At 31.0% G+C, this 72089-nt stretch overlaps 1 long non-coding RNA gene across 1 annotated transcript; it reads right to left on the reverse strand.

Moving 5' to 3' along the window:
• Positions 1-19088: 19088 nt before the first annotated feature.
• LOC129976305 (uncharacterized) lies at positions 19089-37352 on the reverse strand. The gene is made up of 4 exons (XR_008785121.1): positions 37251-37352; positions 29609-29840; positions 21420-21756; positions 19089-20257 (listed from the first exon to the last, which is right to left on the reverse strand). It is a non-coding gene; the product is annotated as an uncharacterized LOC129976305 (long non-coding RNA).
• Between the last annotated feature and the right edge of the window lie 34737 nt (positions 37353-72089).

The raw sequence follows: 72089 nt of genomic DNA on the forward strand, positions 1-72089 counted from the left end.
TTACCATCTATCTAAAGCAAATTAATTGTTGTTTTGTTCTATTTGTCAGTATATTATTAACTTTTTTGTCAGTATCTTAACTTTTTTTATACTAATTGTTTTTAACTATTTTTTGCAAATACGACGGAGTGGGTGGAATGCGACTGGATCGGTGACAGTAGGAATGCAACGGAACCTTGGAAAGCACTAACACAGGAAGACTGTAACTCCTGTTGGAAGAAGGACAGTTCTGCAAAGATATGGCCTGACCTTTGCAGTAATCAAGTACTCCCGCTGAAGTCGGGAAAAGAGAGACTGCAGTGCTTGCCCATCTTCCTTGAACATTATTGGAGAACTCTACCGATTCCATTCCCTCTTAGGCATGACTTTTGCAAAGAGAACTCGTATATGATCTCTGCATGAACTAAACAATTTGGATTTGCAATTGACAAAAACTTTAGACATTATCAAATCTTTTAAAAGTGCTTACATTTTATTCAATTTTTGCTGTTTGAATGGAATTTTTATTTTTCTTTAACTTATATGAAAGAAATATATATATATATATTTCATCTTCCTCCCGAAGAAAAGGAAGGGGCGGGAAGGCGTTTAGCCATCAAAGTCTTTCATGAACTCGCATCTCTCGCATCCAGACGCTGTTTTATGAGCTGGTATGCGACTCATGTGGGGTCAGTAGGTGCGCGTTGTTTGTGTTCTTTCATTTACATTACACCACAGAGAAACTTGGATATCATATTAGGTGTTAATAGTAAAATATTTATATCCAAAAATTTACATTGAAATCTATTACTCCTCCTTTAAAGTAAAATTCTTTTTAAAAGGAAAAGTTAAAAGTGTAAAAGGAAATTTAGAAAAACATTTGCTATTTAGTTTTGAATCAAATTTCGCACATTAAAATTAGCAGTTTTGAAAATACCACATCACTCATTAGGGTTAAATCTAAATTTACGTAAGAATAATAGCCATTTATTCACCTTCAACTATGTAAGGCATGCTGGTTTAAAATAACTTATAATGTGCAACTATCAATTGTATTTTAAAATTATTTAATCCGAACCTAAATATTTTATTTTAATTACGTAGAAGATGTATAAGATCTGAAACTTTTCTTAATAACTTTTCTCGTCTACTTAATTCCATTAAAATCTTTTATAAAAATAATAATGTAATCTCTCATTGGATTTTAATTCATCCAGTATTTCTCTAACTGTGGGTCGTGGGTAACGCAGAGAACGTATTGCATGACACTGACTTACAATAATTATGAAATATTAACTATTGCCGAGAATTTAGCATTTTTACTGAATATATGGTGTGATGCTTGGCTGGTTTTTCTGAAATTCATCTCTGACATTCGGTTAATAGTATGCGCGTTATTTCGAACCAACGGAAACAAAACTTGACACAGCTACATTTGTAGTTAAAAAAATCTCATGCAACATTTGATTATTTCAGCTATTGCGTTTTTTCATTATCGTATTTGCACGTATCTCAAAATATAGATCGACCCAAGAGTCAATCTACTATTGTTGGAGCTGGTAGGTGTCTACACTATAAATGTTAAATCTGCGAACAGAAATTTATTCATCTAACTCGTAAAAAGTATATTCGAACGGCACATCCGTAGAGAGATTTCCCGTGAATAAAATTCGCTCGAGGAATATATATATATAAACCTTAGTTTGGTATAAAAACCTTAAACCAAATTTCGTTCGTATTGCTCGAACCATTTTTCGGTCAACCTTGTCATTAACATTTTTTTCCAAAACTGTTATTTGAAGTAGGGGAGGATGAAATCGGGAAAATTCTTCAAAATTTTCATGAATCGCATATCAAGAAAAGTAAAAATAAGGTCCGATGACTCTGTTCCGATCTTTAATTATAAGATAGTGATTTTCTTTTCGATCTTGACTTCAGCCGTGAAACTGTGTTAACAATCGGTTTGTCCCCACTTTTAATATAAACAGACAGTCTGTATCTAATATTGATTAGAAAATGAGAATGTTTCAAAAATGAACTTGAAATCTTAAATGCGAGCAATTGAATTTTGACTGCGTATTCGGAATTATAATAGGGCTAATTCCTCTACATGCATTTTATTCTAATAAGTAGGGCTTTAGTTAGGAAGATGAAATGAGCACCAAAGAATCGTTTGATGTCCCTAAAATTTATAATTCATAGTTAAAGTTCACATCAAATTTCAAATTTACCATAGGAAAAAAAATCCAAGTTAAATCGGCGTTTATAGTTTGAAACTACGCCCTTTGTATTCCTAGGTCGAATGCGTTTCGCCATTTTGAAAGATGTATCGTTTGTAAAATTATATTTGAAAAAGATTTTTATAAATGTCGAAAGATAGCAAAATTGCTTAATTTAAAATCTATGAATGACAGCAAACCTATATTTTTGGGTTTAAATCCTCGCATACATAGCGTGTATCTTATTATTATAGTTCAAAGGGTTAAAATAAAGGACTAATGATACCTCTGTTATGGCCCTCGTTGTATTATTATCTCAGTATTTTGTATTAGTTGAGGGGAGGCTACTAAAAGATAAAATAAAGTTTGTTAATAAAGTTGCCGAGCAAATTCAACGAGGACGGAAATAATTTGCAGCAATTCAATTCGAGTATCCATTTAATTTTAACTATCTGAATTTGGAATCTATTTAAAATCATTCGATATGCACGAGATTATTACCCGATAGACATTTTTTTCAGCCTTATTTGTTGGATGCCGGTTTAACGGAGCATAAAAGCGTCATCTAGAAAGAAGTGCATTATTATATAAATTATAAAACGAGTCATTTATAGCATTTTTCTATTTATTAACAATGCATACATTAAGCAAAACAAAGTTAACTAGTAAATAAATTATTTTATAAAAATTTAAAATAATTATTATATTTGCATTGCACTATCGTCTTCCCACAGATAAAAATAACCGCACCGTTAACTTGCAAAATACCGATGTTCTATGCCACTTATTTAAACAAAGTTACAAAGAATGATATAAAACATATGGGACTCAATGATGAAAGAATGATAAAGATGAAAGAATGATATAAAACATATGTGTGTATTAATAAATTTATTAATTACAGCCATTACAAAAAAATTGTTAGGCTAGATTTATTCATGGATATATGAGTGAAGCTTAAAATCTTAATAATAGTTGAAAACAAAATTCAGCTGTTTTCAATCATAAGAAAACATTGTGGCCTTATCAGTTGCAGACGCATCTAATCTAAATTACAGCGCAGTGATGATTTGCATGCAATTAAAATGATTTAATGAATAATCTAATTGAACTGTATTAATTTCTGAATAGCATCACAATGTGTGTGTGTGGGGGGGGTGACGCTCATTGTATCTATTTTATCGATTTAATTAGTTTGCACCCGAATTTGTTGGTTGAGCCACTGGGTTTATACTTATAAATAACACATCACTTTTGAGAGGAATAATAATAAATATTAAAAATGTGTATGTTTTAAAATAATGCATAAAAATGAGCTTCGAGCATTCAAAGTTTCAAGTGGAAAATTGAAAAATATTTATTCATTCAATTTATGTGAGATTTTAGTCAATATTTCGTAAGACTTTATCAAATGTACTTGACATATTAATCGATTTTTGAATGCAAATAGGTCGATTTTATTATGTTGTAATCAAAATTTTCAATGGAAAAAAAAGGCCTAGATTTCTTTCTGTACCTCGCCTCAAAATGAAATGTTTTAATTAACCGAATCAAGCTAACTATATCTAATAAGTTTAAAGAATCGTTTTTGATTAGAAATGTAATCTCAATTCTGAAGATATTTTATAACATTATTTCTAAGTAATAATTGATGAAGTTTGCAATCAATATTTGATTTTTTAAGAATTTTATGTGGTCAAAAATGTCTATAGATATTTTCAAAGGACAAGTTCATTTGGCATTATAAAAGTTTTATCATTGGTCATTGATTCTCGGAAAATTTTAAATAGAAATTGCCGTAAAATAAATTCACCTTAATAATTTAGACAAAATGTTCAAATTTAATTTTCGAAGATTTTCTTTAGAAAATCGCTCAAGCATTTGTTTTCGAATGATATTTTTCTGTCAGAATAAGTGCAAAAAAAAAAAAATTCAACTTCGGGTTTACGCGCCTCTACTCGGTTTCTTTGTCCACTTTCAACAAAATCTGATTTTTTCAAAAAATAAATTGAATATTTCTGATCTGCGCATTACTTTTACATGAAATTGAATTTCGGTGAATTATTTCAAAAATTGAATATTTCCGTCAAACAAGCGTTTTTTTAAAAATTCCTCGGCCTAATCGAACTATCTTAAAGTTTTTTTTAAACTTTTACTATTTTTTAAATGTAAAAAAAAATGAAAATATTAACTTTATTATTTTTTATTATTTAAATACGAGAAACTAGTATTTCAATATCCCCTCCCCATCTGCACATTTATAGGCCTGTAACCAACTCCAGTGGTGTATTTTCGAGTAGGTAGCTTCCTAGAGACACAAAACAGGTCGATTTAAAACATAAGTTTATTAGCGAAAAAATTTGTAAATAAATAATATCGAGCAGTTTAAAGAGGTATAATTGAGTAGGTTGCCATCTGTTTCTTTCTAAGAATTTAAATCTTAAGCATAAATACATAGCGTATGGTTATAATGGTAGTATATAAGTCATAGTAATGCAAAAGCATTTTACACTTTCATAAAATTATTGAGCAATTAATCCAAAATAAATCATCAGAATAGCCGGCGCCCTTGAATAGGGGTAGTTCATCTTCCCCGTGATCTAGGCTTCCCGCGTTCGAATCCCGGTTCAGGCATGGTTGTTCTTTATCTGTGTTCTATCTCTGAGGTGTGTGAATGTGTGAGTTTCATCTTCATATGAGCTAGAAGTCAGACTTCTGCCCTTGGGTGCTCAGGGTCTTTACCCTCAGAAGCTACTTCAACCTCTTTCCGTGGTAATGCGGCGACGACATCATCAATCATTAGAATAATGTTTAATTTCATTTTCAGCCGAATTAATCAGTTCATCAAAAGCGATTAGCGTATTGTGTACTGTCTCTAATCGAACTGCTAAATGAATAAAACCCCTCAGCTGAAATCGTTAAAATTGCTGTTTAGCATTTATTTTTCGTATTCGATGATTTTAAGGAAATTAAAATGTGTCTTCCTTCAATGAATCATTGCAATGTGCAACATTGAATTACTCAGTGTCGTTTTCTGAGAAAATTCAGATCATACAAAAACTTAGCCAGAAACTTGGCGATATTTCTTAGATATAATTTCGGCTTATTTTTCCTTTGAAGAACAACGAATAGGAAACATTCGTGTAATGAAATTGACTGCCCAGTTTTCACATAAGAACTTTGCTTATTTTAAAATTGAATTAGTTATTTTTTTGTAGTTATTGTGAACAGCGAATCTCAATTTACAAAACTTAAAAAACTCTTTTAAATACGAATCTAAACTAGGGCCACCTATATAAATCGTGGATGTCCTCTTAGCTTAATGTTTCGGGACACAAATCATTCCTGAATACATTAAACATTAAAATGTCTTTTCTTGATAGCTTCAGTCTGGGGCACCATTTAATGAAATTGCAAAACAGAGACAAATAATAAATTTAGTTTCTAAAAGGCGAATCTAACCAAAATAAAAAATTAATTTATGTAGCAATCTATGATAAAAATAAAAACGCAAAGATCATGATGTTTGTTGAATGGATCAAATCTTGCGAATACTTAAATTCACCGTTGTGCGATTTATCTAATGGAATGCTTTTTCTCCTGGGTGCTAAATTATATTCCGATATTTATAGAACTTCAATTATTAGTTATTCAGAAGTACATTTTGAACGCTTTAAAAATCTAACTAAACCAAAATATTTTGGGGTATATAATTAATGCAGTGTATAAGAGTATCTGAGAAAGTTTCTGACATATTCTACAAAATGTAATAATGTCATGCCATTACTGAACAAAAAAATACACAAGAGCCTAATAGCCGAGTTGCTGTTATTATATAATCGTCAGAATATCTAATTTCTATTTTGGGTTTTTTTCCCCGCTCGATTGAAATAAAAATTTGAAGTAAAATGACAGTCTCTAAGTTGGTTACAAAAACCCATACTAACTCTCGCATATTCAAGTCGTTGCATTTTTGGGAATAGAGCTTATATTCATGTGAAAGTACTGACCGGCAGATTATTACCTCTTAATTCCAAATTTGATGCATTTTTACAATTTGCATGATAAGCATTTAAAAAATTTTGCAGATATTACTCTCTTTATATTGCAATAATCGTGTTAGCTTTTATCGGATAGACAGACTTCCTCCGGATGAATTGCGCAGTATAGCCAGCAAACCAAACAACAACAACATTTGGATGAATTATTGACCGATTTGAAATTGTAAAACGGGCACATACACATGGTTATACTGTTACTTAACTTGGAATCAACTTAACAGAAAATAAATTCTCTAAAATATTTAGGAAATCCCACAAATGGCCCTTGGTACAAGATCTCATTGTATCTAGGGTTACTCCCTGAATGTAAGGTTTTAATCGGTATTGAATCGAAAGTTAATACATACATATGAATTTTATAAAGTTAACAGTATCAGGTAAAATGTTTATCATATAACTCTTGAAACTGCAATACGCAAAATTATTAGTAAATCGCAAGTATTTTCAGTTTATCTAAGCTTTTTTCGCTTATGACGTACAATTTTCTTCTATAAAATTTCAAATTGACAGGCGAAACAGCAATTAGTTTTGCCACTCATGGAATTCAGTAACACAGCTTAAAACTAAATAGTATTCAATTTAAGAGGGAAGCCCCTAGGTTCCACAGATGTTTATTACCAAATTTCATGAACCATGCCCAAAGCATTTTCAATTGTTTCCAAATAGACAACTCGAATAACATATTTTTTAGTCACCACGCCTCGGAGACTAACTTCCTGATAAGCTTGAGACTTTAAACATAAATCAGAACTGGGTGGCAATCCAATATTAATATGCTTTCTTGCTTGTTCGGTACAAAGTTTGCAATCGATTCAGCACTTACGGAATCGAAAGATGGCTCCATGCCTAGGCGTTAGTTTAAAATCGCATATACCAGTAAAAAGTAGAAAATAATTATTTAAGTTAAATATATTCATAATAATATATCTTTAGATATTATTAGGAATTTTAAAAATTCATTATCGCAAATTTTCGGGACTGCATGAAATGATGGATTAGGAAAATTTTCCCGTCTCTTAGACAGTTTTAAAAATTTGCTATTCGAATAAAATTTAATATGATTATGAATTTCGTCCACAATCTTCCTTTTTTCTAATTTATCAGATCAATAGCATACTTTCTTCCTTTATATATTTCTACTAATTATACTTATGAAATTGTTTGAAAATGGACAAACCGGTGGTCTCCGCAAAACTCTCTAATAAATGTATTGGCCCAGAGGACGCTTTCCATGATATTGGCGTACAAAATTTTAATCTTTAGCGTGAATTTACCATTTTTACTGAATCTATCATGTCATCATTAGACAGTTTTTTGGCTATGAATCTTTGGCACGCACTTAAATGATCCGAAAATCGAATTTATATTTTAGAAGCGTTTTCACCGATCGATTGAAATCAATATTTGACACTGAACTGCAATTGTAGCCACAAAATCTAACAAATTTTATGTATTTCACTGTGCTTTTGGGTTACCAGGTTTACGCATTTTTGAAAATACAGACTGATAGGTGGTCAACCCTTTGTTGGAATTGGCACAAAATTACGATGTCTGTACTATGGATGTCTAAAACTGTGTATCGAATTTCATTCATCTAGATCTCTTCACTTTCGGTCGTGTTAAAATACATTCAAATAACCAGATATACAGACTTCTTTTGGGCGGATTTTATTCAAAATTTGAAGTTTGATGTAAAGAATACCAAATTTCACCTGTTTAGCTCTACTCTTATTTGAGTTCTTTACCACAGAGAAAAACACCTTCAAAAACATGTTCCTCGAACTAGGGATATTCGAAAACGTTCGGATTCCTCGCAATCTCAAGTTCGAATTTTTTTAACGATTACAGTACTTCATGTTTCGTATATGCGAAAGTAAAAATGCAAAATTCTTTTTTAGCCGTATTTGTAGTTTTTTAAACGTATAATATCCAGTAAAATTCAATTAAATATTATACTAGCCCATTTAGCGACCTTTTAATAGAATATTGTCCTTTCTAAATGCTATTAACAGGGGGTGCATTTATTTTAAATTTAACGTTGTTTGATCAGACAAATAATTCAGTAGAACCAGTTTACTGCAAATCGCTGCGTGCACGAGTTAAAAAGCAAATCCTCTTTTGGAGTGAATAGTGGAAGAAAGCAATTTTTGAAACCCTCACAATCGGCAAAAGTCGCAATGGAAGGGTTTGGATGGAAAAACGAAATTTTGATTTCATCGTAACAATAAAAACCCATTTTTTTTCCAACAAACTGAATTTAAAAAGACGTTTTAATTAAGTGGGGTCGAGTTGTGCAGAGATAAAAACGGTATATTAAAACAATAGCAAGGAATACTCGGACAATCGCTTAGGAAATTATTCGAAACGCATGCAAGTGGGCAGTGCAGTTGGTCAGATTAACTTTAACGTTGTATGGTGTGGTTGTACTTCGTTTAGTAAGATCTTAATTTTCTTGTAAAAAACTTTAATAAACTTCGGCCGTAAAAGCTTCACGATTCAAGGAAGAAATTTACTGTAATATAGCAGTTTCAAAATAGTGCAGAGTTATTTTTACGAGATTTTTTTTTTGGATTATATATCTAAAAACAGTCAATACTTTGAAAAGTTTATAATTACTCAAAGCACTGATTGGTCTTGCAAAATTGTTGGTAATTGATTCAAAATTGAAAGTAATCTTCTTCTTGGAAAGCGGACGTACCAAATTTCATTGAAATTGGGTAGAAACAGCGATTGTAACAAATCTGATCGGCGATTGATCTAGCCAAATAGCCTCCTATTCCGAAAGCGTCTAAATGATCCGAGATTCTCATTATGACTATCCAATAAAAGTTTTAAGACAGTGTCAATCTGGTCTAAAAGCACAATGCTTTGAATAGGAATGAATTCATCGCATGTGCGTGAACTTGACTCCTAAAGTTTCTCTTGAGTATAGAAATATTTTGACATTAAATTTTATTTTAGAATTACAAGAATTGGAATAGTTTATAGTAAGTGTGGGAATAATTGATAAAAATACATAAAATATATTAATATATATATTTAAAAAATTCTAAATTTCGAGAATCGAACTGAAGACCATCAAACTAAGTGGCTCATTCTGCCTCTCTGGCCACGAAACTTCGTACCCGGGGAGCGTCTGAATGGTCTAAGACTCTATTCTGATTAGCCACTAAAAGATTTAAGACGGTGTCAATCTGGTCTAAAAGCACAATGCTTTGAAGAGGAATGAATTCAACGGATGTGCGTGAAATTGACTCCTAAAATTTATCTTGAGTATAGAAATATTTTGACATTAAATTTTATTTTAGAACTATAACATCTGGAATAGTTCATAGTAAGTGTGGAAATAATAAATTAATTTTTTTTTTTTTTTTAAAGAAAAATATATTAAAAAAGTTCTCATTTTCGAGACTCGAACTGAAGACCACCTTAACTGACTCGTTCTGCCGGTCTGAAAACGAAGCTTCGTACCCGGAGAGCGTCTGAATGGTCTAAGACCTCATTATGATCATCCACTAAAAGTTTTCACATGGTGTCAGTCTGGTCTAACATCACAATGCTTTGAATAGGAATGAATTCTGCGCATGTGCGTGAACATGACTCCTAAAATTTCTCTTGAATATAAAAATATTTTGACATTAATTTTTATTTTAGAAGTATAAGTTTTGGAATAGTTCATTGTAAGTGTGGGAATAATAGATAAAAATACCTAAAATAAATTTAAAAAAAAAGAAAAGAAAAATATATTAAAAAAGTTCTCATTTTCGAGACTGGAACTGAAGCCCAGCAAAACTAAGTGGCTCGTTCTGCCAGTCTAGCCTTAAAGCTTCGTACCAGGGAAGAGTCTGAATGGTCTAAGACTCTCATTAGGATTATCCACTAAAAGTGTTAACACGGTGTCAATCTGGTCTAAAAGCACAATGCTTTGAATAGGAATGAATTCTGCGCGTGTGAGTGAACTTCATTGCACAAATTTCTCTTGAATATAGAAATATTTTGACAAAACATTTTCTTTTAGAATTATAAGATTTGGAATAGCTTATAGTAAGTGTGGGAATAATGGATAAAAATACCTAAATTAAATTTTAAAAAAAGAAAAGAAAAAAAATATTAAAAAAATTCAAATTTTCGAGAATCGAACTGAAGACATGGAAAACTAAGCGGCTTGTTCTGCCGACTAGGCAACGAAGCTTCGTACCCAGAGAGCGTCTGAATGGTCTAAAACTCTCATTATGATTATCCACAAAAAGTTTTGAGACGGTGTCAATCTGGTATAAAAGCACAACTCTTTGTATACGAATGAATTCTGCGCATGTGATCGAACTTCACTTCTTTAATAGAGAAATATTTTGAAATTAAATTTTATTTTAGAAGTATACGATTTGGAATAGTTCATAAATTTTAAATAAATTTTTAAAAAAGAAAAGAAAAATATATTTAAAAAATTATCATTTTCGGACCCGAACTGAAGATCAACTAAACTAAGTGACTCGATCAGCCGATCTGACCACGAAGCTTCGTACTCTTGGAGCGTCTGAATGGTCTAAGACTCCCATTATGATTATCCACTAAAAGTTTTAACACAGTGTCAATCTGGTCTAAAAGCACAATGCTAAAATAGGAATGAATTCTGCGGATGTGCGGGAAATTGACTCCTAAAATTTGTCTTGAATATAGAAATATTTTAGCATTAAATTTTGTTTTAGAGGTATTAGATTTGGAATAGTTTTTAGTAAGTGTTGGAATAATGTATACTTAAAAAAAAAAGAAAAGACAAAAAAGAAAAGAAAAATATATTTAAAAAATTCTCACTTTTCAGACTCGAACAGAAGATCAGCAAAGTTAATTGGCTCGTTCAGCCACTCTGGCCACGAAGCTTCGTACCCGCGGAGCGTCTGAATGGTCTAAGACTCTCATTATGATTATCCACTAAAAGATTAATACGGTGTCAATCTAAAGGTGTCTGGTCTAAAAGAACAATGCTTTGAATATGAATTAATTTTGCGGATGTACGTGAAATTAACTCCTAAATTTCTCTTGCATATAGAAATATTCTGACATTAAATTTTATTTTAGAAGTATAACATTTTGAAAAGTTCATAGTAGGTGTGAGGAAAGTGGATAAAAATATCTAAAAGAAATTTGAAAAAATTAAAAAAATTTATATATTAAAAAAAGATTTCATTTTGGAGACTTGAATTGAAGACCAGATAAACTAAGTGGCTCGTTCTGCCAATCTGGCCACGAAGCTTCGTACCCGAAGAGCGTCTAAATGGTCTAAGACTCCCATTATGATTATCCACAAAAAGTTTTGAGACGGTGTCAATCCGGTCTAAAAGCACAATGTTTGGTATAGGAGTGAATCCTCGCATGTACGTGAACTTGACTCTTAAAATTTCGATTAAATATAGAAATATTTTGAAATTAGATTTTCTTTTTGAAGTATATAATTTGGAATAATTGATATTAGCTGTGGGTATAATTTAGATAAATAGCTAAATTAGATTTTTTAAAAATAAGAATATATATATATATATATATATATAAACTTTTCATAATTTGACACTCGAACTGCAGGCATATAAAGCGAAGTGACGCACCTTGCTGATCTAGCCACCAAGCCTCCCATCCCGAGAGCTTCTGAACGATTTAAGATTCTAATTGTGATTAGCCAATTTAATTTTTAAGATGGTGTCAATCTCGTCTAAAAACACAATGCTTTGTATAGGTATGAATCCTGTGTATTTTCGTGAACTTCACTCTTAAAATTTCGATTAAATATAGAAATATTTAGAAATTAAATTTTATTTCTGAGGTATATGAATTGGAATAATTCGTAGTAAGTGTGGGAAAATGGAGAAAAATATCTAAAATAAATTTTAAAAAAAGAAGAAGAAAAGATAAATATATAAAAACATTCCTTGATTTCGAGATTTGAACTGAAGACTTGCAAAACGCAGTGTCAAATATATTATGAATGCAATTAAAATTCCAAATTATCTAAAACATCCCCTTCGGTATCTCACATTTTTATGGTATTACTTTTTTGTCCATATTTTTAAAACAAAACAAGAAAATATCTTAAGAAATTATTATTAAAACATTTATTTTTAGAATGGAATCATTTTTTTCGCGAATTAAAATATTTCCTCTTGCTCTTAAGTGTATATTCTGCATACAAAATAGAATTTTAATACTATTAGAAATGAACCTCCTATTTTCCTTGTCTCCTAAAATAAAATCTGTCATTATGTAAGCTGTCCAAGTCGCATATGCGTCAGATACTAGACCTTTGCGTCATGGATGCTTCTTTATTGAGAATTATTCCTAACCTTCTTCAGTGTTCTTTTTCATTAATTTACTATAATGTCTCCGTGTGTGTATTCTCCCTTCCATTCGTATAAATGTAAAGCCGAATTATTTTCCACCTATGATATTTTATGGCTGTTTAGAATAGTACATTTGGAGAAAGCTGTTCTATTCCCGGTGAGACCTTTAATGGTATTTTTTCCTCCAAAATTGCAAATATTTTTTAATAAAATTTAGATTAATTATAAATAGAAATACGATTTCAATTCATTGAAAGATCTTCTACCTATACCTCATACATTTACGATTTTTGTTTTGACTTCCAGATTTAATGAAATTATTTTTCTGTTAATACTTTGATAAAATATTTCAGTTTATAATAATGCAATTTTCATTTATGTGAAATTTTACACTCTTAGGATCTTCTTTTAATAGTTAGTCATTTAATCTAGAAACGAAGACCAGAAGATATTTATAATATAAAATATTACAATTCTGTAACTGACAAAAAGAAAGAATTTTCACTACAATAAAAATAGCTATCTGTCACAATTTACAAATCGGAAAAGAGTAGAAATCAGGATATCAAATTAAAAATAATATTTAAATGAGATAGTATATATATGTAATATTTAATAACCGATTTTAAGAAAGTAATAAAAGAACATTTTAATTCATTTTCAGGTAAATTTTAATATGAAAAATAACAACGAAACTTCAAAACCAACTTTAAAATTCACATCTAACCAGTTCAAAGTTTCTAAAAATGCATTCTCCACCAAGATAAAGATCTTAAATTTACCTATTGACTATCAGGAACGAACATACCAATAGTCTTTAGTTTTAAATTCGAAAGCAGATGAATACGACTTAAACAATGAAATTTCTATGAACACGTTGTTAAAAAGCAGACAAAAGTTCCAATTCGTCAAATTCTACTAATGCATTTCTAGAGCATGGCATATTTCTTTTATCTGTACTCTTTCATTAAACTAGCGAATGAATTCCAATTACGTTTGGAAATAATAAAATCATTTAAGGTAAAGGATAGAAACAAATCTATTAATTCATCTTGTGCTTTTCTACTTTTAATTTAAAATCAACTCAATATTCTTCAAAGGACTTGGATGTATGTACGTCTTGTATTCAGTGTACGGATTTGTTATAGGAGTGGCTTTCAGGAAATTTAATACTTTTGTCAAAACAATTACTCGAAAGGAAACAAGAATATTTGATAATTAAATACAAAATGAATTCTAATTATACAAACTTTATTTGCAAGTTTAATATACAAAAATTGATCGTTTACAAAATTATTACAACATAAAAAGTAGAACATAAACGCATTGAATTAAGAATTCAGTACAGATATCAAATTAAATTAAACAGGTATCAAACTGCTGTCTTATGCAATGAGCTAAACAGGAATTCAAACAATTTTGAAAATAAAAGTACTCAGTTAACATAGAATTGATATACTTGAAATGGAAAATTTAATACAAGCATTGATTATTAAAATGTAATTAAAGAAACAACACATTTATATAAATTATTATTTAAGGATAGTACATAATTTGAACATTCATTCTAAGATTTTTCCAATACATAATTCAATTTAGAATAAGTGAGAATTTAATATTTTATTAAATATCATAGAATAAAAATTAAGAACTGAAAAGCTGATAAAACTTAATTTACTCGTATTAATAAAAGAAAGCAATCTAACCTAAATTATTCAACATTCATCGCATCCATTCACTTTTTTCCTCAACTAATATTTTATTATACTCGAGAAGATTTTTAGAAATTTTGATTCATGCTAATCATGCGCGAGTATCATTTTCTGCGAAGGAACATAGATAAATATGGTGATCAAGCACAATGATCAAATGCCTTCGAAGAATCTGAGGGCATTTTGATTGGCTGGCCGGCCGAGTCAATCAAAGTATCCTCTATCGGCGGATGTACACATTTAAGTAAAATTGAAGGCCAAAATGGCGAGATTTAGAAATTATTACTTATTAAAAGATTAATGGTGAATTTAGAATACTAAGTATCACTAACTTTTTTATTTTTAATAAATTAATCATTAATTTAGTCTGAATAAATGTAACAAGAATAAATTCTTTTACAAACCTAACTGAAAATGGATGCAACGAACAGATGCTTATTTAATATAACTACAAATACTATGTTAACCCATTAACCGCTGGTGTTGCGTTGACGCAACGGTCAATATAAATAAATATAAAAAAATAACGATGAAACAAATTTTTGAATAAATTACAGTTTTGTGTTAAAGAATAGCACTACTGACAAATCCGTGAAATAATTGCCTTAAATAAATTATTTTACACCTAATAATCGATGTTTTACTTTAAGCATTTTTTTTTTGTTCAAATTTCCAAACTCATTTTTTCTTAGAAAAAATAAAAGTTAAAAACCAATTAGGGTTTGGTTGTGAAGTACATTAGCCAAGGTCACTCTTTATTAGTACATTCCACAATGCAGGTGTTTCTGTGATGGAGGAGGGGAACGTAAAAACAGGTGTTGCGTTATCGCAACGTCAGCGGAAAGGGGGTAGACTTATTTTTTTTTTTTTTGAAAAATTTCATTTCAGTACTGTGCGTCTTATTGGTAGCAACTTTATCCTCTGTGGTTTAAAATGCGTAGAACAAGATATCTTACGTTAGAAGAAGCTTTGGAAGAAATTTTCGAACAAAAATTACGATGACGAAGATGCAGATGAGACCGATATTGTTGTCGTACCTCCAGAAACAGCAGATGCTAGTGATGAAGAAAAAGGTAATGAAAATGTTTTAAACAATGATAATGAAATTTTACCTAGAGATACTGCAGGGGAAGTTGAAGTTCATGTAAAAAAAAAGTTAGACCCTGCCAAAAGTTCTGCTAAAAAAACAAAAAAAAAACGAAGAATTACGATGGACAAGAAAGGAACCAATTGATACGTCTCAACCAAAAGAGGAAAAAGCTTCAATTGATCGTATCAAAGAAATTATAGAAGATAAAACTTGTGCAGATATCTCCTTTCTTTCTTTCTTTTTTTTTTTTTTGATTCAGATGTTTTGTCACTTCTTGTGGAACAGACCAATTTATATGCTCATCAGAAAAATCGTCCGGATGTTACAGTGACCGAAGCCTATATAAGAAGATTCATAGGGATACTTCTTAATTGATACCATTCTTTGCCTCAAGAAGAAATTTATTGGTCGCTTGAGGAAGACATTTCTGTTCCTGTAGTTCGAGAAGCAATGTTGTGGCTACAATACAGAAATATAAAACAGAATTTGCACTTGGCAGATAATACTGCAATTGATATCAACGACAAATTGTATAAAGTAAGATCGTATTTAAATTTATTAAATAGAAAATTTCAACAATTTGGTGTTTTTTCCCATGATTTGTGTATAAATGAACAGATGATTACGTACAGAGGTACACATTCGGCAAAAATGTTTTTAAAAGGAAAACCTATAAGGTTTGGTTATAAATCCTGGACTTTAGCTTCTTCAGGTGGTTATGTGTTCAAATTTGACATTTATACAGGTAAATCAGTTGGATCCAACTCATCAGAATACGAAGAATTTGGCATTGGTGGGAGCGTAGTTTAAAATTTGTTCAATTTTATTGAAACTCCCATAAATCATACCATCTACTTTGACAATTTCTTTACCTCGTTTGCTCTACTCTCCATGCTAAAATTTCTAAATTTTAATGCCACAGGAACTATTAGAGAAAATCGCCTCGATAAATGTCCCCTGGAAGACGTAAAAAGCGTTAACAAAAATTAAAGGGGTTATTATGATTTTCAGTATGAAGAAAACAAAAAAATACTTGTTGTTCGGTGGAACGACAACTCTGTTGTGACAATAGGATCAACGTTTGGAAAAATTGAACCACTAAAAAATGTTTCTCGATAATCTAAAAATCAGAAGAAAATATTAGTATCCCAACCTCACTGCATTGAGCAATATAATAAGAAAATGGGTGGTGTCGATTTGTGTGACAATTTGGTTTCCAATTACAAAATTAGGGTCAGTGGCAAAAAAGAGTGGTGGCAGATATTTTCAAATTTCATCGAGGTTGCACTAACAAATGCTTGGAGAATATCAAGATTTTTTGAAGAAGGAAGTAAAAAGTCACTGTTGTATTTTAGACGAGAGGTTGTGCTTCATCTGTTACAGACGCCCTTGGATAGTGAGATAAATAAGAAAAGATAGCTACAGGACGTCGGAGCAAATTCAGTCTTACAAAACCAATATCAGAACGGCATTTTATTGTTAAGTCTACAGACAGTAGAAGACTACGTTACAAGTATTGCCACAGCCAAACTATTTATCGCTGCAATGTTTGTGAAGTTGCTTTACACAACAATTGTAGTAAAGCATATCATACTTGAAATTTATATGACATTTTTACATAATAAGCTTGTCAACTATATTTATTTATTAGTATTTAATAAATTAAAATATTCAGTTTTGACTATTTTACATCTATAGTCCGTTATTGATCTTGAAAATGAATTCCAATAATATGCATTTCAAATTGAAACTAATAAAATGATCAAAGTTAAAGGACAGAAACAAACATCAATTTTGCGCATTTCCACTTAAAATTTGAATCAATTCAATATTCTTCAAACCATTTGGATATATCTAGAAATTAGTGTACAAATTTGTTTTGAGAAGTAGGTTTTAGGAGATTTAAAACTTGTGTCATAAAATAATCATTCGAAAAAGGGACAAGAATATTTGGCAATTAAATAAAAAATTGAATTCGAAATACACAATCTTTATTTGCAAGTTTAATATACAAAAACTGATTGTTTTGCATGATTATTACAACATAAAAAACAGAACATTATTACGATGAATTAAGTAGGACAAATATCGAATTAAACTAAACATATGTCACATTGCTATTTTATACAATCAGTTTAACAAGAATTCAAACAGATTTTAACAGTAAAGTATTCATTTAACATAAAACTGATATACTGGAATTCGGAAATTTAATACAATTAATAATGATTCTTAATATGTAACTAAAGAGGCAACATATTTATATAATTTGTTATATAAGGGTAGAGTATAATTTGAAAATTCGTTATAAGATTTTATAAATGCATAATTAAAGTGTCAATGTCAGAATTTAGGAATTAAATAATTTAGAATACAAACCGAAATTTCTTCTGAAAAGTTCATAAATCTGAATCTTATTTTCTCATATTTTATTAATAGAAGGAAATGAAAAGCAATCAACACTACATTATTCAATATTCATCGCATCCATTTACTTGTTTCCTCAACAAATATTTTATTATAATCTGGTAGATTTCTTTTAGAATTAAGATTGATTCTAGTCATGCCAGAGCGTCATATTTTCTTCGAAGGCATATAGATCATTGTGGTGATCAGACACAACGATCAAATGCTTTTGAAGAATTGAAGGATATTTTGATTGGCTGGCCGGCCGAGTCAATCAAAGTATCCTCTATCCGCGGATGCACACATTTACGTAAAATTAACAGGCGAAACAGTGAATTTTAGAAATAATTACGTAATACTTCAAGTTATTCATTTATTTATTTATTCATTTCACTATTATTCATTTATTTTTTTTAATAAATTAATTTTTCAAATAAATTTAACAATAATAAAATCTTGATTTAAAAAAATAACTGCAAATGGATACAAAGAACAGAGGCTTATTTAATATAGCTACACATGTTAAATTTTTTCTGGAATTATTGTAATTAAATTACAATTGATGATCATTGATGCTATGTTTTTAAAATTTCGGCTCAAGAAAAATTCTATACATTTTATGTTTAATCAAATGTGAAAGTTAATGAAAAGAGTATAAAGCACTATTGCATTACATAATTTTGGAACAATTACAGTTCCAATAATTAATATCAAATTCAATACATAAATTTAAAAGATATTTTCAATGCACAACAATTTTTCCTGTAAGCAAGCATACAACTTAAGTCTGAACAATATTCAATTTTTTTTTTAAATTTCAAATAATCTAAGAAGACAAAATAGTCATGTTGACATTTCATTTTCTCCATTTCTTTGACACAAAGTACAGACGCATTTCCCCCGCCTTCACAGCAGTGATTATTGACATCTTTTAAATTAGCCAAACATACAAATACATTTATCGAATTTAATTTTTGTAAATTTACTTGAGTCCAAGATTTTTATAAAAACATACAAATGCATTTCATATCCTATCAATTAGAGATCTAGATAACATAGCGGTCAAAAAGCATAAAATATTTCAGAGGCAAATGCCAAGACCCTTATAAAAAACAAATTTTATCGCTAAATCATAATTATACGCACATCACCGTTATAGTAAATATATTGAGTTTGTGGTAACATTTCATAATTGCACAATGAAATTCCATTAACAATGAATTATCACTAATTTTTAATTTAATAACAATAAAATCTTTATTTAAAATATAATTGAAAATGGAGAATGAACAGATATTTACTTAATATAACTACAAAAATTGTGCAAAATGTTCTCAGATTGAAGAAGTTGTATTTCAATTAATGAGCATTGACCATGTTAGGAAATTTCAATTCAGGGAAAATTAATGAAATTGCTTTCTCGAGTTTTGACATTCAGTAATAAATAAAAACAAATCATAACTATTTTATAAAAACTGTTAATAAATTGAAAACTAAGTGCAAACAATTATGTTGATGAGAAGAAATCGTAGCTAATCGATTGACAATAAGAACAATTAAAATTTAGAACTATGATAATTCAATCGATGATAAAGATTAATTTTAACAAATCATCTAATATAGTAATGATTCATTCACTATTTACCATATTGTATTGAGAATTGTACCATACATATTAGGACTTAATATCAACTAATTACAATTCTGTGTCAATCGTTGAGATCCCTGTCACTATTGCGGGTCAGTGACATTTCTACCTGTGGGGTTTTGATAAATGATTGTTACAAAAGAAAATTTAAAGTGAATTTTATACATCTTGAAAGAAAAATTCTTTCCGTCTTATTGGAAATTGGCTTTAGGTAGATAACAAAAAGAAAGCACACTGCAAAATTTTAATTTAGCCATAAAAAAATGTTTCATTAGGTCCGGATTGTTTCAAACATTTCTCGTTTCTAAAGCTGCAGAAAACAAACCTCAACGTTATTAGCTTTTGGAACATTATATTTCCTTCAAATTGATATACGAGTAACAATTTTGAAAACATTTTTAAGATCAAATATTGATTCATATGCAAACACATATTTTAAATGATATACATTCCATGCGCTTCAACCTTTTCCAAGTTCAAAAAGAATTACTGCATTGATTGAAAGAATTCTCCGAAAATATATAAATATACAACACATTAAAAATAGAAGAATAAAGCATTTCACAGATGTATTGATATACTCAAATAATGTTAACTCCATATGTATTCACATTTCCACTAAGCAGATCATTGATAATTATTTAGTACAGAATATGCATTTTGTGTTTGGTCTAATGTAATTTTACACACTGCATCTGTTGGAATTTCATCCAATATTTCATTCAAAAGACATCGAATTCTAATATTCGCTTGCTGAAGATTCCAGATGTCGTCCGTTGCACCGTTATCATTTTGGTCAAAATTTGTCAATACCTGAAAAGATTAAATATTTGAATTAATATAGATCTGGAAATATTGATACTTTTAAATGCTGGTGTAGAAGTGACTTAATATTACTCTTTAAATCAATAATTCAATAGTTTGATAAAAGGATGTTTTTACAATTTCGTTATTTATAAAAGTGAAAATAAAAATCATTTTAAAATGAAAATTTACTAATACCTCGCCTTACTTACCTTTCGCCTTTTGAAGGTGAAATTTAGATTCATTTTAAAATCACATTTAATTCATTATCCAAATAAAAAAAAAAGATATCATTCCAGTATCTCCCTTTATTCTCCGAGGATCAGAAGTGGCGCGATTAATGAATGCTCAAATAGCCGTCTTAACAATCGCATTCATTGGTTCCACTTCTGAATACAATAAATAGGTTATTTTGCCGGGTCCTCAAAACGTTCGATAAACAGTCTTAGGTTCTCATAACAGATGCATTCGTGCATAAAACATGGGCCAAAGTTTTGCTTGAAAAATATTTCGTTCTAAGGTTGTAGATGAAATTTCCTGGATTATTTAAATACTTGTAAATAACCTAACTGATATCAGTATGTACCGATTATTACGATTAATGAAGATAACATTTTAACCGTAACCAGTTTGATTCTTAAAAATAAGTTAACTGGAGAAGAAAGAAGACACGAAACAAAATTACACGAAAACACCTTTTACTTTTTTCTCGAAGGCGCAGGTATGAAAAGGTGCCTGACCATGCAACATATCTCTTTTAAATACACCATGTATGAGGCTTTCAATTTCTAGGAAATTATTGTTTAGGTTTCTTAGTTGCTTCAAGACATTTTTTGAAGTTTCTAAATAAAAGGATTCTAGAATGTCAAAACTTTCAGATCTTTATAATAATTCTGGACCCTTCTTGCATGTCCTTAATGTCATCCTAAGAGATATTTTCCCCGTATTAATCACAATTAACGTGTTTTGATTACTTGAGTATGGAATCGAAAAAGCAGGGATGATACCAAGTTCAGAGGGTTTTTCCCTCTGAAAATAGAATCTATATGTTGCCTAACCAATTAATATAAACAAAATAAAAAGTACATTTTCAGTTATAATTTGATTTGACTATCAAATAATAAGTAATCTTCATTTTAGTATGATAATTATCATAATTTGAAAAACTTACCGAAATTACTTCTGTACCGTTCTTTCCTGGGAATCTAGACATCCTCTGTGTGTAGAATTTGTAGCTGGAACTGAAAGGGCCATTCTTTCCACAGTTGGGAGCATTGTTGTGCTGTTGCTCAAATCAACGCCATCGGATGTATTCTTTGTTCAGTGCACTGCTGTAGTATCAAATGCAGATGAGTTGACCTCGCTGCCCATTTATATGACATTCTGTTTCACCCCAGTAGTATTTGTAAGTAAAGTGATGCAAACGGATGTTATCTCACTAGTTCTTGCTAGTATGTATGACTCCAAAGTTCTGGCTGGTGGTCATTAATCTCAGAGCATATCAATATCTGAAAAAAATTAATCAGTTTAGATCAACAAAAATATGAAATCATCTGCCAAGAATACCTCAAAATGCAGGAATATATGCAATTTAGTTTTGTTTCTTCAATCTATATCGGTAATTCAAAACCTTGAAAAGAATGTTCTTGTCAATGAAATCGCAGGCAATGAATTCGGGTTTTAATTAGAAAAAAATCTTTTGAAGATCGTATTTTAATTTTTCCTTTTAAGAAGTAAATGGAACACGAAATTTATTAAATTTTCTTTAAACACAATTATTGATTATAAATGATATAATGATATGTTTAATTTCCCATAATTAGAATGCTTTTCGAAAAGGATCCATATCACGCCTAGTCCTAAAATACGTTATTTCATTTAAAAACCATTTCCATTTTAGTCTCATCAGGTTTCATTTCAAATTTTTCACAATATCTTATTTAGATGCTTGAAAAAAAAAAGACTTGTGGCCGTACCATGAAACACATTAACTTACAATAAATGAAGGATCGAAAAAAAGAATATTGATTTTCCAAATAATAGTAATACATTTGAGGTTATTCCAGAAAGCAAATTTCTTCAAACCATACAGAGACAAAGCAACAAACCTAAAAGAAATGGTTTTGCCCCATCATATATGTTGGAATAGATCTTAATAAGTTCTTAAACAGCTGTATTTCATTAGCGACGATGATATGCAGATGACCGTCACAAACCATCTATTCTTAGGTGGGACATTAATTTCTATACATGGGTTTCGAAGTAATCTTATGATACGATACGTATTTCAATTTCTGTAGATCTTATGTTAGGAAGTACCTGAAAGAATTATTTTGATAAATGCTTCCAGATGATTATCTTTCGCATCGTTTTTGTAACCTCCAGAAATTTGCCTTATAGAAGGAACAATTGAAATGGTTCCCAAATGACATGTTTTAATTAATAAAATTCGAGAACTTACTATGCCCTTGGGTACTTCATGTTACCTTAAGGCAATATTTATTCGCATCCAGAATAACTGACATCGAAAGATGGCTTGTAAATGGAATTGAGAAAGTAATACTGGTGCTTGATGGCGTGCCTTTATTGAGCAAAATGGTTCCGATGAAGTGTCAGTTATCCAACCTATGAATAACTAAAGAAATAAAATATATTTTTATAGTTCTAATTTCCCTTTCAGAAATCAAATGAATATATTCTTCATTTCGATATGACTATTAGCATAAATAGCATAACTTACCGTTATTACTTCTGCACAAAATTGAAAAAAAAATATTTTCTGGCCATCCTGATAACTGCTATCTTTACTATTTGTCAACAACTGAAAGGCAGTCACTCTACTGATGGGGAACGATATTGTACCGTTGTTTCAGAAAACACAATGGTCTACGTTGAACTGCTTTAATAACTGCAATTGAGTTTGCTTAGATGATTTCTGTGACCTTGCATTTAATTTAAATGAGTGAAAAAACTAATAAATCCAAGAAGAACTCTTGCGTTAGTGAAACAATTTAAACTTGAGACCTGTAACATTCCTGTTATTTATACACAAATCCCAAATTCATATTCATTCATTCTTCAGTAGAAAATAGCAGAAGAAAACAGTTGTAGAAAATAGCGCAGGAAAACAATCGTCATGACTCCTTGCTTTGTCGTATTAGACTGTACCACGTAAAATCCATATAGTTGTGGCACTCGCGTCGTTTAGATGTCACATGCATGGAATATTCAGAGATTATTAATGTTTAATCCGCTTTCACGCTAGGCATCAAATGCGTAGATTTTATTTCATCTTATAAACTTTCAAGAGGGTTAAAAATATTTCAAAGAACAACTAACAGTTAGGGATTACCATTTTTTAGATAGATGTGGTATTATTTTGGCGCATGATCCTTTTGTAATATAAACTGATCCGATATATGGGGTTCAGAACATAATTGTTATTCTACTCAGAAATTGAAGAATTCCGTTTTTAAAATTTTCGAAGGTAAAGAACGACATACATAAGACAATATCGTGCTTTTTCTGTTGAAATAAGCAAATAGAACGAGAATCTTTGTCTTGAAGCAGCATTTCATACTTTTTTTGAAGCTTTATGAAAAGAGCAATTTATTTATATTTCTATGTATAGGGAAGTGCTATGAGATTTGTCTAAATAAATTCATAATAGCTTCAATTTGAGACGTCGCCCCCCCCCTTTTTTTTAACTCGAATGCCTTATAAATCAATGGAATTACCTAAGTTTTTCCTGTCCCTTTTCTAGCCAATTACTGCCTTTCACTGGATTCAAAAGCTAAATAAATCCCTCCTTATTCGATATAGGAAGTTATTCAAACTTCCTTTTAAATGTGATATGGAACAAACTAAATTATTTCTAAATTCTGGAAGTAGAGAGTTTGAAATAGGCTTAGCTACGTATTCAGTTGAAATTGCATGCCTTCCATCAAGAAAATATATCATTACTTCAGAACTGACCGATATGCAAGATCGAATCAAGAACAGGTTCTTTCCAAGGGACTCCGATTTGTTACATCAACTAGAGGAACAGTTAATACATAGAATGTTGAAAAAAGACCGAGGCACACAAGATTGCTTTTCCTATCATAAGATATGGATTTTAATTCCGAGACCGAGAAAGAAAACCGAAATGCTTCATAATTGAATATTATGGAAATGGAACCATAGCAGTTCTAAATGACGAGACCTGCTCACCGAAATTTTAAAGATTGTTGAAAGACAACTTTTAATTAAAGTTGTAGAAATTTTTAAATTAATCTAGGCTTAATTCCAGATAAACGTTTACTAGTATAAATGTCCTCCTACGTGAGAATAAGTGATTATTCGAAGAAATTACTGTCATTCTAAAAAAGGGTTCATTAAAAATATTTTAATTAAATTTAATTACAAAACATGGTATATTTTATCATACTCCGTTACGGATAAGCTTTCGATTTCAAGGACACCTGTCAGTCAATTCTTGATTTAAATAAAATATGAATATGAATCGATTCTTCTCTTCAGAAAATGTACATAAAATGCTATGCATCGTCATTTCACAACATCAATAGTTTACTTCAGTTATTGCCTACAGTCATAATTAAAATTGTTGACTTGATCTGAGAGTTCTCCTTAAGAGAGCGATTCTGAAATAATGCAACGAAACAAATTATATTAATTCAGTAGATTTATCCATTAGTTATTGTTCAGACTTTCTTCTGATTTTAGAATATTCTAACGCATTCTGGTAACTCGGTACAATTATTCAGCCGTGAATCCATCAGGAAACAAATCCATAATTGCTGGTTCGGTGGAATTCAAATACAATTTTTAAAAAAATAATCAAATCCCGATATGAATGTTTAATTCAATTCATTTCCGAATTGCCTAAGCATTTGCTACGAATTTTTTTTCCATTATTTTTTTATGTTCCTTTCAAACTCTTCGGTTCTTAAAACCCTACTTTCTTTCGAAACATTGTCCGCGATGTGAAGCTGAACTACTCTGAATGGCAAGAAGTAGCTTATTCTTGGATAGTACGCAATTGTAGCACTGTTTATTCATTTAACATTTTCTAAATCCTAATACACATGCACAATAATACATTTCATAAATGCCATTCTTCATACACACATTACCCACGCCATCTGCACCACACTCGTAATCACAATTCACAGACACACATATTACCCGCGCCATTTGCACCACCCTTGTAATCACAATTCACAGACACACATATTACCCGCGCCATCTGAACCAACCTCGTAATCACAATTCACAGACACACATATTACCCGCGCCATTTGCACCACCCTTGTAATCACAATTCACAAACACATTACCCGCGCCATCTGCACCACCATCGTAATCACAATTCACAAACACATTACCCGCGCCATCTGCACCACCATCGTAATCACAATTCATATATACATCACCCTCGCCATCAGCACAACATTCGAAATCATAATTGCCCACTTCACCACCGTCATCACTAATATGAAGCCATAATTCGTTCATTACCCACGCTTCCCGAGATCTCAATTCATTACACACCGACGCCGCCGTCAACATTCCTCACGAGACCACAATTCATTCATTACCCACGCCGCCGCCGTCAACATCCACCCCCACGGGACCACAATTCATTCATTACCCACGCCGCCGTCGTCAACATCCACCCCCACGAGACCACAATTCATTCATTACCCATGCCGCCGTCGTCAACATCCACCCCCACCAGACCACAATTTATTCATTACCCACTTCGCCGCCATCAACATCCACCCCCACGAGACCACAATTCATTCATTCATTACCCACGCTGCCACCATCAACATCCACCCCCACGAGACCACAATTCATTCATTCATTACTCACGCTGCCACCATCAACATCCACCCCCACGAGACCACAATTCATTCATTCATTACCCAGGCTGCCGCCATCAACATCCACCCCCACGAGACCACAATTCATTCATTCATTACCCAGGCTGCCGCCATCAACATCCACCCCCACGAGACCACAATTCCATTCATCACCCACACCACCAAAACCCCTAATCCGAAACAAACATTCCTAAACTCGATGCCCAGGGCATCAGCACCACTAATCCGAAATGCCCATTGATACACTCATTACCCATACCACCGTCACCACTAATCCGAACCCACCATTCATAATTACCTACTTCACCGCCGTCATCACTAATATGAAGCCATAATTCGTTCATTACCCACGCCCCCCGAGATCATTACACACACCGACGCCGCCGTCAACATTCATCCTCAAGAGAACACAATTTATTCATTATTCACACCGCCGCCTCAACATCTACCCCTCAACGAGACCACAATTCATTCATTAACCACACCACCACTAATCCGAACCCACCTTTCCTACATTCATTAACCACACCACCACTAATCCGAAACCACCATTCATACATTCATTACCCACACCACCACTACTAATCCGAAACCATCATTCATACATTCATTACCCACACCACCACCACTAATCCGAAACCACCATTCATACATTCATTACCCACACCACCACCACTAATCCGAAACCACCATTCATAGAATCATTACCCACGCCGCCACTACCACTAATCCAAAACCACCATTCATATACGCATTACCCACGTCGCCACCAACACCACCATCGAAAATCACAATTCACACAAACATGACCCATGCCGCTGCAAAAACCATACTCGAAACAATCCACTCACACAACTACGCCGTCGCTACCACTAGTCAGAAGCTAGGACTCGCACATTATCCAAGCCAACATCTACACCTCCAGTCCATGATTCTCCCAAAGCATCACGCGCTCTACTAACAGCAGCCCGCAAGTCTCATACTCGTACGCACATTATTACTCATTCCGTTAACTCCATAAACTCCTAATTCCCAACTTTATATACATATCTGATAATTAGACGAGTTGATCTTTACTATTCCATAACCCATGCAAAATAACGTACCTGACTTATAGATCACCCATTTACCAATTCTGCTATGCTTTCACCTCATAATACGCCACTGCACAGATTAGGCTTCGCACAATTCCCAAATAAAGTACATTAATTTTCTTCCGTACATTGTATCTATACGTAACATGACAAGAGAAAAATTTACATCATTGGACAATTTTCTCATTCGCATTATGCATTTCAAACTGAGGATAAAATGCATGTCAGTACACCCATTGGGTTAAGAAGACCAAATATTTTGCATTGAATGAAACACAAAAACGGAATTAAAAAAAATATTGAAGCCGGTGATTTTTATGCTGGTTTTGATGAGCGATACACTGAGTTAATGCAGGGAAATAGTAGGTAAAACCATATATGCGATTTGTTTGAAGGGATTAACATTCGAAGTTCTACAAGAATATTCCCTATATTCTTTAACTGCTTTCTTTGATAATTCATGGATTTTAATATTAGATTTCTTTCAAAGTACAATATACGATTGTCCAAATATGATTTGTAGTAATTCCCGAACGCTGGACAGTTTGATTAACTGCAGTGAAAATACATTATGAATAAATCAAATTTCAGCTGAGGCGCTGTTTGTATAGTAGAAATATTTTCTTTGGCGTTTCTAAAAGTTACTGTTTCAAAAAAGCGATCTCAAAACGTTTCAAATATTGTAGCACACACATGGATACAAGACAAGATGCATTCCTCAAAATAGCAGCTAATAACATTTTAAATTTTAACATTAATTTAAAAAAGTTAGTTTCAAGAAGAAAACGATTAAAACACACCTCCGCTGAAATATTATACGAACTAATTTTATGTAATAACATGTACGAGAATTCAGGATGTGAGTGAATAAAGAGAAACGCTAAGAAATGAAAATGAATAGTAGTAATTAAATAGAGCTAATTAAAGTGTTCAAAAATTCAAAACTAAATTGGGAATTCGACTTTCTCCATTAATACAAGCCTAGACGAATGATTTCAAAATAGGGAAACCTCTATTACTGATAACAAGGAAATTATTTTTTTTTTTTTTTGTAACAGGAGTGTGCCATTAATGAAAATTTAAAAAGAAACAAAGAACTAGTTCAGACAGGAAGAAAATGTTAAAAGTAACGACCGTTTTCAAGATGCACTATGAATTTGACATACAAATTAGAGAAAGGCACTTCCTTCTTACTCTAGTTACAAAATAATTCCATTTAATATCCTGCGAAATTCAAATGAAATTAGTTGGAACTTCAGTACTTTTTCTTAAATCAGGCTTCCCATATTTACAAAAGAAATGGAAAATCGACTTCACTCATAAGGAATCAATCATTTCTAAAAAAATCGGCAACACGTTTTCCAAAGTTTAAAAAAAAACACAGTTTGTTTTTCTCCTGCATGTTTTAACCTCGATCTCTCCAAACGTTCTTAAGCACTTAATAATAAATCATTTCTCTAAATATAAAAAAAACTGAAATTCTTCAGTTTTATGGTGTAGTAAATTAATAACCTTAACGCCTGTATTTTTAAAATCTGAACTGATATTTTATTCCTCTTATTACAAAACAGTTCATCTTGCATTTGATAAATTTCTTCATTGATCCTAATAGAATATCGACTATAAAATTAATTTTTTTTAGACGTAACAACACTCAAATTCACATTTTGATTAAGTATTCAAACTTATTTTGACAATTAACTTCTCCAGTTGAAAAATTTAATTTTTACTGCTCAATCCGTGATTTTCCATGTCACAATTCATAAGCAAAAGTTTGAATAACAGCTTATAATCGACAAAATTAGATCACGTTATTATATGTTACCTGAAATATGTACAAGCGGAATTAAGAAGAAACTCCAGGAATTGCATACATGTCCGATAAAATTTTCGGTATTAATTAGAAATCTCCCTACATGGAACTATACCGAGTTTTAAATAAACTCCCTTTTTGAAGAATCCATATTTAGAGGATACTTGATCTCCAAATAAAAAAATAGTGAAAATTGTTGCAATAAAACTGAAAAGCATTTTGTATGATTCTGGAAAATTCTCTTGAACGATTTTAATAATTATTGTATCAGAAAAATATTCAATTTTTGTTCTTAACTCCAAGAGATTGTAATTCGTGCCAAGTTACTTCAAGCGTTGGGGTTCATTCATTTGCGAACAGTGATTCGATTGTTTTGTATTAAAATTTGTCTTTCGTATTCCTAGAAAATAATTTCGTTTGAGATTAAATATGTTCGATTTGTAAATTCTTGTAAGGCATCAACCTCTAATATATTGAAAGAATGAGGAAGAAACATTTGCCATTTCTGAATATTCTATGCATGTAATCTCTAAGCGGCTAAGATGTCACAATTATATCGAAATACCTGGTTATTCTAATGTGACAGAGTAGTAAATCCAAAAGAAAATATCTTCCTCTTTCATTCGAAAACGGCATGGTCCGGTGTGATGCGAGTCAGTTGACGATTCTTCTTAAAATCAACCTTTAATCAGTACTGCTTTCATATATGCAATCCATCAAATACGGAGTGTTGAGTATAACAATGAAGGTATCGCTTCCACATCATAGTTTCAATTATTTTTTTGTGGAATGATCAGCTGGAAGAGAAATTAATATTAATATATATGGGCAAATTATAAATAAAGAATTATAAATGCAGAATATTAAGAATTATATATATTTTTTCTTTCACTTTTTTCAGAATTTTAATTTATTGCCATCTTTTGTATATATTTGGAAAAAAAATTGCATTGCGAATTATGCTCTTCAGAACGAGAATGAATTGTATCTCATTAATATATTAAACGAAACTGCTGTAAATGGGGGTTTACAACAATAAAAATACTATCCTTGAGTCACTTTATTTTACAATAGCATAGAAAACGTAAAAGAATGAATAATTTATAACCGAAGGGCTAGAACCGATTAATTTGCAACAAATTATATAGTATATACGTTAAAAACTTAACAGAATATTAAAATATATGAATATATAAAATATATGAAGATATATTTATAAATATATTTATTAGAATATATAAAATATATAAAGGGAATATTCGTATAAATTCGTTTAAAATTTTTCCTTCTAAGAAGGCTGAAAGCAGTGATGGTTTTACGAAGTTTTCCCGAGGAACCGCAATGAGTTTCTTTTCTATGCGATAAATGTGTTGATTTGTTGAAATATTATCTACAATACATAATTATAGAATCGTGTTATGCTTTGGACGTGTTTACAAAATGTTTTGGTAATGAAATTGAGATTTCCATTTCTTCAAATCTAAACTCTTTAAGAAAGCTACTATAGGAAACTGGAACTGTATAACCGTTTTACAAAATGTACCACAAAAAACTCAAAGCAACAGGAAAGTTCAAGTGCAAAAGATTGTGAGCCTATATTTTAAGTATAAACAAAACTTCTTTTATATGCTTTAATTTTTTGCACACCCTTGTAATAACGATAGTAATAAATTCATAAATATTGAAGTTTCTTCAAATTATGCATTTCTAAAAATTCTGGCTCCCCAGTGGCGTAATAGCCAAGTCGAGCATCTATCAGCTGTATCCTCCACGACATTCAACGTGGTTATTAGTTCCGAGTAATTACAAGCATGGACTATCGGAAATTACATCTACGTTGTTCCAGTAAGAAATTTACCAATTAAACTAGACAAATTTCCGTAAATTGTGAGTTTTAAAGACGCTCATCACGAACAGAATATTACGCTCTTCGGGCAGACATTTTGACCTAAAGATATCAAATTTTCCAATAGTGACTTCTTGAGAAAAGGCATTCACAGAGAAAGATTCATTTACCCCAAAGAATTTTTAACTAAGAAATAGATTCATTCTAAAATTCATTTCTAGTAAGAAATTTTTTCAACCATTCTGGAACATAGCATATGACAAAAACTTATTTTCTATACTAATTTAAAGATCTTTTCTGCGATACTAATTTTTTTCCGTATATTTATTTTTTTAAATTTAATTAAAAAAATTAGTAACAATGTTTAGATTCTATAATTTCGTGTGTTTTTTTAAAATTTAGTTACGTATTTCAATCACGTGTTTAAAACAATGCTAAAGCAATAATTTATGAAAGCAAATTTATGAATTAATTCTGAAGTGCAACTTTCATTTCTAACAATAAAAATTTAGATATTTTAAATAATTATTTTTTCATGTAAATCAAATTATTGTAAAACTGCTTCGTATAGAACACATTAACAAAGTAAATAAAATAAATGAAGTTGATTGAAACATAAAATACCATGCTGCTAAGAAATAGAAATTCGAAATTAAACGATGATATTTTTTCTAAATTTAATGTTGGTAGTGGCAAATAAAAAGGTTTAATCACTTTTAAACTATTGAATTTCGAAGATTATAACCTATATTGTAAATTTCAGTTAAAAGACAAGAACATTTCCAATGCAAATAGAAAAAGCATTAAAATAATTCTATAAATATTTGAAAACAATATTCATTCGAATATAACATTAAATTGTGAAATCTAAATATAATTTTTAAACAATAAAATACTTTAATATTACGAAAATAAATTTCGAGAGAAAATAAATTTCCATGGATTATTACATTTTACTTTCTAACAACAATGAATCGACAGTATTAGATGCCTGAATTGGAAAATTTCAGAAGTTTTATGTTTACATAGCAATTACTTTGAGTATGATAAATAAAGCACTCAAGAAATGTGTTTTTGCTCATTCACTGAACATTGCATATTGTTTTGAATATTAGATGCGTTCAAATCTGACTGATGACTAATTTAATTGAACAGATGTTACTCTCGTTTGTAAATGTGATACCAAAGAACATTTCTTAAATTTCTTAAATTTTAATTTTAAAGCATTTGGTACGATTTTTTTTGTGTTTTCGTGTGAACGAGAATATTTGAAAAACAAATCCAATTTAGAGGTACATGAATCTGACACAAACACCTAAAAGACGAAAAAGTGCGATTTAAAATCATTTTATAATTACTGAAAACATTCAGTGTAACCCTTTCACATCTTCCAACAGCTTTAAAAAAATTTAGTTTAAATAAAGAAGCAACCTTAACCATTGCAGTAAATGATAAATTATACAAAAACTAAGTCTTTAACTGTGCAATATAAAGACTTAAATATTTTTCAACAGTATATACTTATATGCACGTAAATTTTAATAAGTAATTTAACAATACTAATTAATTATTTCAGAACTTTTTATAGCAGTTTCCTTTTCGATACATGCCCCCAATTACATTTTTTCCACAGAACATTCAACACGATTTTCATTATTGGGTATACTGTTATAAAGCCCAGTTTCTTAAAATAATACCCGCCTTTGGTGATCAGCTAATTTCCAAGTCATATTGGTTGTGTTTACTTCAAATTGGTTACAAATAACTTAATGTGATCGAATCCTAAAAGAACATATTTCTCGCCATCAAATTGTGACAAATATAGCAGTCGTGTAATTATAATATTCTTAAATTTATTTGGTCATTGTAATCTATATAGCATCTTAATAGATTGGAGATGCCCGGATAATCTCCTGACTTTTGATGTACCTGTAACTTTACCTTTATTTTTTGTAGTTAACTATCTAGATATTAAACGAGAATTCTTTAGTTTTCAGCATTGCAAGAAATTAACATGATTAAGTACTTGGTAAAGCAATGAGAGCGATTTAAATTCCTAGGCTGCATTGTAATCTATTGTTGGGTAGTAAAACAAATATTATTTAAAAATTAGAACAACTTTGGTAAAATTCTGTTGAGCAAAAAAAAAAAAAAAAAAAAAGAATCATAGGATTTTTTTTTTTTAATTTTCAAACTTTGTAATAAATTTTTATGCAATAGTAATTTGGATAGTCCCCAAATTCTGCTTATTAAATATTCTAATTAAAATTCCTAAAAACCTTTCCGAGATGCGCCTTTCTACTCTCTAAAGTATATATGTGCCGAATTAGGTAGCTGTAGGTCAAATGAACCATTTTGTGGAGTACCAATACACACATCTCTATAATCAGAAGAAATGCAGATAACTGCCTCCAAAAATATATTCATACAAGGGAAACGTTAACTTGCTAATTTCTTATTATTTTGATTCTAGGCTGCCACAAGCAAATTCATTTGGATTTTGGTGATTATCAAATCCCTCATACAAGAACCCGTCATTAGTGCTGATATTATTATGCGGCAAACATAATTTCGTTTTTATTTTGCTCAAAAAACTGATGCATTCGAAGCTCAAAAGACTTAAAAATGCGCTTTACCGAAATTCCAGAGGATTTTACAATGCACCGTTTTACACTTAAATTGAGAGAGGTATTGGTGCATGCATACAAATGATTAGGTAAAGCAAATAAATTTAGAAGAGAAATCAAACTATCGCTATGTATGACACTACAGCTTTTTCCCCTTTTAATTTTTAAATGAATAAGAAATATTCACAAATTAAGTAAGTAGTGCAATTACTAGGACCTTATTGAAATGAACAGAACTAAGCGCATTTCCGATCTAGATAGTATTCGAAGTCATGAAAATAAATAATTTTTTAATAGAAAACGGGCATTTGGAAAAAATTAGATAACTGTAATAATTTTAATAGAAATTATATGCATGACTCGAATATATTTTTATATTTTATTTACTTTCCCTAAGATTTCTTCATTTTTATGAAAACTACGAAATCAGATTTTTTTTATAGAAAGAAAGTTCTAAATATTTCTATTCTATTTAGCTTAATTAAGTGCATTCATAAAATGTATCGAGAACATTCATTTTTGGAGACATTTTGAATGAAATATTGCTTAGAAGAATTAAAACAGTGATTTTACCATAGCAGAATAGTAGTGTCGAATTTTCAGTTGGCATGCCTGCTTCCAGAAACTAATTTTACAAAATTTAAATGATATAATATTAATAGTATGTTTTATAACAAGCGATTTCAAAAGTATGGTGAAAGACTTTCACATTTCATATTCGTTCATTCATTCGTCTAGTAAAAGACAGTGACATTTATATAGTAATGGCTTGCTCAATAACTGTTTAAATTGTGCTATACATTCGACTTTTTAAGAGAATCTCGGTTAAAAACATTAACATTCATAAAAATGTTATGAATTTAAAAATTTATTGTAACGGATATATTAGTGAGAAAAGTCTCCTAATCTTCGATAGATAATGAAAAATAACTACTCATAATTCATTACTATATTTATGTGAACACGAAAGAGAAAAGTAACTTACCCAATATTACTGAGTTCATTATGAATCGTGAGCAGTTTTTGAAAACACAATATGTTATCTTTACTTGAACATAAACTGTGTGGGGTATAGCGACGAAGACTGTTATCCCCTGGCTGCTGAGAGGTTACAGTTAGATCATATTCGAGGACTTGAATAAAAAAGGATAAATCGTGTTTGTTTGAGAGAGTTTCATACAGAAGAAAGGCGAATGAGATGTCCGATTTTCAATTTTAAATTTTTTGCAAACCGCAAGCGATATGGTATTAAGGATTTATAGAGATATAAAATATTATTCAGACTTTTATGTAATTTAAAAAAGAAATCTTCCAAATTATACAAAGAGAAACAAAATGAAATCCAATAAAACTTCTGAGTGTTATCAATTTATAAGAATCTAGAAATTTCTTTTAAATCTTTCCATGCCAAAGATTAATACTGGGTGGCTATTCAGCAAGTCGATATTAAAAAGGTTTACAAAAACAGTTATTCAAATTCGAACCCGAAAGAAGCATGCGTGGTAAGTATAAATGTTATTAAATACGCAACAATAATGGCAATACATTTTAAAAAGAAATTTGTCCGTTTTCATAGAAAATTAGGGAAAGGTGAAACAAAGGTGATCTGCCAATGTATCAGCAAGCATAGATCATTATTTTATATGCTATAAATGAATTTTTCACGCAAAGAACATCAAAGTGGCAGCCTTGTGGCATTGAAGTCAATGAAAGTATACCATGATATTTTTTGGCTCCAAATTCTAATTCATCCTCTCTGAAACATTTTTGCACAATGTTTTAGATGCTCCAATTCAATGTATGTCTTCCTCTTAGCTTAGATTTTTTTTCGTCTTCTTTTTCATGTATTCAAAATAGATATTCAGGTATGAAATCCGTTTTTCAAGATCAAAGGATTGTAAATTGAATATTTATTCAAAAAAATGTAAAGCTTGGTAGATATGTTAAAAAGTAAATTAAAGATGTAAACTCTTAGCCCCCTTTTCAAATGATCTCGAAGAATGAGGTGTAATTGTTATTTTCCTTAGATTGTGCAAAAAACATTTTTCACATAATGTTAATAAAATTATTTGTCCAAAATTACGTTTAGAATTTTTATAGATCTAATAGAGAATAAATTGTTCACATATTTTCTAATAGATGAGAATGATACGAATCCATATGATACGAATTTATCAATTAGAAAATAATTTTGAATATCACTTATAATCCTGAAAACTCTGGAATATATTATCAGGATTTTCTATGTTACAATACAATATCCAATAAAGTAATTTACTATTTATTCTATATTTTTTTCTTATCCGTTTTGTAGAAACTATCATTATACATACAGACAAAACAGTTCAAAGTATAACACTGTCTGGGCTCAAAATTTTTTTGTCTGCATCTCTGAATCTCCAAAGGACGATTCTAGGGGGAATATCTTGGTTTGAACGAACTCAGTACGATGTTATTGCCCATTTACAATCTTCGTATTTCTTTTATGCCTTGGTTATATTAAGATTCGTGAAGTTTTTAGCAATCAGTACTGAATTGCTTCCATTTCATTTAATATAAATGATGTTGTTGCTGCTGCAACATTGTTATGAATATTGACTTAAAACATCAAATCTGTTAAAGCGAGTAATGAATTCGTCATACATACAAGTTTCTGGCAATTGCAAAATTTCTTTTGAATCATAAAAATTCCCCGTTTTCGATACATTGTCTATGCTTTAACGAAATTGTATCCCTCTAATAAGATCTGGAATATACTTCTTAAAGCCAGAAGGACAAATATGGACAATGTCAAATATTATTAATTGTTCTGATATATGCTAATTTTTCTTAACTTTAATCTGATATATAAATCCAACGAATCTGTTAACTTCTTTAGGATTATGAAATTGCCCTTTAAAATATATATGTTTGCTAATAGTATTATCGGTACTTATTTTGCGCATTAGCATTCATTAGCTTTAAAGTACAATTCCGTATTGAAATATATTCCCTAAAGTAGATTGTAAAATACATGCAAGTGTAAACTGTAAGAAATTTAATACATATAATACTAATAATAAAATCACTCTTCAATTATCGCTGAATACGCGTAAATATTTCAGTGATTTAATTTTCTATAATTATGTCTAATTTCTATATAAATCATTAGGTTCCTGAAACTAAATTTTAAATTTTATTTGCATGCACTTTTTAAAGAAACGTTTATTTATTAAGGAGTTTTCCCTTTTTTAGAGTGATCTTCTATTATTTCAAGATAAATAATGCTTTCACCGTGAATTAAATATCGTATGCCTAGCTTGTGTGGTGGGGAAGTTTGGAGAGGGATGTGACAGTTCAGGCGTCATCCTCGTCATCTGACGGTTCAAAATTACGAATACAGTTTCAAAGTGTCCCTAGTGTTGCTTTAAAACGGGGAATTAATATAAACAAACTAAACTAAACTCAATATTACATACAAAATAAGACAGTAATTAACATTAATTGACAACTTTGCTTGAACGATAAACTATAATAGATAATAATTAGACTATAAATTTAACTATCTGAAATGGGTTCTTATAAATATTGATAGGTATCAATACAATTAATATCTAACATCCCCGCCTCAGTGATTATTATAAATTTAAAAAAAAATGTGTTGAAAATGTATTCTGCTTTGTTTTTTTTTATTCTTGAGAATTTACATTTATTAAAATTATTTCAAAATTTCAATACACAAGAAAAATACTTACTCTTAAGTTGATACCAGACTTGATGGAAATGAATGTAGGTTCCAGTTTGAAGACGTGAACATTTTTGTTTCCACCTGATACTCATGAATACTGTTCAGTGGCCGGGAACGGACTCCACGCATTCTTTTAGCCGAAACTGAATCCAAAACAAGCTGAAGACGCTTAACTCATAAAGGACAAGCTTTATTAGGATTATAAACTGAATCGCACCTGTAATTCTACTACAGCGAAGATGAAATTTTATCATTTTAAATGTTAGTTATTATGCATTAACTATCCATATATGATTCCAATTTCCAACGGGAAATTTAGTTACATTTAATGTACATAATTTCTTCTATTTACAAAATATCGAACAGATTATCGCTTTTTAAAAGTTTTTTCTTAAAAGTACCGAATAACAAAATGCTTTTAAAAAATATTTTGACTTAAAATGTATGGTCAGATTTCATTGTTTTGGATATTAGATTCGGCTCTCTCAAAATTAAATTTTACTTGTCAGAGTGGATTGAGCATCAGTAAATTTGAACCTTGTTAGAGTTGTTGGAGATGCATCTTTCACGGCATTTTCTATGCCTCACAAACAGAAGAATTATTTTTCCTTTCAAATGTTTAATTTTAATCTGTCATCTTTCTATATTGCGAAATGGGGTATTTTTATCGCGAATCGTAGACTTTATTATCAAATACCAAGATCAAAAACATACAAGTGGAAATAGTTCTACTTTGAAGGGATATTTGAAGTAATTTTTATAGGTGGCAAATAAATGTTTATTTTGGTGGTATTTTTGCTAGTTATTCTGATTCATCTAATTCTGAGGCAAACATTTTCTTATTCAATTACAGGAACATTTTTATTATTTTACCATCTGAAAACTGCAACTTTTACTTCCATTTGCTGATAAATACCGTCGAACTCTTTTGGAATCACGTGACATTCTAGTATATAAAAGAAATTTCTTCAATTTTTCGTTTCTGACTTATAACCTTATCTTGTGATTTGCTTATAAGTAATTAATTATTAAAGCGTTAGAAATCTAGTATTAGAAAGTTTCTATTTGTATAATTATTTGAGATCTTACAAAAATAGTTTACCATTAAATGTAAGTAAATGAATTTCAAAATCTTTTAATATTATACGTGTATATATATATATAGATAATGCATATATCAAAGTTGTTGAAAGTGATAACATTGCGAATATAAAACTTGAAAGAATATGTTTGACAGTCGAATTAACCAAATAAAAAAGAATTTTGAATGTTATATCGCAGGCTTAAAATTTTTTTACTGCATTTTTTTTTCTAAGATACTCTTTCCTTTTTTGGCTAATGACTATTTTTAAATTTATAAATGCTCTATTATTGTATTAGTCTGTGAAAGAGCTGTTATGCAACAGAATGAAATATTGCACTTTATTATACATTTTCTGATCGTTCCCTGCAATCAATCACTTAACAGTGCATCAAATTTACTGTTTATTTAGTATAAAACTTAATATATGGCGCATCATTAAGATTCAACGTAGATTGAATTTCAGACAGATATATATTTTTTTTATTTATAAGAATCTCAACTTTTTCAATTGGTAAATGTTTATTATAATCGAATACATAATGCTTGTATGTTCATTCTTTCAACATACAACAAAAGAATATTCGAAATGTGATATTTACCACTGCTTTGTATTTCAATTTTTATGTTTTTTATTGCATAGAAATTGTTATTAATATTATATAAACGAGACCAAGATATGTCTGAGATAATTTTTATATATTCAAATCTTCCTTGTATTATTTTAAATGTGGAGATCGTACTTTTCCTTAATATTTGGAAATAGAATTTTGCATTGAAATTATGACTTTTGTAGAAAATTCTTAAAAAATCAATTAATTCTTAAAAAACACATTAAATATCAAATTCTGAGGCTTATGTATATCTGTTTTTCTGTAGGAATATCATTTAAACTTCTGGCGTTGTCCTTGTCTAAGGGTTTCCAAAAGCATTTTACTGAAATCTTCTTGTAAATGTTTTTGCATTATAATTATGAAAATGCTCTAATGATTGGTACCAATTCACTTTTCTCTCAAACAGTATTTCATCCGTGGATTTCACTCTCACTATTTAATTACGATTGACAATTTCGACGATTCAAGATAATTTAAATTAGTTGAATTGTTTCAAATTTAATTCTAAAATGCTTATTCTGTTCAGAAGCCAGTTTAATGCCTGTTTTGAGTATATCAGAATTAATTCGTAGAATCTTTGTTTCAAGAGTTAATAATCGATTTAAGGCGTAAAATTCGTATACAGCGTTTTAATTAAAATAATCCAATGTCTAAATAATATTGATAAACGATTCATATCTTCCTGTTAATATTGGTTACCGTACTGTACACTATGCAAGTCGGATGGAGATGAATTAATAAGCCTCTACAGAAATTAAATTTTTTCAAACATTGAGGAAACAAAATTGCAACTTACATAATTACTTGAAAACGCATTCATTTTTACTCCAGTAGAGAGAAAATGTTGTAAGGAACAAAAATATTTATTCGAGATTTTAACGAATATCTAATTTTTAAACCACTTTGAGAAAGTGTGCATACGGACCTTGGATCAATTTTGTAGATTCTTTATAAAAGTTTAGACGAAATACATGGCAGAAAATGTGTCTGTCTCGCGAATGGAGTACAATTGAATTCCATAACCACAAAGCGTGAAGGGCTAGATGAGAATTTTTACCGATTTTGTATCTAAATTGAGGTTCTTTTTAAATACTGTTCAACATTGATGGAAATGGTTCTTTTTCGTTTCGTTTGCATGTAAACGCAATTGTGATATAACTGCAATTTTAGCTGCTTATTAAATTTCGGTTTCAATATGTTCCAAAAATGATTCTCACGATATTTTCAGTAAAAATGCTTAATTCATGTCAAAGATCTATATTTCGTAATTGTTTGCCAACAGCGACCTTCATTGAGATCTGAAACTAAGTCCACAATATTAATTATAAGAAATGGATAAGATCTTATCCGTGGAAGTTTCTGTGAGACCACTTTCACATTTTTTGATGAAATGGATGCCAATCTGTTTAACAAAGGAAGTCATTTTGTGATTTTTTGCAATCAACTAGGAGAGTTTCACTTAAGGTGTTTTGAGAATACTCAATATTTTGATAAATACTTGCAAGGTTATTATATATAAAAATCTTGCACATAAATATTGAAGTATTTCAAGTTTTTATAAATTGAAATATATCATTATAACTTTGATTTTTCTTAAAAATAGAATGGAGCATTTTCACCTATTTCTGTATTCATTTAATTTTTCAAAAATTTATATTTAAGAAAAATGTTTTAATACTTATTCGATTCATATTTTTTAACTTTGTAAAGATTTCGATTCTTTATTGAGAATTTTTCAGATTTATTTCTGTAAAAATCGGGTAATTGAAGAATATTAAACACCTTTGAAACATTGCCGTGACAGCATGTGCCAGTTATTCTCAACTTGATAAGAATATTCATTTATGTTCTATATGTTTTATGTACTATACTAAAGAACTGTTGTGTGATTAGTGAGAATTTTGTTTAGAAATCTATGGAATTCAAATAAATCGGTGAGAAATTTCTTCTCAGCCTTTGTGTCTTCATCTCATAATTAAACTATATCGAAGCTAAAAATCGGCTATTAATTTAGTCTTAATTGATCCAAAAATTATTTATCCTCTTTTTATTCTCAAAATGACCTAAAATAATAAATATATATTCAGTTCATGCGCATATGTTTTATAATTTAAGCGCTTTTTAATGAAATCGTTTTCATAATCTATTCAAATCATTCCGACTCAATGAAAGATCAATACATTTTAAATGTATGGAAAATGTAATTTAAACTTAAAAAAAAATCTTTCATTACGTAGCTTCTGGTTTTTGTTTGATTGAAAATGTAACGGAATGAGTTCGATTTGGCATAAATAAATTTGGTATCGAATATGCTGCGGAAATATTAACCGAATTTTTCTAATCGCACATTTCACATCTTAAGTATTGTTAATAATAGAATCGGGACTAAAAATGACATAAATTGAGAAACGGGATCTTTAAAGGGATGGATGAAATCCACATCCTTTCTTCCGGCCTTTGGAACGAAATGATTTCTATTAGATAGCGTTTCTAATTCGTGATTTTACAAGACTGATCCCATACATTGACATTTCTTTTAGGTCAGATTGAGGCTGAGCAAATGTCTGGGAGTAACACTTATGTAAAGAGAAATACGAGCTCATTTCAAAGTGATAGTTGTAATTTATACTACCATTACGTATCGGATTTTAGCAAGGATTTTATTCTTCTCAATTTCACTTGTGCAGCTTTGGCTTTAAGTCTGATTATTTTTTTTGTGAGGTGTATGAAATTTTTTTTAAAAATCTATCGGGATTTTCCCGATGTCAGTCAGAAAATATGTAATGTATTTTTAGCAATCATACTGTCTACTCAAACCCACCCAAAATAACACGGAAGAATTTGAATGATTTGACCGCCGCGAAAACAACCCTGTCGGGAATTGTTCAGTCCTAAAGGCCATCACCAGTCAGGGTACAACTCTGCCCTTAAGAAGTACAACCCGTCATCGGTGGGAGGTAGTCTCCCCACCCTTTCGTATGTCCTCAAGGATGGCGAGAACTAGCTGCCATGTCGGAAGCTTTTCATCCTCAATTGCGAGGTGCCCCCATGGACAATTATTTATGGTAAAATAGACCAGCAAAATACGATGCACAGTTAGCAAGAAGCGGGATTAAAATAAGAGACATTGCATATAAATATAAATTGTGAACGTCAATGTCTGCACAGATCTGATTTTTAAGACTTTTTTTATATGGCTTTGAAGTATGATTGGTATGATTGTGAAGAATTTATTTTCTACTTTCATATTTTATGTCATTACCTGGTATATTGTATATTGATTATATTAAAATTCAATATATTTTTTTAAATTAAAAAAAATAAGTGTTTAGTATTGAATCATGATTGAAAACGCATTACATATTTAAAAATTGTTTTATTTCCATGCAAAGAGTAATTTTTGCTTACTATTATGTACATCTTCACAAAGTGCTCGTTACTTAGCTGGTGAAAATGCGCCAGCCTATACGGACTGTCGTCATTTGCCTGATCCAGTCTTGTATCTGCATTTTTTCCGCGCACATTCGTCCTAAAGCGATTAAACCCAGTCTTTAAAACTGAAACTAAACAGTTATAATTTTCAATGTTGAATATCAAATGTATTTTTTCCTTCTCAATTTATAATTTTTGTCAGTTAAAGTAACTAGCTTTATAATTTTGATTCACTGTATGTTATATCAATTTATTACGAGGTGATACCCAAATCAATTCTACTAAGAGAATATAATTCATGTTTTCTTTAATTCTGATGCTGAGGGTTTTCAATATTATTAAAAATTTATTAAAATAAGGTATTGTAATTAACTTTAAAATCCATAGATTGTACACCGATTATAAAATTAATAAAACTGATATTTTAATGTTAAGTTATTTTAACCACTTGTGATGGCAAGAAATTCAGGCATTTGCCGAAACGGTCCACTAAAGATCGAAGCGATGTCCGACAAAGTATCCGATTCCTTACAGAAATCGTAAGATTTAAATCTGTTAAATGAATTGTTTCTACCTAAAATTGTGCTCTTATAAACTCAGTTCCGGGAAATAGTGTTAGTCTACAGGCCGCAAGCATTTTTCCTTCTGAGACAATTGCTACTAGCACGACTTTAGTGATTCTGTGGCAAAAGCACCTCGACATGCATGGTACGTCTTTCCATTTCAAGTGATTACAAGACATTTTGTAGGACGCTACATGTAAAATTTTCCCCGGGGATACTTTTAACAAAATTTATGGTCCAGAAATTCAAATAGATTAGTTCGCCGCTCGGCAAAACACTTTTACATCATTAGAAATTTTTAACTTTCTAAATAATTTGTTACAAGATTTTAGAAGTGAAGATGTCTAATTTTTATATCGGTGTGAATTAAAGCCATTTGAAATATTTAAGTGAAATTTTGAACCGATGTAAAAACAAGTTTATAAAAAAAACTAGAAAGAATCTTTAATTGTAAAATAATTATAAATAATTGTCTAAAATTAACTTCCTTGTATATAAGGATAATGCCTTTAAATGTAATCCTTTGCATCGGAACTAGAAGTATCTGGGATGGATATCATATGGCAAAATACATCTGCATTTGCGCGAGAGTGGTGGTCCTTAGTTTCGGGGATTTGGAAATCTAGAGAGGAGATAGTTCAGACGACATCTGAACTACCTGCATAATAATAAAATCCAATATAATTTTTCCTTACTGCTTAAAAAAGAAATTTTACCAGATCTTTTTACGTGTCTAAATAACAGGCCCGTATTTCCATATTAATAAGAACAATTGATAACTAGTGTTTTTATCAGCTTTCGAATGTCTTGAGGATCTAATCTATATAATATTTTAATCTGAAGACAAAGTTTGATGAAGGGGAATTCCGGCCAGGGTATCGTCCTTGTCATATGTCCAAGATTCAAAAGTAAGACTATCCTTTACAAAATACAGCTCGTATTGCTTTCAGACAGAAACGTTATCCTAGATTCTTTTGTTTAATTATATAATTTTTTTTCCATGACTGAATAGGTCCTGTGTGTACAAAGATAGCGAAATTAAACCAAATAATAAAGAAACGAAGCATCTCCTTATTCAAATACAAACTGGTGTTAAACATTTGAAAGCTGAAACTTTCACAACGAAGTTATTTTAGAAGAATCTGCATATTTCATATTACTGGGGATTTTCGGAACTTTATACTCTGCTTAACATTTAGAAGCGATTAGAAATATTATTTTACGGATTCTTTTTACGTAATAAAATTGAAAAGTTTTGGAAAAGGGATGCAAATTTTGTGTCAACATTAAGAACAATCTTTCAATTGCACGCCCTTGGGAATTAAAATATCCCAATAAATAAAAAAAAAATAATACTGTATCTATTAATTGACCTTACCAATTTTGTTACTTCATTGCATAATTTTCTATAAAATATCCGAATGGTAATCTTCACTGGTAACATTTCTATTTCGGTTGTTGTTTATTAAGTGGATAGCAAGCAATATATTCATATATAATTTATTGAAACTGATGTCTTTATTTTTTTTTTCTTTTCTAGATGAGTAAGAGGCCAGGTGGAGAGCATGAAGGTAAGATTTAGTTATATTTTCTAATACGTAATAAACGAACTCTAGTGGCTTATCTAAAAGGATCCATTTAAGACGTAACAATTTCGGAAGTTTCGGTTTTATTCTTGAAAAATCGGAATTAAAATTTGTATATTTTTACTGCGCGGAACGGATCAAATTTTTTACGCTGCAGTGAACGGCTTATCTAAATTTTTATTTTAATGTTAATATTTTTACCAAAACAGACAATGATATTATCATTTTTTAATACTGCTTCAGTGCTTTGCAAGTCTTCTGATAAATGAAGTAGTTAGTGTTAGATAGTAATGGGTGCTGAATGGATACCAAATTATTCCTCTGGTGGTCACTTGGTGATTTGGCGACGAAAATAAAATTTTCGGAAACTGCTGGAATTCCGCAGATATATCGACTATGAATAACGATAACTTCTAGAGCATTTGTTGCCCTTTCACCGACTCTGAAAAGAGCAGAGGTTCACAGAGGAGTAAAATAAGTTGGGAGTAGTTAAGTGCAATCTCTTTGGACTCAAAAACTTGGTGCAGCATGTTGCTGCACTTAAAGATAGCATTTGACCAGCCTGCGTTCCTATAGAGGCTGAGATAATAATTCTGATGCTAATGTCTCAGTTTGGGGAAAAAGGCCCCAAATTCGAATCCGGCTGTAAGGATTGTGAATGCATTCTAGATTAAAAGGTCTTGTTTCTGTTTAATAGTATTTGTTCTAAAGTAACTCTAATAGCTTTGTAAAGGCGATATAAGCTAAACTAAGTATAGTAAAATCATCAAATATGAAACCAAATAATTATGCTCTTAGTGTCTTGCGGATGAAAACAAGTCTTAATTCGACTTCTTAATCTATTTCTAAACCTCATTCATTGCTACTTTATATTTACTTACACTTTGTAATTAAGTAAATACTCTAATCGCCGAAAGAATCAGAATTGAATATTTCGAAGAATTTTTTTACACGATTAACTTTGCGAGTCCGAAAAATTATTTTGGCAAGTTAAATCAATTGTCCATTAGTTTGTATCAAACAAGCGAAATTTAGCAAAGAATCCAAAAAATGGATCTAATTTGCATTTGATTCTTGTCTTAAGGATGGAATTTTATTAATATAGGATTATAGTATATTTTGTACCAACAATAAAATGATTTTCCAATTTTTACCACGTATAATGAGCCTCTTGCCCAATTCCAGTAAAACCTCCCACTGTATATCAAGAAAGTCCATTTCTTTACAATTTTAATTTCGGAGATTTACAACATGGAAAATGTTCCAGTATCTTTAATTGAAAGAAGTGCTTTATAAATATTTCTCCTCAATTGGTTTTCATTATGCTGTGAAACTGCTTAAGATGGGATATATATTTGCAAATGCTTTTTATATGAACACTTCTATTCATTTTGAATGCAAGATTAATGTTCTTTATTAAAAGAATTTATTTTCATACACAATCCTATCCTATAAATAGATGAATTAACATATTCTGAAGCACATATATAACCTTATTTTTGTAAAGACATTAAATGCCTTTTGTACGCGAATAATAGGCGTTGCAGTTAAAAGTGGATGAAATGAAAACATAATAAAAAAAATAACGGAATGAATTTTCTTCCGAATATGTTTCATTCAGATTTTTTCGTGCCATTTTTTTTTTTGTTCCAGTAATACTTAAAAAGAATTCATCTTCATTGTACCTTTACTCGCTTTTGTTCTAATTAGAGATTTATTAACTTGGTACATATACATATATTTGTGTTTTTGATATGCAGTTGCACAATAACTTTCTATTTGAAATTAAAAATGATTACCTGAAGAAATATTCTTTTTAATGCATTCTAATATTGAACATCGAACAGTAGATTAATATTTGATTTTACAACTTAAAATTTTTACTTGTAAGAAATCTTTGTAGGAAAGTCGAATTTCTCATTTTTTTTTTTTAAAATGGAGAACGTTTTAGTTCCTTTAGAGAGTTAGTTCAAAGAGGTGCTTTTAAAACACTCTCATTTAAATGGTTTTAGCTTCAATTTAGGGATCTCATAAAATGGGTTATATTTGCATATGCTCTTTACACAAACGATATCAATCGTGTTGTGCGAAAGGAAAATATTCATTATTAACCGAGTTCATTTTCATGAGTCCTCATACTCATTATATTGAAGACACAACAAGGTTTGAAGCAAAAGATTATATAGTTCATCCCGAACTCCGAATGTTTTAATATTGTTAAAAATTCTGGTATCGATATATAATATTGACGAAATTCAAACTAAAAAAGATTTGTTTATGAATGTTTTGCTTATGAAGTAAGTAACGTAATATACGAATAAAAGTATATGTATTATGTATATTTGTATATGCAGTTTTGATCGGTTTCATATTAGAACACGCTTGGCAATATGCTTGTATTTATTTTATTCTAATATTCCAAGCTGAGAAATAAAATTTCGCTTCTATTTTCTTTTTAGATGGGGCAGGAGGGAAGAGAATTCACTTCGCAGATGAGTCTATTCATGGACCGGTATGTGTGAATTGTTCGTCATTATATTAGTTTGCCATAAAATTTTCGTGAACTTTTTGTTTAGAAATATAAATGTTTGATGCAATTTTTTTCTTCGTACACTTGTAAAAAATATCATAAAACAATAAAGAAATGGTCTGGATGTAATTGTTTTCTCTTTGTTCATCTTGAGAATAGAAACACAATTTTGCCGTAAGATTGTGTAGGCTATATACTACGAACTTTTGTTTCTGTAATTAGTAATGCATCTTAAAATTCTTATGTATAAATGTAAATTGAAACTGAAACAAAGATCCTTCAATATTTAAACAAATCTTGAACTTTATTTAGTCTACTTTTATTAAATATATTTTGATTTTTATCTCTGTAAATGTGTTCAATATATTGAAAGGGCGGACTGAATTTTAATTACTTTGAATTGAAGTGGCTTATATTTATTCAACTGAACAGTTTTAAACCTTCAAAAATTAGCTAAACCTTCTGCAGCTTCAGAATATTTGATAATGCTGAATGAAACTTGTGTTGAATTTATCTAGAATAATTTCCTTTTTAAGTTACACTACTGCCACTTCTGGGGGCCGCGGTGGCCTGGTGATAAGGTCTCGGCTTCGGAACTGGAGGGTTTCAGGTTCGTGATCCGATTCCACCAAAGAACCGTCGTTTAAGGGGTTCTGTTGAACGTTAAATCCATCATGACGAAACGTCCTACCGCTGGTGTAGTGTAGTGTAGTGTGGAGAGGGGTGTGCCAGCTCAGGTGCTGTCCTCGTCATCTGACCGTCGTTCAAAATTACGAGTTCCGTCCCAAAATAGTCCTAGTGTTGCTTCAAACTGGACATTAATATAACCAAACCAAACTGTCGCTTCTGACGATTGATATTTTTACAAGCTTACCCACTAGATTACTTTACCTTGTTCTTTTTAAAAAATCATTGGACGCATTATATTAAAATATTACATTTGTGAATTAACTTAATTATATTTGCAGGTAATTTGAATATTCCCAGCGGGTTTTAATTCGTTGCATTAAATAAAATTATAACTAAAAATAAACCATGTCGACTCAAAAACGGGAATACATCATTCTTTTTAGTATTCGCATTATTTTTGCATGCACGTAATTTGTACAACATTAAAACCATTTTTAATGCTGTACAAATGTAATGACAATAAAAGTGTTGGAGCTCATTTCATATAATTAGTAGTAGAAGCACATAAATAATGCTTTAACACTCATTTACCCAGCAGTGCAAGCTTTATGCTAATGCATCGTTTCCTGGTTTCTTTTTCGAATGAGGAATTCGGAATGTAAAGCGAAGTTATCTTTACCGATAACGTGCTTTACATCATGCACCCCTTTTTTGAAAAAGTAACTAGCTCATTAATATGAACTTCACGGCCGGGTTAGAAGTGAAAGGGTTGACTCAATCAGATGTAAGATAATCGCAATGATGTAGGTTCATATGGGAAAGTAAAAGCTACTGTTGGAACTCTCGCATCTGCTATTCCCAATTAAAACGAGATGAAAAATTACGTTGTGATAGTTTCAATACTCGATTATTTTCTAATTATGCTTATTCTCCACTTCCATCTACCCTATAAATCACGAAACGATGAATTTCTAAACATCATATCGTTGATTTGTTAGAGTAATTGTCTTGGAAGGGTCTACTTGAAATCTCATGCAATCAAAGCTTTTCATGAATTTTTATCTTTCTTTGGAATAATGAGCGTCAAATCTCCTTGGTTATGGAAGGATAACCCACTTATCAAAGGGAGACAATCTGGATGATTTTTCTGAAATTAGATTTAAACTTCTGAAAAAATAGTATGGCAAATTTCCGAAAAACTTCTTTTGAAGAATAGAAATTTTAAAATGTTGCAGCTTGTGAAAAATTAGAATTTTACGAATAATGAAATCGAATCTCATATGGGAAACTTTCGCGACAACAATTAGCGACCATCTTTTATCTGATCATCAATATTTTGCTCAAACAGGTTTTCCCTAGAAGCATATGCAAATGATTGGGGACCTTCAAATATACAATGGATCACTAATATATGCAATTGAAAAGAATCATTTTGAAAGAAGCAAACTGAAAGGTGTAAAAAAAAAAACATGAAAAAGGGTTTTAATTTAAACGAATTGGGAATATTTACAAAAGGAAGCATAGCAAGATTGCTCAAGTGGGGGGATGGAACTACCATTTTGCAGTCCATTCTGTTTTCAGGTGGAATGCAAAAGCTGGGAATTTGATTTCGCTTTAAGGATCTTTGGAAGTCGGGTCAGCATTCTGATTTGCCTTCTATAGCATTCTTTTCATATTTATTATTGAGATGCGGTAAACATTTTTTACTTCTAGAGGAATTGCAGAAATTGAACTGTGTGAATACAAAGGTTGAAAGATTCAATTCTAATTTGGAGAAACTTTATAGAACCCTACTCAAACGTTATTTTAATCGCTTGAAGAACTTTTAGAAATTCGGTTGTAGCAAAGATGTTTTCATCAATCACAGAAGTCTTTTATTTGAGATAGAAATATAGAGGATGGTTTGAATCATTAAATTGGAATCTCACATTAATAAATGTCAGCAGTTTCTCGCGTTTTTAAGATTTTTTTTCTAGAAAGGTTAATTGATGCGTTAAGTCAATAATTGTTTGCGTTTCGAGCGAATGGTTTAACATCAATGGCTATGATTAAGGTACACATTCATTTCATAATAAGATTCTAGACGAAATCTTCTGTGTGTGCATTAGAAATTTTTGGCACTGTCGAGGATGATAAATGAACGTTAAAATTTTAAGAATAGTTAAACTTCGGTATATGAGAACTTTCTTTTTCTTTTATATATATAAATAGATGTGTTTTTTTGGACATCTGCTCATTTACGATATATTAATTTCCTGGCCCATTTCTTAGAAAAATAATTAGTGTGAATTGTCGTATTCTTACAAGATCTTTGTGAGTATTTTTATTCTAGATTATCACATTAATTGGCAACACCTTTTGAAATGTTTAGAGCTTGCTGAATCTCAAATGTTGTAATACAGAATCTATTGCAAATGATTTTTGTTCATTTTATTAGATCTAAGGCTTCAGTAATCTAACTTTTAGAAAAGATTGAGTTTAGAATCGATTTAAATTTTTATAGGAAGTAAACATAAAACAATTCTGAGCTTTTACGTTCAACCTACGGCAGAAGGATAGTTTTGTCAACATCACGACTTACACCATATAAGAATTTTTATTTGGAGATTAATTGGCATAACATCATTTGTATCAAATTTGATAATTTTATTGGCTCTTTCCTTAATTCTTAATATTGTCTATTCCATTGTTTACGCAGACATTTAGACAAGACAGTTTGCTTTCCCAATGTTTTATCTTCTGTTAAACTGATGTAGATGGTATAAGCTCTAAAGGAAAGCTAAATTAGTCTTCGACACAAACATGTACAAATTGGTATTACATTTTCTCTCTTCACTTTAGAGCAACTGGATACCAAAGAATGGAATAATTTTAAAATTTTTCATGTAAACAAAAGGGAAATCTAGAATACACTCTAGTGGTTATTACTAATCCAAGATGGTGTAGCTTTGTTAAGCAATCTCTAAAAATCCTAAAAGTTTCATAAGCTTGGTGTTTTTAAACACCAGGTTTTATTCATTTTTTACCCAAACGGTGGAGAATGTAGGTGTAGATATCAGGTTAGTTTTTCATCAGCAGAATTACGGAAAGACTTTTCTGCCCTTTCTATAAAGTAAGCGTGTTGCTATTTCCACTAATAAATCGTGAACTGTCTGCTTTTCTTGTTTATTCCAGAATCAAGTCTTCAGTTTAGAGTTCGGTTATGTATTTATTCTCCTCGAAAGCAATATTTAGCTAATCTATTTAATGGAATCTAAAAAAATCATAGTTCCCTTTTTCGGTTATTTTAGAGAAAACCAACTCGAACGGCTTCAATTTTACCGAAATCAAATTCAGAAAAAATTATAATAAAGCTATAAAAGAGAAATAAAAAAGGATTTTACTCTTTCCTTCTTGATAATGGTATCACTACAGGGCTTCGACTATAAAAATTGAAGGAAAAAATGAACAAAAATGAAGACGTTACGGGTGGGGACGGGGGAGAATGAAATTTCTCTAAGATATTAAAATTTAATTTGTATATAACACATTGCTATTCTCGGATACATTTCCTTACATCACGAGAGGTTTGTTGTTCTTTGGCAAGCACTGGTGCCAAGTCCTAGGGTTGCCCTAGTGATTCACCTTTTCTATCTTAAACGTTTTCTTACTTTATAAATTAAGTTGGCATATCATACATATGCTTTTTTCTTGTTGTTTAACTTCTTTCTAATATGAGTGTCGATGGCGAAGCTTTACAGGCAAAGTAGGATCCGGTTTATTTGTTCCTTTTGCCCTTGCTGCTCCTTAAATCGGTTGGTAAGGGCGAGGCCGTTTTTTTAACCTCTGTTGGCAGGTGGTGTATTTTATTGGAAATAAGGTAATGGTGCTGGATTGTTGGGCAACTTCTGAATTTCCAACTTACGTCAAGAGAATTAATTCAGAATTGATTCTATTCATGATTTTGGAAAAATAAAATTGACATAGCTACTAAAATTGTCACACTCTAACAACTGCTGAAAATTCCATTCCCAAAACATTGGGTAAACTCCCTAAATTTCGGAAACCATGATGGGTCGACGTTTAAGTGAAAGCTAGCAAGTTAAAACTTAGAATCATTATCCAGTAACTGATTGTACATACCTTAAAGCAATATTAAGCAGTAAATAGAATAAAACGTCAAATTAATTCAGCGTTTTTGAAAATTGCGTTAATACAATTCAAAATAAGAGTATCTAAAGTAGTATGAGGGAAATGATCACAAGATATTCGGAAAATATAAAATACGTCATTTAGTATCGATTCTCCTATTAAATGAAAAAAATTATGTTCAAAACAAAGCGCACTGTAGAAACGCATAGATGAATCCATTTTAAAAGAATGTGAAATATAGAATACTTTCCCAAAAATTTATAATGTGCAAAAGAAGTGTACAAAGAATTGCTGGATTTTCGGTCTTCAAACTCGGAAATAAATAACGGCTTCTTCGTTTTACATGAATTTAAAATATCTATGAACAAACTCCACCTATCATCTCCAGTTCCCCGATAAAAAAAAAAAATTATAATTTGTTCAAGATTCTGAATGCCTTCTTTTTAAGTTCTATATAATTTGGCTGAAAAATATTTACGAGTTGTATGGCGCAGAGCAGTGTAATTCGACTTCCCAATCATGGAAAGGACACCGTACACGCTTGCTTATAGACTGTTTGCCTTCACAAGTTGTTTGTGTGAACTAATGATGACAAAGGCCAACTTCCATTTTATACATTGCATGGAAAAATCTGGCTTCTTATCAAATTTTCAAAATGGATTTCGATATGGAATAGGTACCAATGATAAATTTTTAATGTTAGAAACAGCTTCATGCACTCTTTTTTTGGCAAAATAACCTTTCCAATTTTTTCAACAAGGAAAACGTTTAAGACAGGGCAGGACGATGCAGCCTTTTAGAGTTTGTAACATTGGTTTTCTGGGAAACTTGCCAAATTTTATGAATGTACGACTTTCTCCAGATAAGAGAATTTAAATTACGCTTAGATTTTTTTATCGTGCTTTCCACAGTATGGAGGAGTTTCAGGGAAGCATTTGATGTGTAACGTAATCAAATTAAAAGGCATTATTCTGCAACTACAGCAATATGCTGACGGTTTATTATATACATACGTTACTTTCATATAGACTATGAATTGGAATCAACGAATTTTATCGAACGTTTGCTGCATACAGAAGCTAAAAATATTACCAATTGAATGATTGCAACGAATTTACCTTGTTAAACAAAAACAGCTTCGGCATTTCCGAAAAATACGTGGGTCCCATTCGCAACTTGAAATTAATTATAGAGATGCTAATGTACCAATGGTGTCAGAATGAATTTTTTGGTATTATCTTTGTTTTGAAGAACGATTGATATTTAAATCCATCTTTAAATCAGAAATGAAAATGTGCCAAAACATCGAATCATCTGAAAATAATTGCTAATGCTGCTTGGAGTGCAGCTTTTCAATAGTCTTTCCTACGAGTCTTATTTTATCAAATCGACTATAGTTTCAGTATCTAAATCTACATATACTGAATATATAGGATACCCTTTTAAATCACTTGCATATATTGGATCCTATACGTCATTTAACGACCCGGATTTTCATCGCGAAAGTAAAAAATAAATAATTTAAATATCATTTGCAAAATACCATTTTAAAATTTACATGACAGAAATTTTCTCTGAAATATTTTGTAATAAAAAGCAAGTACGAGCATCTTATCCATGGTAGAGTTCTAATTCCTTTATCCGGAACATTTCGAGTACACTCGAATGAATCCATTATTGGACATAGAATGCAATAAGTATAATACAACAACTTGTGATGGAAAATGTGAATACTTTACAAAAAGAAAGAGGCTATTTGCTGAGAAAAGGATATCGATTATTTTTAATAATATTTCTAAATTAACATCCGATTTGATTTATTTTAAGCTATTTTCTTGCCATACAAAGCATATGGTACTTACGAATTAATCGTTTACGGATGACTTTAAAACGGAAATCGTGTTGGCTTTGCTGCGGTTTTCAATCATTGAATAGATATTGCTCACTCTTACTGTCGGTAGATACCTTTCATTAAAATATTTCGGTTTTTCTAAGCTTTATAAAAATGAATTATTTATACAGATTCGAAAACTCTGTAGAGTAGCCTTTTTATGCATATCTAGATACAGCAATTCATGAGTTCTGAAATGTTGGAATCAAATTTCATTCTTTAAAACACAACGGTGAACAATATTTTTCGGAAATAAAGGATCAATACTGTCTGTTGAAAATGGCTCCATTCCTATATGACACATAGAAAATCGACTATATTTAACTCTTCTGGATACTAAAAGTATTCTATATTTCAGTATCCAGAAGAAAATGTAATTAGAGACGATCAGATTTATAATAAATAACACATCATTCAGCCATGTATCGCAGGTTTCCAACAAGCATACACTGTCATTCCCAAAGTATCTGAATGTCGGAATATCGGAGTTTCTTTTTCATAGATTTAAAAAAATGCCACCAATCAAAAACCGTAATGACAGCACAGCTTCTTAAGGGACTGATATACAAAAGGTCGCCATTTAACTGATAACTACTGCCTGCGCTCGTACACCCTTTGAATGTTCTTAGAACCCTGCCCCTCCCTTTTTCGGCAAACTCATTTAGGGGAGCACCTCGAATGAATATAGCTTACACCACGAGTATTCAATCACTCGTAAAGAAAGAGGAAAATATGGCTATGGTATCTAGGTTACTTGAGCAGTTTCTGCAGCTTCGTTGCAAGGGCAGTTGCGGCCTTTCCTTATTGACATTTATTTGTAAAACTGAAAATACAAAGAACTTTCCACAGAGATTTTGCATATAATCATTTATTAAAAGACAAACTACCACCCATGAGCTTGTCAGGCGACAGTATTTATTATCCGTTAGACCTATTTTAGCATATTGGAATAATTTTAACTCAATGAAGTATTTTAACAATTAATATCTCAACTTGAAATATTTATTGCGCAATCCTCGGTATTTAATTTTTCTAATTGAAATCGGTTCAATCAGGCTAATTTGATTCATTCTTCTTTCCCTTCAAATTCTTTCGTAGTTCTCTTTTTTATTATCTGTAATTTTTGATTATGTAAAAGCCTGGTCAGAATACCTTCTATTGCGTTCAGATGTCAGACTGGCGTTTGTGCCATTAAAATTAAAAATATCGCTACATTCATTCACCAACCCCCAAAAATCTCGTTTGACTCTTTTAAGATTGATAAGAAATTACAGCTCGTACCGTTCACGATTCAACGCCTATGTATTTCTAGTAAGAAAAAGAAAATCTCAAATATATTAATTACGAAAGTAAATTTAAATGATATGAAATTGTGTGAACTGTTATTAATTTTTAATCAATGATTGAAAAGTGATGCTTAGTTCAGATGTGTATTTTTATCAGATATGTTTTAGTAAGAAATGGAAAACTAACATACTGTTTTGAAATGTCTAAAAATTGATTACTTACTTCAATTGGATATTATTATATTCAACTAATTATTTCACTACTTTAAAAGCTACCATTGTCAGCCAAAATATCTTACTGGTGTGAATCGCGCATTATAAAAGTGAGAAACAATTTTAATTTACGCTTATTTCTGTATTTTATTGTATAATTATAGGCCGACAAAAAATAGTTTCTGCTTTGCTACTATATTTAAGTTTACACTGCATGTTGTTTTAGAGCATAGCATATTCATGGCATAAAATGTCGTAATTGGCAGACGAAAAGTGATTTCACTGTATAACGATATGTTGTAATTCGATTGCTATTTACACCATTGCACAGGTACTTTGATCGAGCTAAATTTCGCAGTAATGTTCCTCTGTTTTAAAGCTAGTTTATTGTGCATTTTAAATTAATTAAATTCTGCATTTTAAAATCATTTTTCTCAAAGTAGGTAAAATAAAAGTAATCTTCCATCGCAAACATTCCACCCTTTAAGATCTGTAAACAATTGTGAGATTTAAAATGATGATCAATAAATTCGGCATATTTTTGTTTCCACTTAACTGTTTTATCTGTAAAAGTTTTCACGATTCTTAGTTTTCTAATTTGACTTCTGCGAAATCAGTGAACAAAATTTCATCTGGGTGATGTTTTATAGCTTAAATGACTGAATCAGCGAAAAATCTTTGAGCCAATTTGAACTGCATTTATAAATAACTTCAGGAATTTTTAGCACGTTTGTTCTAAATTTGATCTATTTGTTTAAATAATGACCTGAAAAAGCTTGAAATACATGGATGGATTATATTAGAAAGACCGAACCAAGAATTTTGCATTTTCGAAATTTTTCTTGGAAAAAGACCAATATTTAAATTTTTGAACCTCCATTAAACAAAGTCAGAAGCAAAACAAATTTCTTTTAGATGACAATATGCTCCATTTGATAGTGCATTTGTACTTCTACAGGCACTAGTAATGAAACTACGGACGAAAAATCATTAAATAAAACACTAAAATAATTTTATGAATTAAATTTTAAAACTGAGGTTACGTGATGCATTGAATTATCATTTAAATTAACACACACACTAGCGAGACTCCAATTCGTTTCATATTTTTCATGTGAAAGTTTGTTCTTTTAGTTTCTCAGTCATTTTTAGTTTGTCAAAATAAGTCATTTAAATGGAATTTAAAATCTAAAATGCGACTTTAAATAATACTAGATGATTTCTTCATTATTTTAATTTGGATAAACTGAAAATTATTGCTCTTCCTCGTTTCATGTCTTTACCGTTTACTATATATTCTGGAATATTTTAGTTGGGACTATTATAGATTTACAGAGAAAAAGTAAAAAATACTTAGTCATTAAAGTCTCTTTGATGACTCAAAATTGCCACTGATGCTATTTGACAAATGTTTCGGAAGTATTTAAATCATGCGTTTAATAAATATTGATATCAATATATCCGGATTAGTCAACATGTAATTTTAGGCTAAAAAAATAACTAAATGAAATCGATTTTGAGGCAGCTGTATTACTGATTAAAATATACCCTCATCAAAGTTCAATTTTTTTTAAGAATTGGAGATTTAAAACTCATTTTAATTTTTTTAAACAGAAGAAATAACCTACCATTTTAGAAAGTTTTGAAAAAAAATATTTTAATCTGTGCTTAGTATTAAATCAATAGATGTTGATATAATATTTACTTTTTTCTTTAAGGAACACCTGCGTTTGGTCCGCAGGATGGAGGAGATGGAAAGGGAAATACGATCCCTTAGGAGCACAATTGCTGAAAAAGATGCTCTGTTGGAGCAGTATCAGGAGGTAATTCAAGTTAATGATCATATTGTAATTAAGGATATAGAGAATTATCAATGGGTGAAAGCTTTATATATTCGAAACATTTGTTCTATGTGATTTCTGTAACTATTCATTTTTTAAACTTCCAGTGTTTGGTAAAGATTAGTTTGAAAATATCCGATTATTGCCCTACAATATATGTGCATGGATAAGTGCCTTTGATATCAAATGGACTCGTATATATAACTGTATTTTTGGAATAAAATGTTTAATGAAATATCTTTAGTACAAGATATTATGAGGCACAAAATCCGTTAAGTGTTATATCCTTTCAGTTTAAAAAAAATCAAGTGACTTTTAATATTTTACCAATTTATATAACTATTCTGGTAGAACTAAGATTATATAAAGAATTTATATTGATATACCTTTGTTTTTTTAATTCAATTTTTTAAAAAAAATGTCACAAATTTGAGTTAATTTAGAGGTTCCATAAGCTTCTTTGCCTCGGGTTTATATTTTTCTTGGTAAATTAAATTTTCCCCAGTATTTGCTGATATGATAGTGGATCTGGTGTCAGTAACAATGTTAGCATTATGAAGTAATATATATGTATTAGATGCATAGTTGAACTTAGCTAGACTTGAAAAATGTATGTAATGGTCCATGGAATTAAGAAGAATGATTTTGACTTATTTTTTATTTTGTGCAGAGGGAAAAAAACTCAGTGCACCATGAAATAGAATTAACTTTTATGAGGAAATTGGTCCAAGATGGTTGTAAAAGACAGATTTGTTCCGTATGATAGGCATTTAGAATGCTTGTTGTGTACAAATTCTACATGAAGGTGTTAATTCCTGCTGAGATACTCAGGTTATGCTGTTTGTTAAATTTTGAAATACCAAAATTGTTTGGATGAGGATAAGATAAATTATTTGAAATAATTTTCTGCTGGAAGCACAAAAGGAGTTTGCAATCTATTATTTTTCCAAAAAAAATGATAGCGGTCTTGTCCTCGTTACACTTCAGTAGTTTTGACCAGGATTGGTTCAAAAGGTTTTTGGAACTTTATGAGCTATTCTACAGGACTAGAAGGGCGGTTTATGGCTATTAATTGCCTTACGAGTTGGCAACCCATCCTAAAGTATAAGTCATTTATTAAAAACGAAATGCCTGCCAAAATTTATTCTTTTATGAAAATAATCAACTGAGTTATCATTTGAATTAATGTCGGGAAACGAAGCAAAATTTACTATATTGGCCAGAATAGAATGTTCATTTAGTACAGAGCAGAAATCATCAAAATTAGTAACGTTCAAACAGCAATTTATGTAATGGTTTGTTACCGAATTTCCTAAAGGATACCAATTATTTTTAATTTTTCGATAGGCAGTATTATTAATGTTACAGTATTCCAACCCTAACTTCATCTTCCTATTTTCTGAATCAAAAGGTGTTATTGAGAACAAATACATTAGCAAGTCAAAATTAGAAGGTTAGGTTATTTTTCAGCTACACTGCAACTTTCATTCTTTATCTTTCAAATCATCAGTTTTATTTTCTTCTGAAATTTAGCGTAGTGATTCAGGTTCTGTTTTAGAGCGTCAGTCATTTATCCTGATCTGAGGAATCTAAACTTCGATAGGAGCTCCTTTTAAAATTCTACATTCGAATAAAAATTGAATTATGGATTTGTTATAAAAGATTTCGATTCTAAAGATATTTTCAAATCATTTTCTTTTGTATCCCAGTTTAAATGTGCAGTTTAAAATAAGATGAATAAAATATAAATTTTAAATTGTCGTTAGAAATTAATTTTTTGTTTTATTAGCAATATGAAATTTGTTAAATTTTGTTACTGTCGTCGACGTAATCGACAATTTCTGCAATGAACATGAAACACATAATTCGGCACTTAAATGAACGGTTATTCACTTCGGGATCTTGGGAGTGGATTTTTTTGCTCCAATAAAACGGTGATACACAAGTAGGTATTTTAAAATACCTCCGGTTGCGAGTATAGAAACTAGACGATGATGATTGTTCTGACGCAATTGATCGAAATTTGATCTTCGAAACTGGCATGCCCTTATTTTTCCTCGACCGGCGTGTTTTAGCATGAAAATTCGACAAGTGTCGTAGCGCAATTTTCGAAGCGGCTGCTGATGTAATGGTCCGTCACTTCTTATAACTTCCGAGGATATGATTTTTTGTTTTATCATTTATTTTAAGACTTTTTTTTTCAATGGGTGTCTTTCTGAGTTCAAGTGACAATTGAAGCGTATCTTTTGTGGAAACTAGAATGATTAACTGCTCTTTTAAAGTGCTGCCACGTCCCATTAAAGGTGATGAAAGGAAGTAAAAAGATATCATTTTTCCCGCTAAAAATTCGGAATATGTTAATCTTGGAAACCTTATTCTTGCCTCTTATTAAATATCAAAAATCAGTATTACATTGCGCCTAATTCCATTGCCTTAAAACTAATTTTAACCGGAGTTTCAAAAAATTAAACAAAATTTAAAGAAATCCTGCTTATGTTGCAGTAATAAACCCGTTTTACTGTTTAACTACATCTGTTACTCAACAAATCTCGTCAGTGTTATATTGTTCAATCATTTTCGGCTTCGCTTTTATTTCATGGCATTAGGCCTTTTTAACATGCCTACAAAATCTTTCACTTCTTAAAGAACAATTGTGGTTTCATTTGGTTTCATTTTATCTGTCATATAAATGCTTTAAATTTTGTAATAATTAGCAATTTATCTCTTCAATAATTTTCTTTTTAATTTGGGCTCATTGAAGATTTTATTTTGGCGATCTGTTTATCAGTTTTTACTTTCTCGTATATGAAGCAAAGAGACAGCATAGTTATCGTCAAAAAAATTCCAAATCAAGATTTTGGCGAATTTTTATTTTTTACCTTCCGGCGTTCAAAAAACACATTTTTCGAAAAAAGTTTGTCTGTCTGTCCGGCAAAGATAACTCAAATGCTTTGAGCTAGACGGTTGAAAGTTAATATAGTCTTTACACCAAACTTGTAAATTCCTTTAAAATTTTGAACAAAATCTGTTCTGTGGAAGTCTATTCGGCTGTTCGAATATAAGCTAATACGATAACGGCAAAGTGAAAAGAGTTATATGAATAAAATTCTGCACACCGATTTAATATCTATGTTGTAGTCAGCCAGTTGGAGCCATATGGGAAAAAAGGTTCATCATCCGTCGGTCTGTACTTTCAGAAATATATAAACGCAGTAACTCAAAAACGCAATATAACTCCGCGCGTGAAATTTTGCTTCAATCGGGTGAGAATGACTCTTCTGGAACAAAAATTCAGTTTTCATCTTCAATTAACCGCATGTCAAGGGTTAATCTCCAAAAAAAGTCAACAAGCGTCATACGATAGATTCAGTAAAAATGCTAAATGAACGCCAAAGGTTAGCATTTCTAACTTCGCAAATGTTATACAAGGCTTCTATGGTATAACATCTTTATGAGTGGGTAAAGTTTGTAGGAAGACCACTCACTCTGATTATTCAATTCTTGTTTACTTTACCTTCCCGGTCTCATAGTCGTACTTTTAATGGCCTATCAGCGGATGCTTTGTTTCAAACTTTGCATTTCATAACAGAAGTTTTTTGAATTTTTAACTCTGCATTATTTTGAATTCAGTCCTTTTTTTCAACGGCGGACTCAAAATATAAATATCAGATTTTGAAGTTTTACATTTTATTGTCTAGAAATTGTGAATATGACGGCTTATAAAATATTATGAATGTCAATAAGGATTTTAAAAAACTACTGGAAAAAATATAATACTAATATTTTTGGATATATTAAATTTATGTAATTTATATTGAGTGCGCATTGCAATTTGCTACATGGAGATTTTCATGAGCCTTGTGCAAATTTTGTCACTACTGTGGAAGCCCTTTAATGTGATTGTGGATATCATTTGCTTTATATTATCATAATCCTCTGGTCCCTAAGTATTCATTTAGTCCAATTACTATATCGTTTAACATGAGTTTTTAAATAGTTACATGATCCTTCATTTTCAGTCAGCGGAATCCATCATAGAATTTCTTCTTTCCCTTACAAGGGAACATCTAATCAAGGAACATCTAATTCTTTTCCATGCGATACAGTTCATTCTGTTCTCTGAACCAGAGAGGCGTTTTGACATCTTTTGTATAACTATGAATCATTTTCACCTGCCACTGAATTACAACCCAAGTGATGAAAAAATGAAGTGATTAAAATTTTTAGAGAAAATGTAAGTTTCTAACAAGCCTAAAAGTTTACTAAAAATGTGTCAAAACTACGGTGGAGTCTATTGAAAATTTTATCGGTTCATTTCAAATTTTAGAAAAATCGTGAATCTTTATGCGTAAAATCAAATAAATTTAGATTCCGAAAGAGGAGGATATATTGAATCAAACACTCCAAGGAACAGTGGAGTGACTGAAACACTTGATGTTTCGAAAGTTGTCATGCCGCATCGTTCAACGGTTTTTATGTAATGAGAAGGAATAATAAATAAATGAATGAATTGTTAGGGAATAATTATCGATAAAAACCAATTATAGAATAGGGAGGAACCTTGCGTACCGAACATAATTTGTTGCTAAATCTTGCTAGAAATGCGAAACACTCGGTTAGAAAAATAATTTTTTCTACAGGAATCTCTATAAAATAGTAGAGTGCTTTAAATCCCAAAAAATACTGAAATTAATAATAATGTAATTCATTATTTATAATAAAGGCTTTTTAAAAAATTTGCCTAAAGACTTTTTTTTCTATCATGCTTCAAAATTTGACGAAAATAGTATATTAAAATGTAATTCGCAGCCCGCATAACTGCTGCCTTATGAGAGCGAAGCATCTCAAGATTAGATACAATAAATCTCAATGCTTTCAGCATTTTTCTTGATTCACTGGTATAGGTTGTTGCGCTGATGAGTTCATTATTCCTCCCTCTCCTTACCAAATCTTCTTCGCACGTTTGTGCTGTGACATAGACTGCAGCTCCATCAGTAAGTTCTTAGGTAGCTCTGGCTATATTCTTCCAGCTTGTCTATGTCTTTGCTATCCACCTCTAACTCTGTATTCTTGGTAAAAAACCATATCGTCCATGAAGGCACCACGTAGCTGCCGGAGTCATATTTAACAACTTTATTTATATGGCCATATAAATGTAATGTTCATTACAAGCAAGTGCTCAACACAGATTAATAACAAGCAAACATGTGACGTCACAGTGCCTCTCAATCTGCGAAAATCTCGCTTAATGACTCAATCATGAAGCTAGTCACTTTTTACATTTTCACTTGCTCTTTATGAGAAGTGCTCATTAAACGAGGTCTGACTATTTTTATTCCTTTTTTTCGAAAAAAAAAAAGTCATGGATCATAAGTGGAGCTGATTTTTAACCAATTCCGTTATTTATTGGTGAGTCAAAAGTTGTCCGAAACGATCACATTAAGCGGCATCTGTTGTATTTCAATTTTCTTTAATAAAAAAATGATATTCACGCGACTATGTGTACTGTTGATTAAGAATTTAATCGAATAAATGTTAAGTAGGTTCTTCGGACTAAATAAACTTATTTTTAAGATTTCTTCTTTTAAAATTGCTAATGGGTTAACATTTAATATCTTGTAAACTGAAACTTCTTATTTCTCGCACGACAAAATACGTTGTCAGGTGCAAGCGGAAACCTGTTTATAGAAGTCTAAACAAGTAGCGAGACCAAGAATTCTGTTTATATGAAAGATTTAGAATTAAAATTAATCAAAATAGGATCTACCCTAACGAATTTTTTTATTGTCTTTATCTCTTGATGTTAAATGCAAGGATTTGAAAATTTCAAGATGTGAAACTACATTTTGCTTTTTCACACCTGCTGAAAAAACAAATGCAAATGGCGAGTTTTGGACGAGTTGCGACTGCAAATGCTAGTTTTAAATATAAAATATTGGCGAATGAATTAAACACAAAACAGCAAACTAAGTTGTCTCAGCTTAGAAGTTCCAATCTCCTTTCAACATTCTGAAGGTGTAGTTGTTTCAAAATGGGAAAGAATTGTTTCAAATATTCGTTTATTGTAGCTAACTTTTCATTTATCATTGAAGTATTTCTATAAATTAAAGTGACAACTAAGTAAGCTAACTACCAGTGTTGTGTCGATTAAATTCCGAGATGCAGGTTCTGGTGCTGCTTCTGTTCTTCCAATGGAAAATGTAAGGAGTGAACTGTGGACATAAGTTCGAAACACGCAAAGTCTCTCGAAAACTTAACAGCAATATAAGATGTCTGTAAAAATGTTTCATATAATATGCCGAATTTCTTGTGAAATTTACGTAGATATTATATTCTAAACAAAAGTTTAGTTAACAATAAATTAACAAAATTTCGTTATCAATTTTGCTTCTCTGATAATTACCTGACAACGTGTAGCAAGTCGTTGGCGGTTCTGTGACAAAAGCATCTCGTCGTGCATAATCCGCTTTTTCAAAAAAATGGGTAAATTATATTCCTAAATGTGATTATTTTTACATTAATTCGGTTTTAATTATCTGTTGCATATAATTCAAATTATTTGTCAATTGATCAATATTTAAAAATGCCTTTCTCTTAAATTCGTCAAATTATATTTATAGAACATTTTTTAAATATTTTATTTTCTTTATATTTAATAGGAAAAAGAAACTTTATTGAGAACTCTGCGGGAAAAGGAGGCGCCAAAGGTATTTATTTTTAAATTATACATTTTCTTTCAATATTGTTTTTAAGATACCATAAGAAATTTTAAAGAATGAGTAACCTATAAATTTAAGTACAGGATACGAATATCATTTCTTTCATATTGGCTTTGATGAATCACTGAATAGTGAATGCCATTTTTATAGTCCAGAATAGTATTAAAAAATCCGGCATTTCTGTTATGGCTGAATAAAGGTCATGTTTAAGGTTCCACAAGTTATTATTCTTGGTGAAACTATTATTTTCTCTCGGTTCGTGCTTATACTACTGAAAAGCGCACTTTGTTTCGCTAAATCTAATTTAAAGAAACAACAAATTAAAGGAAATTGTCGTTAGAAAATAAAATTTGTAAAATACATCTTTGCTGAGATTTAATATTTTTATTTTTCATGCCTCACTGAAAGAATAAATTTTTGCAGCGACAAAAACGAGGATTATTAAAATTAACAGATTAATTGATTTAAGCATAAAAAAAACGTAACATTCCAACAATTGATCAAAAAGAAACCCTTTTCAAATCGACTAATAGACAAAGGACTTCAGATTGTCATATTGTTTATTGAAATTTTGCTTATTAAATGCTAGTATTGCTCGCTACCAGTAGGTTTTGTGGCTCCTTTTTAGTTTAGTCATTTTCATTTCCTTGAAGAATTTATAGGTGGGAAAGTGTGGTAATATACAATAGTTTTCAAATTAATGCAAATTTTACATAACGGATTTGTTTAACCATTTGCTTTTCGAAGCATAAACAAATGTCACTTGCGCCAATAAACCGCAATAGTCAACCAGTCATAATAAATCAGCATTATTCATGCTATTGTAACTTCTCGTTCCTCGAAGAAAGCAGAATTCTGACAGTTAGTAACAAAATAACAGAACATTGTCAATATTTTCTAAAATTCAATAGAAATGATAAATAGCAAACAGCAGTGGCGATCTTATAAAATCTGACATGCATGTTGAACAACAAATAATGCTTAGTTTATAAAAATATATTTTCTTTTCTGGCGTCAATTCAATAAACAAACCGTAGAAACTGGAATTTATGCTATAAAATTTAAATGCACAGTTCGAGATTCATTTTGAAATGGCACCAATTCCATGATTTGTGTGCCGACGACCGAGATCTGAAAAATGGTTGATAATGACGTAATATTTCTCTTCAAAGGAAGAAATACTAATGCTTGGATGTTAGAGCATTAATGTTTTCTTTCATGTTAGGTTGCAATGCCAAAGCGTTTGGCTGCACATGAGGTTGGGATAAGCAGAAAATAAAAAAACTGGTATAACAGAGATTAAAGTTCGATTCATTGACCATCACGCCTCATATCAATCTTATACATTACATGAATCCCTTGTAAATTCCTAATAACTTATTTTAAATGTAAAAGTTAAAGAAAACGTAGTAATAACTTGGCTTAAATGAAAATTCTTTTAATAATTTCTAATTTTTTGCAGTTTGTACCATCGATAGATATACAATGTAATTGCGTATTATTCGAATGCTGTAATTTAAAATACGTTTATTTTTAGGAGGACAAATCTCTCCAGTGTGATATTAGAAATGACGCCGAAGTACAAGAGGAACAAATTGATAATCAGGAGGCCGCCGATATTGTCGACATAGCTGATGTGCCACAGGATCAGCCAGCCCCACAGGCCCCAGCACCACAGGCCCCAGCACCACAGGCCCCAGCACCACAGGCCCAGCTGCCAGCACAATTTATAAACCCACTGGTAAGGAGACCACAGGTTCCCGGGCCAATCAAACATTTTAAAAACAGGAGGAGACAAAATTGGCCACTGCCACTCGAAGAACTGGATATGAATATTTTTAACGATATCATTAGCGATCTCAATACTCTGTGGCTCGACGTTAGCAGCAGAAATCGGGTGGCACCACGAATATCGGAGGCTTTATACAAACGCGTTGTGGGGCAGTTTTTAGGAGAGAGAGATTATCCGCGCTTTGAGATCGAGAGAAACTTAGATATATTTGATTGGCCAGAGCTCAGTAACGATAATAGAATATTAATAAGGAACATTTTCAGACAGGCCCAAGAACTGGCGGCATTCGAACGACGTAAAACTGTTATGGATAAAGATATCGAGTTCATGGTGCAAATGTTAATAAATTAAGGAAACAATTGAAATGAATGTGGTGCTCTCTCCTAAGTTTTGAGAATTGTATTGATATCTGCTGCTAAAAAATTTCGACACACAAATCACGGAATTGGAGCAATTCGAAATGAATCTCGAAATATGTTTTTAAATTTAGAATATATTATATTTAAAATATTTAGAAGATAAATTTAGAAGATATTCATACTATTTAATCAAATAAAAAAATCGGGCCTCAAGAGCTCTGGCAAAATTGGTGCTACTTCAAAATGCCATTCCAAAATTATAGACATTCGAAGAGAGCTATAATTCCGTTGAACTGGAAAGAAACATTTTCAAAAGTAATAAAATAAAATTTTCTTCTCATTTCTTATGTCGAAGTTACAGAAAAAAAAAACATTCTGCGATGTTAAATATTCATTTATTATATTTTACAGTGAAGTGAAAAATCCTCATTTTCTTTACAAAATAAAGCAATATGAAATCTATCTTTAGAACTTCTATGATTTTTTTCATGCCAGTTCAATGAATATTTTTTCGTCCTGTGGTCTCCCTTAGAATGCTGTAAGATGAGCGCAATCGAGAAATATGTGTGCGAAAATAAAAAAATATCACACTGGAAAATGCAGTTTATCTTCTGTGACGTAGAAAGCAATTACATAAAAAATATTGTATATTATTCGCCTCTTTTGTTTGTAATTGGCGCAGTATAACATACTTATGGCACTTACGCCATTAAATTAAAATCAACCAACCATCGCATCTTTTGTTATCACCTCTAAAGTTTTTTCGCATTTGTCGATTTTTCCTCAACATACTCACGAAGAAAACTGAAGAAACATTTAAGGTCCAATGTTTTTATTAAAAAAAAAAATTAGGCATTCATACCAACACTCTTCCTGCACTGTACATGAATATCTTGCCTAGACATTAGCAGTGGTCTTTCAAACCGAACTGAAATCATGCATTTAAAGGAGGAGATATTTGCATATTCATCTTTTGACAGAGACTCAAGTCTGTATTTTCCTATTCCTATATTCAGAACAAAAAATATCCTCAATGAATTTTTTCTTTAAAAATGCCTTATTTAAAAGAACTCTTGATACGCAAATCTTGAAGACTTTTGTATAATAGTTGCAACTGGACAACCGGCTCATATTCTAGTAAGATTCAAAAGAATAATTCAAATGCCTTCTCATGTAAAGATGCTACTTTTTACATAAAATTAAATACGCTCCAAATTAATTCTTGTACAAATGTGGTGCATCTGAAATATATTTTCATTTCAAAGAACTCATTTTCGAGAAAATTTGCCGAAAAATTTATTCTTCCATATTGGAAGAATCCATCCTTCCACCTCCTCCAAATAATTCAATTTTTCCTTAAGTGGCGCAACTCCAAATTGAAGATTGCGTCCCAGTTCAATCGTTTAATTGAACTGTCTTTATTGTTTGCGGTATCTCTCTCTCTCAAAAAAAAAAAAGTGCCACTATTAAGCGCACTCTTGCTACGCAAATTTTGAAAGGACTTTAGTTAAAAATGTTGCAACTCTGCCTCCTGCTCACGTTCTGCTCGAGTAAAAAGGGACTTCTTTTTATATAAAATTAAATAGCCTCCTAATTTATTCTTGTGCAACTGTGGTGCATCCGAAAGATTGTGTGTCCTTTCGGAGAAGACTCTTGCATGAAATTTAATCAAAACATATATTTTTTTCATATTGGAAATATCACATCCTCCAAAAAATTCATTTTTTCCTTAAGTGGCGCAACTCCAAATTTAAGATTGCGTCCCAGTTCAATCGTTTAATTGAACTGTCTTTATGGTTTGCGGTATCTCTCTCTCAAAAAAAAAGTGCCACTATTAAACACACTCTTGCTACGCAAATTTCGAAAGGACTTTGGTTAAAAAGGTTGCAACTCTGCCTCCTGCTCCCGTTCTGCTCGAATGTAAATGCATTCTTTAGTAAAAAGGGACTTCTTTTTATATAAAATTAAATAGCCTCCTAATTTATTCTTGTACAACTGTGGTGCATCCGAAAGATTGTTTGTCCTTTCGGAGAAGACTCTTGCATGAAATTTAATCAAATCATATATTATTTTCATATTGGAAATATCACATCCTCCAAATAATTCAATTTTTCCTTAAGTGGCGCAACTCCAAATTTAAGATTGCGTCCCAGTTCAATCGTTTAATTGAACTGTCTTTATTGTTTGCGGTATCTCTCTCTCTCTCAAAAAAAAGTGCCACTATTAAGCGCACTCTTGCTACGCATATTTTGAAAGGACTTTGGTTAAAAATGTTGCAACTCTGCCTCCTGCTCACGTTCTGCTCGAGTAAAAAGGGACTTCTTTTTATATAAAATTAAATAGCCTCCTAATTTATTCTTGTACAACTGTGGTGCATCCGAAAGATTGTGTCATTTCGGAGAAGACTCTTGCAGGAAATTTAATCAAAACATATATTTTTTTCATATAGGAAATATCACATCCTCCAAATAATTCAATTTGTCCTTAAGTGGCGCAACTCCAAATTTAAGATTGCGTCCCAGTTCAATCGTTTAATTGAACTTTCTTTATTGTTTGCTGTATCTCTAACAAAAAAAAAAGTGCCACTATTAAGCGCACTCTTGCTACGCAAATTTTGAAAGGACTTTGGTTAAAAATGTTGCAACTCTGCCTCCTGCTCACGTTCTGCTCGAGTAAAAAGGGACTTCTTTTTATATAAAATTAAATAGCCTCCTAATTTATTGTTGTACAACTGTGGTGCATCCGAAAGATTGTGTCATTTCGGAGAAGACTCTTGCATGAAATTTAATCAAAACATATATTTTTTTCATATAGGAAATATCACATCCTCCAAATAATTCAATTTGTCCTTAAGTGGCGCAACTCCAAATTTAAGATTGCGCCCCAGTTCAATCGTTTAATTGAACTGTCTTTATTGTTTGCGGTATCTCTCTCTCTCAAAAAAAAAAAAAAGTGCCACTATTAAGCGCACTCTTGCTACGCATATTTTGAAAGGACTTTGGTTAAAAATGTTGCAACTCTGCCTCCTGCTCACGTTCTGCTCGAGTAAAAAGGGACTTCTTTTTATATAAAGTTAAATAGCCTCCTAATTTATTCTTGTACAACTGTGGTGCATCCGAAAGATTGTGTCATTTCGGAGAAGACTCTTGCATGAAATTTAATCAAAACATATATTTTTTTCATATAGGAAATATCACATCCTCCAAATAATTCAATTTGTCCTTAAGTGGCGCAACTCCAAATTTAAGATTGCGTCCCAGTTCAATCGTTTAATTGAACTGTCTTTATTGTTTGCTGTATCTCTAACAAAAAAAAAAAAAAGTGCCACTATTAAGCGCACTCTTGCTACGCAAATTTTGAAAGGACTTTGGTTAAAAATGTTGCAACTCTGCCTCCTGCTCACGTTCTGCTCGAGTAAAAAGTGACTTCTTTTTATATAAAATTAAATAGCCTCCTAATTTATTTTTGTACAACTGTGGTGCATCCGAAAGTTTGTGTGTCATTTCGGCGAAGACTCTTGCATGAAATTTAATCAAAAAAAATTTTTTTTCATATAGGAAATATCACATCCTCCAAATAATTCAATTTGTCCTTAAGTGGCGCAACTCCAAATTGAAGATTGCGTCCCAGTTCAATCGTTTAATTGAACTGTCTTTATTGTTTGCGGTATCTCTCTCTCTCTCTCAAAAAAAAAGTGCCACTATTAAGCGCACTCTGCTACGCAAATTTTGAAAGGACTTTAGTTAAAAATGTTGCAACTCTGCCTCCTGCTCACGTTCTGCTCGAGTAAAAAGGGACTTCTTTTTATATAAAATTAAATAGCCTCCTAATTTATTCTTGTGCAACTGTGGTGCATCCGAAAGATTGTGTGTCCTTTCGGAGAAGACTCTTGCATGAAATTTAATCAAAACATATATTTTTTTCATATTGGAAATATCACATCCTCCAAAAAATTCATTTTTTCCTTAAGTGGCGCAACTCCAAATTTAAGATTGCGTCCCAGTTCAATCGTTTAATTGAACTGTCTTTATGGTTTGCGGTATCTCTCTCTCAAAAAAAAAGTGCCACTATTAAACACACTCTTGCTACGCAAATTTCGAAAGGACTTTGGTTAAAAAGGTTGCAACTCTGCCTCCTGCTCCCGTTCTGCTCGAATGTAAATGCATTCTTTAGTAAAAAGGGACTTCTTTTTATATAAAATTAAATAGCCTCCTAATTTATTCTTGTACAACTGTGGTGCATCCGAAAGATTGTTTGTCCTTTCGGAGAAGACTCTTGCATGAAATTTAATCAAATCATATATTATTTTCATATTGGAAATATCACATCCTCCAAATAATTCAATTTTTCCTTAAGTGGCGCAACTCCAAATTTAAGATTGCGTCCCAGTTCAATCGTTTAATTGAACTGTCTTTATTGTTTGCGGTATCTCTCTCTCTCTCAAAAAAAAGTGCCACTATTAAGCGCACTCTTGCTACGCATATTTTGAAAGGACTTTGGTTAAAAATGTTGCAACTCTGCCTCCTGCTCACGTTCTGCTCGAGTAAAAAGGGACTTCTTTTTATATAAAATTAAATAGCCTCCTAATTTATTCTTGTACAACTGTGGTGCATCCGAAAGATTGTGTCATTTCGGAGAAGACTCTTGCAGGAAATTTAATCAAAACATATATTTTTTTCATATAGGAAATATCACATCCTCCAAATAATTCAATTTGTCCTTAAGTGGCGCAACTCCAAATTTAAGATTGCGTCCCAGTTCAATCGTTTAATTGAACTTTCTTTATTGTTTGCTGTATCTCTAACAAAAAAAAAAGTGCCACTATTAAGCGCACTCTTGCTACGCAAATTTTGAAAGGACTTTGGTTAAAAATGTTGCAACTCTGCCTCCTGCTCACGTTCTGCTCGAGTAAAAAGGGACTTCTTTTTATATAAAATTAAATAGCCTCCTAATTTATTGTTGTACAACTGTGGTGCATCCGAAAGATTGTGTCATTTCGGAGAAGACTCTTGCATGAAATTTAATCAAAACATATATTTTTTTCATATAGGAAATATCACATCCTCCAAATAATTCAATTTGTCCTTAAGTGGCGCAACTCCAAATTTAAGATTGCGCCCCAGTTCAATCGTTTAATTGAACTGTCTTTATTGTTTGCGGTATCTCTCTCTCTCAAAAAAAAAAAAAGTGCCACTATTAAGCGCACTCTTGCTACGCATATTTTGAAAGGACTTTGGTTAAAAATGTTGCAACTCTGCCTCCTGCTCACGTTCTGCTCGAGTAAAAAGGGACTTCTTTTTATATAAAGTTAAATAGCCTCCTAATTTATTCTTGTACAACTGTGGTGCATCCGAAAGATTGTGTCATTTCGGAGAAGACTCTTGCATGAAATTTAATCAAAACATATATTTTTTTCATATAGGAAATATCACATCCTCCAAATAATTCAATTTGTCCTTAAGTGGCGCAACTCCAAATTTAAGATTGCGTCCCAGTTCAATCGTTTAATTGAACTGTCTTTATTGTTTGCTGTATCTCTAACAAAAAAAAAAAAAAAGTGCCACTATTAAGCGCACTCTTGCTACGCAAATTTTGAAAGGACTTTGGTTAAAAATGTTGCAACTCTGCCTCCTGCTCACGTTCTGCTCGAGTAAAAAGTGACTTCTTTTTATATAAAATTAAATAGCCTCCTAATTTATTTTTGTACAACTGTGGTGCATCCGAAAGTTTGTGTGTCATTTCGGCGAAGACTCTTGCATGAAATTTAATCAAAAAAAATTTTTTTTCATATAGGAAATATCACATCCTCCAAATAATTCAATTTGTCCTTAAGTGGCGCAACTCCAAATTGAAGATTGCGTCCCAGTTCAATCGTTTAATTGAACTGTCTTTATTGTTTGCGGTATCTCTCTCTCTCTCTCAAAAAAAAAAGTGCCACTATTAAGCGCACTCTGCTACGCAAATTTTGAAAGGACTTTAGTTAAAAATGTTGCAACTCTGCCTCCTGCTCACGTTCTGCTCGAGTAAAAAGGGACTTCTTTTTATATAAAATTAAATAGCCTCCTAATTTATTCTTGTGCAACTGTGGTGCATCCGAAAGATTGTGTGTCCTTTCGGAGAAGACTCTTGCATGAAATTTAATCAAAACATATATTTTTTTCATATTGGAAATATCACA

This window comes from Argiope bruennichi, chromosome 7 (genome assembly GCF_947563725.1).
Source record: "Argiope bruennichi chromosome 7, qqArgBrue1.1, whole genome shotgun sequence".
NCBI lineage: Eukaryota > Metazoa > Arthropoda > Arachnida > Araneae > Araneidae > Argiope > Argiope bruennichi.